The sequence below is a fragment of the Mirounga angustirostris genome, unplaced genomic scaffold (genome assembly GCF_029215605.1).
Source record: "Mirounga angustirostris isolate CCGP_5_RB_7025 unplaced genomic scaffold, mMirAng1.0.hap1 SCAF_5, whole genome shotgun sequence".
In the NCBI taxonomy this organism is placed as follows: Eukaryota; Metazoa; Chordata; class Mammalia; order Carnivora; family Phocidae; genus Mirounga; species Mirounga angustirostris.
Window position 1 is genome coordinate 141,943,388 of NW_026991713.1, and position 67,198 is coordinate 142,010,585.

Below are 67,198 nucleotides of genomic sequence, written 5' to 3' on the forward strand. Positions count from 1 at the left end.
CCTGGGTTCTAGAGAAATAAAGAAGATGGGAGCTGGACCTCCTGACTTGTGGGAAAACGGGTGCAAGGACTCGTTGGAGGGGTGGTTTAGGGGCTGGGACTGCTGGGTCCCAGGAGGGCTGGGAGAAGGTTTCCCGCCAACGCAAAGGAGGGGTGCCCATTTCCTTTGCAAAGAGGTCTGAGGGCTGCATGTGAGGCCTGGTGAGGCCACCATTGTTTTGCCACAGCACTGTGACGACAGCCTGGTGGACTTTGGAGATGCCTCAGTCTCCCCTTGGTGCCACCACCTGACCCCTCCAAATGCCAGGGTCACCCGGAGCCCCACCCACACCCATACTTAGCACACAGTCCCTGAGCCCCCCTTCTGCCAGGCAGGGGGCTGGACGCACCTGGGGATGAAGTGGTCAAGGCCTTCCTCCCAGGACGTTCGAAGCTCCACCCAGCAGCTGGGAGGGGGCATAGACCTATAAACCAGAAACGAACCCATAAAGCAATACAGCACAGGAGCTTGGCTCATGGACACTGGCATCAATGGCTTCAGGCCAAATCCCAGTTTGGCCATACGTTAGCTGGGCGTGCCTGGGTCATTTAGCTCATTAACCTCTGCAGCCCTCACTTTCCCTGTCAGTTGCTAGCTTAGAGGGTTGTGGGGCTTAAGGAAGGGTCAAGTCCTGCTGGTGGCCCTCAGCAGGGCCATAGCAAGGCTGCAGAGATGACTCACCACCCACGTTCCAGTGTATCTCCTCCTCACCGCCACCCTGTGAGGTCATACCATTCTCGGACCCAAAACCAGCTCAGGGACGCCCAGTGATCCGCCTGTGCCTGCAGTGGGAGGCCCCTCAGCCCAGTTTGCCTGGCACCCAGTCCCAGTCACTCTTTGGATGTTTGAATCAGCGCCCTGCCTCATCTGGACCCAGGAATTCTGGCCTCCAGCTGCCCAGCCCCTTCCCTGCCCCTCGGCTCCCCTCCCCCAGCCTCCTCGCTGATTCCAGGAGGAAAATGGATCAGAGGGGCAGAGTGGCCCCAGGGAGGCCCCAGGGAGGCTGGGACATAGCCAGCGAAGGGAGGGGAAGATCAGCCAGCCCTTACACGTGCTCCAGCCAGCCCTCCGACAAGCCCGCTGTCTGGAGCCTCCAGGCCCATGCTCACCCTAGAACTCTCTCCCCCACCTTCCCCAAAGCCTGTTGGGCTCCTGCTATGCCAAGTCTTGGCTCCAAGGTCTGCTCCCTGGGGAAGACTCCACAGACCTCACAGAGCCGTGGGCAGTCGATGCTGGCATCCAGAGGCCAGCAGATGCCCCCTGCCATAGAGGCAACCCCGTGGGAATGGCGCAGGTCCAGACCAAGGGGCCTGCAGGCTTTTACGACATAGACAAAGTCTATGAACAATAAGTAGTATTGTTGGGAGCACTTTAAACCTCTATATAAAATAGTTCACACTGAATGTGTTGTTCTGCAGCTTGCTTTTTCCTTTTAACCTGATGTTTCCAAGTTTCTTCCCATCTAAAAAAACCCACACAAAATAAAAAACTCAGCTTTATGGAAGTAGGTATTTGTTTCTTAAGTCTGCTGTAATCAATTACTACAAACTGGGTGGTTTAAGCAACAACGATTTATTGTCTCATAGTTCCAGAGGCCAAAAGTCCAAAATCAAAGTGGGGGCAGGGTTGGTTCCTTTTAGAGGCTCTGAGGATGAATTCTATTCTGTGCCTCTCTCCTAGCATCCGGTGGCTGCCAGAGACCCTGGATGTTCCTTCGCTAGGAAGAGTACCTCTCCAACCTCTGCCTGCCTCTTCACATGGCCTCCCCCTCTGGGTCTTCTCTGTGACCCTGGGTCTCAGATCTCTCTCTACTTTCTCTTATAAGGACACTATTCATTGATGTAGAGCCCATCCTAAGTCCAGGATGGTCTCATTGTGAGATCTTTAACTTACAACTGCAAAAATTCTATTTCCAAATAACAGCACATTCTCAGGGACTGGAAATTGGGACTCGGACATCTGTTTTTTGGAGACACAATTCAACCCACTACAAGGAATAATAATTTATTTATTTATATATATTTTTTTGGAGAGAGAGAGCGTGCGAGCAGGGGAGGGAGGGGCAGCAGGATAGGGAGAGAGAGAATCCCAAGCAGATTCCCCCCTGAGCACTGAGCACGGAGCCCGACACCGGGCTCAGTCTCACGATCCTGAGATCATGACCTGGGCCGAAATCAAGAGTGGGACACTCGGGCACCTGGGTGGCTTAGTTGTTAAGCATCTGCCTTCAGCTCAGGTCATGATCCCAGGGTCCTGGGATTGAGCCCCGCATCGGGCTCCCTGCTCGGCGGGAAGCCTGCCTCTCGCTCTCCCACTCCCCCTGCTTGTGTTCCTGCTTTCGCTATCTCTGTCTGTGACAAATAAATAAATAAAATCTTAAAAAAAAAAAAAAAGAAGAGTGGGACATTCAACTGACTGAGCCACCCAGGTGCCCCAGGAATAATTTTTATATAATAAAACTCACCAAGTTTAGTGTTTCATTTGATGAGTTTTTAACAAATATATGTGGTGGTGTAACTCCTCCCACAATCATGGTAGAGAGCACTTTCTTCATCCCCAGAGTGCCCCAAGCCCCTTTGCTCTCTCAGGCTCTCTCCCGTATCTTGTCCCCAGCGACCACTGATCCGCTTTCTGTCACTATCATTTAGTCTTTTCCAGAATGCTCTCTAAATGGAATAATGTATGGTGTGTGGTCTTTTGCGCCTGGCTTCTTTGACTTAGCATAATGCTTCTGAGATCCATCCATGTTCTATGTATCAGTGGAATCAATCATTTTGAAAAATTTCAAACCTCAAGAAAAGTTGCAGGAATAATATAATGAATACCCTCCATGTAGGCTCACGATTGTGAACATTTTGCCACATATGCTTTATCTCTCTCTTACACAGCACATACCCGCACACATTTTGCTAAACCATTGACTACCTCAGCTGGCATCTCCTGAGGGCACAGATATTCTACGTAATCATGTACCATTATCACATGTGACAAACTGAACAGTGATAAAAAAGATACAATAACCTTACCCAGTATACAGCCCATGTTCTAATGTTCCCGGTAATGCCCTTTTTAGACGATGTTTTCTTTGATCCAGGATGAAATCAAGGACCACATTTAGCTGTCATTTCTCTCAAGTCTCCTTTAATCTAAAATAGTCCATTGGGGCTCCTGGGTGGCTCAGTTGGTTAAGCGCCCAACTCTTGATTTTGGCTCAGGTCGCGAGCTCAGGATCATGAGATAGAGCCCTCCCTCCCCCTGTTGTGGGCTCTGCACTCAGGGGGAGTCTGCTTCTCTCCCTCTCCCTCTGCCCCTTCCCCTGCTCGTGTTCTTGCTCTCTCTCTCAAATAAATAAATAAACCTTTTAAAAAATAAAATAAGATAGTCCGCTTGTTGGGGCACCTGGCTAGCTCAGTTTATAGAGTATGCAACTCTTGATCTTATAGTCATGGGTTCAAGCCTATGTTGGGTGTAGAGCCTACTTACAAAAAATAGTAAAAATAGTCTGCTTGTCTTTTTATGTGTCTTTCAGGACATTGATTTTTCTTTTTTAAGGACTCTGTGGGGCGCCTAGCTGGCTCAGTCAGTGGAGCGTATGACTCTTGATCTTGGGGTTGTGAGTTTGAGCCCCATGTTGGATATAGAGATTACTTAAAAATGAAAACATCTTTTAAAAAAAGGACTCCAGGCAGCTGTTTTCCAGAATGTTTCTGAGATTTATCCCTAAAGATGCACCTGGATGTAGTTTGTTAATAGCTGTATGGTTTTTCATCCAATGTTTATGCCCCGATTTATTTCTCAACTCTTCTATCAGTGAAGGACTTCATCTTTTGGCACTTTTTCAGTGTTATAAACAACATTCTAATGCACATCGTTGTACACAGACCTCCATGGACACGTGGGTGGGAGTCTAATGCTGTTATCCATCTAGAAGAGTGAATCAGTGGGGGGAGGTGTTCCGTTGTTCTCCTGCTGCTGCATAATGACCATTCCACACTTAGAAGACTTCAAGCAATTATCTGGTTTTCTATTTCACAGTTTTGAGGGTGGGCTGGGTTCTGCTGCAGATTCTTGCTGCTGGGCTCTCGTGCAATTGCACGTAAATAGTGGCTGGGGCTGGGGTCATCAGAAGTCTTCTTGGTTCCCACATCCGAAGCCCAGGCTGGATGGCTGGGTCACTGGATCAACTGGGGCCAGTCGGCATTTCCCTCCCCACATGGCCCTTGCCTGTGGCCTGCGTGGATGTCCTCATGGTATGGCTATCCCAGACATGGCAGCTGCTTGCCCCAGCACAAGGGTTCAAGGGGCCTGGGTAGAAGCTGCAAGGCTTCTCAAGACTCAGCCTTGGAGGTTGAGAACCTCAACCCCGAGGACCATCGTTTCTATGGCATTCTACTGATCAAGCCGCTGGGGCCAGCCCAGGCTCCAGGGGAGAGGATTTGATTCCACCTTTCAATGGGAGGAGTAACAAAGAATTTGCCGCCATCTTTTATCCACCACGGAGATTATGCTCTTTAGCTTTATTAAATATGGCCAAACTGGTTTGCAAAGTGTAGGTATTAATTTACACTCTGTAATAAAGAGTCTGACTCCATTTTTGATGTTTGATAGTTGACAGCCTTAAAGCCACATGCCTCCCTCTTCCCCTTGTGCTCCACATCTGGGCAAGCCAATAAGAAGGCCCTGGTGTTCTCTCTCTGGCACTGGATTGGAAATTTAAATCAGGGAACCCCTGGCCAGTGTGGAGGGGCCCTCAGCCCAGGCCCCCCCCCCCCACCAGCCATAATGAGAGCACTTCCTTGCTCTCTCAAGCCATTTCAGATCTGCTTGGGGGCTGGCCATGCTCCCCATAGAAAGCCTCATTATGTCAGTAATCAATCTTGTCATAGTCTCTTGGTGTGAGTGGCCTCATCAGTCTTCACATATGAACCAAATTTTGTGTGAAGATTTGATCCCATAGTGGGGCAACCACGAAATACACTCCTGACAACAGCACATGAGTTTCACCTGCCTCACATCTGGCTACAACTTGGCATCATCAGACTTTTAGATTTCTGCCAATCTGATGGTAAACATGGTGTGAAATAATAGGGAAAAAAATGTGTGTCTATATCTGTATATCTATATATCTATATATGCCCCCAGTTGCTGGCACAAAGTTCCTAAAACCCTTATAAATCAGGGTGCCAGGGACACAAGGTTTTCATTACAGTTGGTGTCGGGGAACTGGGATTTGCTAGAATGGCCCTGACTCACAGAAACATGGTTTGGGAAGAGAAAGGCAAAAAGGTGGGTGACAAGCAAGGAGCCTCTGATTCCTACACCCATGGTATGGAGCAGCACCTGTCCTGCACTCAGTCACTCCAGGTAAGAGTTACCAACTCCCTGAGAGCTGGTTCACTGGAGGCATACGGAAATTCAAACTAGTAAGGAAAAGGCAAAATATTTAATCCCTTGGTTATCTGTAAAAGTTAAAATGCAATTAAAAGAGAATGCTGGGTCTGACCTTGTTGCTGGACCAAGCTCGGTTTGGGTGCATCTAAGTTTCAGCCACTTGCCTAAAAGCCACTCTCCAAGGGAAAAGTTATCCAGTGACAACAAAAAGTACCTCTAAGACCTCTGCTCACCAAGGGGGTAATCAATGTAGGGGAAGGGCAAAACTAATAAGCCACTGAAACCAGGGGCCAGGGTGAAGGAATTGTTTCATTTCGTAGATTGCTATCATTAGCTTCCTGAGGAGCCCTTACTGACAGGATTGTGAGAGTGATTCACGTGGGGCCTGTCTTTGGTTGTGAATGCTGCAGAGTGGAAGAACATGTTTGGGTGAGTCAGGACCCACGGCTCCCTATTAAACTATCACAGATGGTTGCACATGATCCGGACACACGGGAGGGAACAGCCAGCCTGGCTGTTGGGATAAAAGCCACTGTAAGGACCATTTCCCCCAAGAAGGTGGGCCGTCTGTTTCCCCCTTATAAATGCCAAGTGGATCACCCCAGATGAAGCAGCATATGTGCTCTGTATGTAAGCCATGCATGTAAGCTCTATGTAAGTTTCATGATGGACATTCACCCTCTGAATATGCTTGTTTCTTAGGTCATGGTAAAGGCTGTGGTTAAGGGATGCCCTTTTGCATGGAAACCCCATATAATCTGCTGCAAAACCAAAGGGCAGTTTGGGAAATCTTACTGCATTTGCTGTCTCTGCTTCCTCTTGTGGGTCTTAGTAAAAATGAAAATGTGGGGCACCTGGCTGGCTCAGTCAATAACATATGAGCCTCTAGATCTTGGGGTTGTGAGTTTGAGCCCATGTTAGACATAGAGAATACATGAAATTAAAAAAAAATTTAATATTAGATTAATTAATGAGAAAATGAGGAGTCAGAAGAGAGAGTCAAGAGGCTGGTCTTAGCAGCGTGGAAAATTTAAACAGTTATTAAGGAATAAAGTGAACAAAGTGAATATTGATAGAAATGAAACAAAGAGGAGAAAGAGAGGGAAGAGTGGAGTGGCAGTACACATCCCAGCAGGGTGGAAATCTTTAGAAGGTTTCTTTTAAGTGGGGTGAATAAATGCTGAATTGACGGAATGAGAACAAAAGTTTTACTACAGCACCGTGGGTCTCAAATGAGTCTTCTCTATTGACCCTGGCTTGGAGAAATTGTAGAATCCAGGAGGTAGAGATCACAACCAGAAGCCTGACCAGCAATCATCTGGGGCAGTGGTTGGGCAGATCAGTCAGGTTATGGAGAACAACGGGGCCAGGTTCCCTTGGCTCAACACCTCCCTGGGGACCCAAATCGCTTTTTTTTTTTTTAAACTCTTTTCCAAAAAGTGTTACTGTGATATGAGGGACATACAATAAGCTGCACATATTCAAAGTGTACAGTCTGATACATTTTGATGCATATATACACTCCTAAAACCGTTCTCATTATCCTGGTATTCGGCACCCCCCACATTAACCTCGTGCCCTTTGCTTCCCCCAACCCTGCCCAGGCAAGCACTGATCTGCTTTTTAGCACCATTGACTAGTTCGCACTCACTAAATATGTGTGGGACCATGCAGTGTGATCTGTTTAACCAAATAGCCTGGCTATTTTTGTTTGTTTTCCGCATCAATCTTTTTTGTCACTCTGGTGGAAACACACAGATGTAAGCTTTACCATCTCAGATGTTCAGTGGTACTGACAACATTCACACTGTCGCGCACCATCAACCCCATTGCCCCCAGATCCCTCCTCAGCTTCTTAAACCCAGACTGTGTCCTTATTAAATACTGACTCCCCACACCCCGTCCCTTGGCCCCTGGCACCCACCATCTACTCTGTCCCTGTGGTTTTGATGACACTGAGTACCTCATAGAAGTAGAATCTTAAGACTGTTTGTCTGCCATTAGTTTTTTTTAGGTATAGTTCCGTTGATTTATTTTTTTCCCCTTTGAGTGGGCCATACTCTCCTGTTCCCTTGTATGCCTTTTTTTTTTTTTTTAAGATTTATTTGTTTATTTGAGAGTGGGGAAGGGGCAGAGGGTGAGGGAGAGCAGACTCCCCACTGTGCATGGAGCTCCATGCAGGGCTGGATCTCACAACACCGAGATCTTGACCTGAGCCAAAACCAGGAGTTGGATGCTTAACCCACTGAGCTGCCCAGGCGACCCTGCCTTTTTTTTTTTTTTTAAAGTAATCTCTACACCCATCGCCAGCCTTGAACTCATAACCTCAAGATCAAGAGTCACCTGCTGGGGCTCCTGATCTCAGGGCCTTGAGATCAAACCCTGCATGGAGCTCAGCACTCAGGAAGAGTCTGCTTGAGATTCTTTCTCTCCCTCTGCCCCTCCCACTGCGTGCTCAATAAATAAACAAACAAATAAATAAATAGCATCTTAAAAAAAAAAAGTCACCTGCTCCACCGACTGAGCCAGCCAGCCGGCCTGGTGATTATTTGGTGGCATACTAGACATTTGAGTATAATAATGCCCTAGCTCTGGACACCAGATTCTCCCACCCACTTTGTTCTTGTGCTTATTGATTGTTTTTGTTTTTGCAAAGGTCATGGGCGGTCTCTGTGCCTGGGAGCAGCCTGCAGGGTTCACTTACCGTCTTCCCAGGTCTTATCTGAGCCCTTCCTTGGACGCATGCAGTTGCTTTCTCATTCCTCCCATATGCACAATTGTTTTGTTTCATTGTGGTTTTGGGGGGTGGGGGTGGGGGCTGGTGTTTTCTTTAGCTGAGGTATAATGGACACAGAACACTGTGTAAGCTGAAGGTGTTGGTCTAACACGTTTATACACAGCGACGGGTACTACCGTGGTGCGGGTGAACACGCCAACATCATTATCATTTCTTCCACGTGGTGAGAACACCTAAGATCTCATCACCTGGCAATTTTGAAGTGTGTGATACGGGACTGTTGACTGTAATGCCTGTCCTGGATATTAAATCTCCAGGACTTACTTATCTACTAGTTTGTGCCCTTGAACCACATCTCCCCAGTTCCCCCCCAGCCCAGCCCCTGGTAACCACCATGCTACTCTATTCTCTGTCTCCATTATATGCAGTGGTTTTGAACGTTCTAGTTTTTAATGTCTGGCTCCTGAAAGCGGAAAAGGGAACAATGAATGGGGGATAAAGGCACCAGCCCTTCAAATCCCCTGGAAGTCACCTCAGCAGGAGAGACAGGGGCTTGTCACAGGGGGTGGGGGACAGCAGTGGCTGCCCACCTCTGTGCACCTCTGGGCTGAGATTCCTGATACTTGGAGGACAGGGTCCCTTTCGTCCACCCTAGTTCACCCTGCGAGCTACGTACCACGTGGCTGGCTGCCTGTGTGGGGCTGGGGGCCGGAGGCTGCTACTGTGGGAAGAGCTGAAATCGATGGCAATTTACCTTCTGGAGCCTCTGCTGGAAGTTGTAAGCCTTCTACCGGACTCCAGAGTTCTAATGTGGTTACTTTAGATTCTATTAGTGCAGTAGTTGTCCAGGTGGGGAGACAGTTCCCAGTGCTTCTTCCTCCACCATCTTCCCAGGATCTTCTCTGATCCAAGGCCTTTTGCATGAGTGATCCGGGGTGGATCCCACAAAACCTGTGGGTTTTGTCCTAATGGGTTAAGAGCCCTAGTGCTTTAAGTCCTAAATGGAGGTTAACAGTCAGGAATGTAAGGGTTGATGGAATTAAGGTAAAAGTACGAGAATTGGTATGTTGGAACAGGTGTTACATGAGGTGGTTGAGTCTCTCAAGCCAGACTGTACTTTGGGGATGGGGCTGTGCCTGACTGGGGAATGTTTCCTCTAACTGCTATTGTAAAGCAGAAGGTGGTGATCTGATCCCTGTAAGCTTCCAGAGCCAACGGAGTAGCGCAGGGAGGGGCCCAGTCTCTGTGCTCTGGCCCTTGTGTAGACGGTGTGAGCACCCCCCAGCGACGACCACTGGGACTTTGGACTAGAGAATATTCCGTTTGAGGGGTATGTACTACCTTGCTCCCCAACATAAACTGAAGTTACCCTGGTGAGGGAAGGACTTAAAATGATCCTGGCACCTGTTATACCCGTGTTGTCTTGGGTAATGTCAGAGAAACACTCTCATGGGGACGGCAGTGCCCAGAAGCGTGCCCTGATAAAATGAAAAATGGTTTATACAGGACCGTGCTGCCTGCGGAATGCAAAGAGACACCTCTGAGCACTGAGCCTCTTTCCCGGGGCTGGCTCTGGAACTGCATAAGATGCCGCTGGATTCTGTTGTCCCTTGGACAGTGACCCGTAAACAGCTCCCCCCTGACCAACAAAGAGCTGCTGGCTCTCTGTGGATGGCCGTTCTGAAGGGAACGGGCAACATCCTGTTCGGAAGGCCACCACTCTGATCAAAGAAGGTACAAACAAGTCAGTCCGGTGGGCTGAATTGCGAACTGTTTTTCCAGCTGTGAAGGAAGACTTGAACAGGGGTAAAAACCCTGATGTTTGGTTTCTACTGACTCGCAGGCAGGAGGACAGTGGCGACCCGGCCTACTACAGAGGTGCCCATATGAGGCTCTGTCCCGTGGAAATCACTGTGGGACTTTGCAGGGTGCATTAAAGAAAGTAGGGCATGTTGAAGCTGCTCAGAAGAACCCCCTTCCAGGTTTGGAAGGTGACTGGACGCAACAAGCAGATATCCCCATGTGCTCACCTAACATGTCCACAAAATGAGTGGACGTGGGGGCACCGATGGCCGAATCGACACATTCCTCTTGTGGCCTCAGGCGCGCAATGCCAGTAGGAGCTGTTTTGTCTGCCAGCCAAAGAGACAGGCTGCAGGTGGGTCCCTACAGGAAGAGACGCCGACTCTGGGCTGGGCTTTGCTGACTGAGCCACAGGTGGATGCAAATGCTCAGAGAGCCATAAAATAACGAGAACAGAGAAGAGGCCACAGCCAACCATTTCTTCAGACCAAGGACCACTGTTTACAGCCCGTAATGTCCAACAATGGGCAGAGAGAGATCCTCCTCAGAGACTAGTTTGGTAGAGCATTAGAAGAGGCGATGAAAACATTGGTTGTCTAAAACAGGAGGGGGTGTTTATAAAGTTTGGAAGGGCTGGCTTTCAGCCTTCACAGGTGTGTGCTCACACTCACCGTGAACACGAGTGGGGTAAAGGAGCATCCTCTCTGCTTTCCCGGTGGATCTGGGGAAGAAGGCGTGGGGAAGGTGCCAGGATCCCCACATCACCTCATCTGCTTTTTTCCCTACCTGATGCAGTGGTCATATGGCCAGTGTCTGACCCAGCGAGGGCTCCAGAACAAGAAACTACAATCGCATTTTAAACCTTGTGTCAGAATTCCTACGGGCCTGACGGGGCGGGATGTGCCATCACCCCATCTGACAGAATTGGTGTTAACAGTAAAAGCAGCCATATTGGCTGGTGGTAAACATAGCCCCCTAGTTCTGCAGCTGCACCCCTGTAACCTGACTTACCCTATGCGGACGGCAGTGGGCTGAGGGCAAGCACTTGCTAGATTGGTGCTCCTGCCCGCGATCTAGACCAGCACAGTGGCAGAACCCCACGTCCCGTCCAGAGGGGAGTTTGGGTGCAAATGGAGAAAAGGAAGAGTAGCAGTTACGGGGAAAGTAATGAATAAACGAGTTATGTCATAAGGGAAATCCAGTATTCCATGAATACCTCCAAAGAGGCTCAGAGCAAGAGATGAATGTTGTCATCTTAGCTCGATTGTACCGGACGTCCAAAAGGGTGAAGCCATACATGTACCAAGACCACTCCTGCTTTGCATCCTGACAAGATTGAGGAGAAGCCTGCAAACCCGAGTGGCCTCACCCTGAGAGACATTTTCATGCAATAGGATGATGGACTGGAATGATTACTAAGGACTGCGTGGGATACTAGTAATGTGCAGTACCTGAGGTGTATATCATTTTGCTGCAAGGGGTCCCGTGGCCAGAGACCAGGTGTATGTGTGTCTGTGTGTGTGTGTGAAATAATAGAAGAAAATACATATATTGGGCCTTAGCCCCTGGGTCCTGGCACAGAGCTCCTAAATCTCTTGTAATTTCCTAAGTGGTAAGAGCACTAGGAGCATCTTTTGTTCTAACATCTGCTCTTTGACCCCAGTTCCTGACACTGGGCTCCTAAATCCCTTGGAATTTCCTGGGTGATGGGAGTGTCTTTTGTTCTAATGAGGTGACTCTTGGTGAGCTCCTGGAGAGCTCCTGGAGAGCTCCTGGACAGAGGCTAAAAGACCAACCCGTGATTAGAAGCTTGGAATTTTCAGCCCCATCTTCCATCACCCGGGGAGGGGATAGGAACCAGAGACTGAGTTATTAGTTGATCATGCTCATGTGATGAGCCTCCATAGAACTCCCCAAAGTTTGGGGTTTGGAGAGCTTTGGGGTTGGTAACATCTCCATGCTGGAGGGTGGCACCCCCAACTCCACAGGAATAGGCGCCCCTGTTCTCAAGACCCTCCCGGACCTTACCTGATGTATCTCTTTATCTGGCTGTTTATCTGTATCCTTTGTTATATCTTTCACTGCATAATAAACTGGTAAACTTGTTTCTCCGAGTTCTGTGAGCTGTTCTAGCATATAATGGAATGAGGGGAGAGGGGCTCGCAGGAACCTCCAGTTTGTAGCCAAGCTGGGAAAAGTTGTGGGTAACCAAGGGACCTACTACTAGTGATTGGCACCTGAAGTGGGGGGCTGGGGAGAGGAGGGGCTGAGCCCTTACCCTGTGGGGTCTGTGGTACCTCCAGTGAGTGCCAGAATCTAACTGAGCTGCAGGACACTCACCTGGTGTCCCAAATAATGCTTTGATCTGGGGAAAACCCAACACCTCTCTGGTGTCAGAAGCCTCATGAGTGCGGTTTGAGAATAAAGGAGAAGCTGGGAAGGCGAAGTGCAGGTTTTTATCACACATGGGGTTTATCATGGACTGCACTGTGTTCTCACCCCACACTCCCCAACTGCTGTGTTGAAGTCCTAATCCCCAGGACCTCAGCCTGTGACTGCTTTTACAGGCAGGGCCTTTCCAGAGGCAGCGAAGGCAAAACGAGCCCGTGAGGGTGGCCTGACTGTGCCCTTACGGTTAGAGGAGATGTGGGTGCCCAGAGGCAGCAGGGGTGCCGGGCACAGAGGAAAGACCAGGTGAGGACGAGCCGGGGGCAGCCACCTGCAAACCCAGGGGAGGAATTGAAATGACAGGAAAAACCAAACTTGCCGGTACCTGGATCTTGGACTTCCAGCCTCCAGAAACAAACGTCTGTTGTTTCCGGCGCCCAGTCCGTGGTATTTTGTTAGCGCAGCTGGCTTGGACGCATACAGGATTTCAGTGTTTTAGTTTGTATCTCCAGCTCGCTAATCCTGCTCAGTATTTATTTTATCTAAAACGCAGGAGGCCCCATCGCTGCCCTGCTGCAGAGACAGAGCTGTTGGACTCGCACGCACCTCTCCCCTCGCCGGAAAGCCCCCCCACCTTCCTCCCGGTCCTTCTCCTGCCGCAAGGCCTCCTAGCACTGGGCTTCCCCGGCGGGGGTGAGGCGTGGCTCTACGGGTCCCCAAGTCTCTGCCGGATCCGCTCCGGCTCACCCCCCTCCTCCGTCCTGCGCATCCCGCCCCGGGCCGCTCCAGACTCTGCGCACCTGGCACCGGGTCCTACACGTCTAGCACCTGCGGGAGGGGGCGCGGTCTCGGGGCGGCCGGGACCCCCGCCTGCGGACGCAGAGACGCGCGCGGCCCACGGGGCTCGGGGAACGAAGGCGGGGAGCCCGGGCAGCGGCACCGCGCACACGGGGGCGCCAGCAGAGCCGGGCGGGGAGGCGGCCCCGGACCCCGCGGCGAAGGGAAGCGTCCCAGCCGCCGGCTGCCGGCCGCGGGGTCTCCCGGAAGGGCGGGGGGAGGGGCGCCCCGGAGCCTCCCCTCACCCGCCGGGCTGCGCGCAGTGGAGAAAGCAGAAACGAGCCGGGCCGCGGAGAGTCCCAGCGGAGCCGGGTTCTGGGAAGAGAAACTTGCGGGCGCGGCCGGGGCATCGGAGGCGGGGACACTCGGCAGGGGTTCCTCGCCGCCGCCCCCCCCCCCCCCCGGCGCCGCCCGCGCTCTCCGAAGCCGGCTCCCCCCTGCTCGCTGGGCGTCCGAAGGCTGGGCCATTGACCTCGCCCGGCCGCCACCGCTCAACGGCTGCGGCAGTCCTGCCCCGCCCGGAGGGAGGGACCGCCGCGCCCCCGGATCCTGCACCTCCGCCCCCTCCCGGGCCTTCTCAACCCTCCCGGGACCCGCAGCGACCCCGGCCCACCTGGGCCCTCCGCTGGACGTCTCCGGGTCCCCCGCGTGGTGCCTCCCAGGGTCCCGGACCCGCAGCGCGACGCCCGGTCCCCCCTCCCACCCCTCCTAGCTCGCGCAGGGTTCTCCGAGCCTCTCCGGGTCCCGGACCCCTGCCCCAGGTCCCCAGAGCGGCCCTGGGCAGGTCCCCTCGAGCCCCGCGGGCATGCTCAGGCTCCTGGCGCTGCTGTTCCCGCTGCTGCCGCCGCCCGCGCGCGCCCGGGAGCTCTCCGCGCAGGACGTGAGCCTGGGAGTGGTGAGTGCCGGGGTCTGGGGGCTCCTGGGATCTGCGGGGTGGGGTGGGGTTCGGACCAGGCTGGGAGCTGATTCAACTGTCCAAAGAGTGACTGGGGATGGGGTCTGGGGACCCAGATTCTTGGACCCATCAGGTTTGGGGCTTTGATTTGAAGATCTGTTGAGGGGTAGGGGTGGGGAGGTGGAGGACAGGACTCTTGGGTCCGGACACAACCCAGGGCTGGAGAGCCCGCACTTTGAGATGGACAGTAGGCAGTCACCGGGGCTGGGCCCCCTGGGCTCCGGATGCCTGGACGCCTGGCGAGAGGTGGGGCTTCCAGGATGGTGGTGGGAAGGGGGCGTCTCTCCCACTCATCCGCTTCCCCTGTTCCCTCCTATGGTCTAGGACTGGCTGACCCGCTATGGCTATCTGCCACCACCCCACCCTGCCCAAGCCCAGCTGCAGAGCCCTGAAAAGCTGAGGGATGCTATCAAGGTCATGCAGAGGTTTGCCGGACTGCCTGAGACAGGCCTCCTGGGTAGGTAGACCCCCCCCACACACCCCTCCCCAGCCTTGCCTCTGCACCCAGCCTGACCATTAGCCAGCAGTATCTAAACCTCAGCATGCACCTGAATCACAGGAGCTATGAAATGCTGGTCTTGGGGCCAAACCCATGAGATTCTCAGGCATTCCTTTTCCAATAAATATTTACTAAGAATCTCTTACGTGTAAGGCCATTTCAGGCTCTGCTGGTGCAGTGAGGAACAAAGCAGAAAAGGTCCCTGCTCTCATGGGACACGCACACAGATCGAGAACAAAAATGTGCAAGATAATTTCAGATAGTGATCTGTGTTTTGAAGAAAATAAAATGCTGGTCAGGGCAGATCCCTCTGAAAGGTGTCAGGGGGTGAGAGGAGCTCGAATGACACAAAGAACTCATAGGACACAAATAGAAGGAGCCAACCATGGGAAGATGTGGGAGAAGAGTGTCCCAGGGAAATGCAAAGGCCCTGTGGTAGGCACAAACTGGTGTGTCTGTAATGAGAGAAGGATTGAAAAGTTAAGCAAGAACCTAATTGCGAGTGGGTGGGGGGCGATGCTTGAAAGGTGGGTTTGATTACAAGCATGATAAACCACTGGAGTGTTTGAAGGAGGGAGACAATTGGATTGGATTTACAGTTCTAAGCTTCCTCTGCTTGCTGATGGAGAATGGAGGGTGGAAATGGAGACCAGGAAAGAGGCAGTTGAATCCAGGATGCATATTTTGGAGGTAGAGCTGAGAGGCTCATCTGTCGGGTAAAATGGGGAAGAAGAGAGAACTGGGGGGATGCTGGCTAGCTACAAGGAAGGTAGGACCTTTCTCTGTCCTGCCTACTGCCAAGTAGCGTCTAGCATCTGTATGTGCCCCATTACTCTTTGTCACCTCAACCAATGAGGTGAGGTTTGACCTTCATTTGAAGATGAGGGGACAGCTGGGAAGGGAGCTGAACTAGGAAAGGGGATTCCAGGCAGATCTAACCTGGGAGACCAGAGGCCCAGCCAGCCTGGGGGCTTTGGACTTTAGGACGTGGTGAGGACTAGGGACCTAGGGCATGAGGTATGGGCAAGCAACCTCCCAGGGGGCTCCGGCCTCAGAGAGAATTCTGCACTGCACCCCATGGCTCCTTTCTCCAGAGTCCCAGTGCCAGGGCTCAGGGAAGCAGGACCCCCAGATCCCAGAGCTGAGCATCACATGGAGGCAGGCAGTCCATCCAGGGCCCAGTGAAAAGGGTAACACTGCCCTGAAGAGCAGGGTCCTAATTTGATCTGAGCTGGCTACCTGACCTGGCTAGCCCGTGTTCAAATCCAAGCTGCGAGGCCTTCTTGGGCAAGTTGTTTAACGTCTCTGAGCCTCAGTGTGTCCGTGTAGAAGGTTAGCGGGTACCATGATTACAGCAGGGTGTCCTACTGCTGATCCCTTTCCCCCACACCCTCTCCCCCAGACCCAGTGACGATGGCCACTATGCAGAGGCCCCGCTGCTCCCTGCCCGACATGCTGGGGGTGGCGGAGCTGGTCAGGCGCCGCCGCCGGTACGCTCTGAGTGGCAGCACGTGGAGGAAGCGAACCCTGACGTGGAGGTAGGTCCTGGTGCGCACCCCACCCTGGCCTGCCTGCTGGGCCCCGTGTGGACCGGCTGCCTTCTGTCTCCCCAGGGTACGCTCCTTCCCGCAGAGCTCAGCACTGACCCAGGAGACGGTGCGGACCCTCATGCACCATGCCCTGGCCACCTGGGGCATTGAGTCAGGCCTCAAATTCCAGGAGCTGGTTTCTCAGGACCCAACAGAGCCTGACATCCTCATCGACTTTGCCCGGGCATACCACCAGGACAGTTACCCCTTCGACGGGCAGGGAGGTACCCTAGCCCATGCCTTCTTCCCCGGGGAACACCCCATCTCTGGGGACACTCACTTTGATGACGAGGAGACATGGACTTATGGGTCAAAAGGTACAATCTCCCTATTCTGAGAGGTCCTCTCCCCAGGTCTGTCTGTCCTTAAGAATTTGGTTTGAATCACATGTATCGATGGGGGCTGTATCAGTTGGGCTTCTCCAGAGAAACAGAACCAGTGGGTGCGTGTGTGCATGTGTGTGTGTGTGTGCAAAGTGATTTATTTAAGGAATTGGCTCACAGGATTGTGGAGGCTGGCAAACCCAAAATCTATAGGACGGGCCCACAGACTGGAAATTCAAGTGAGAGTTGATGCTGCAGTCCTGAGTCTGATATCTGCAGAGCAAGTGAGGTGGCTGGAAACCAGGCATGATTTCTATGTTGCAATCTTGAGGCAGAATTCCTTTCTCTCTGGGAAACCTCAGGTTTTGTTCTCCGGGCCTTCAACTGATTAGACAAGACCCACCCACCATGGGGCATGATCTGCTTTACTTACAGTCAACTGATTGTAGGTGTTAATTACGTCTACACAATAACCTACACAACAACATCTAGACTGGTGTTTGACTAAACAACTGGGCACCATAGTCTGACTAAGTTGACACAGAACATTACCCATCACTGAGGCCTCTCAGGCGTCCCGCTCCGAGCTGCGGACTAAAAGAGGTGAAAACAGCCCCTTGCAGCAGCTGAGTCAGAAGACTAACTGGCAGTTGCTACACATGGTGACACAACTTGGTGGAATCCTAGCAGAGGAAGTCCTCCAGCCTGTGGTGCTCAGAGGCTACCCAAAGCCTTTGACTGATGGGGCTTCCTAGAAGTGGTGACTTTATTCATCCCACATGTGTATGCTGAGGGCCAACTAGCACACCAGGTCCTGTTGCCCCGGGGCATGTAGGGCTGCGGGGAGGACGCAGAGAAAAGCACAAGCCTGTGAGCTAGCTGAGTCCAGGGTTGTCAGGGGTAGGAGCACAGGGGGCCATGGGGGGCTGGAAGGCCGAAATACGGTGCCGGGACAGAGAGTGTGTGTCTCATAACAAGAGGGCCTTGGAAGCACGGGGACAGAATGGGGAGGATGGGGGAAGGGAACGGGAACCGTGGAAGGTCTTGCATTCTGGAGGGTCCAGGAAAGGGATGGTGCTGGGCGATGTGGGTCAGAGGACAGTTGAGTCAGGGTGGGCAAGACTGGGATCTAACCGGATCCTGGGGGCAGAGGGGATGGGGAGGAAGGGTGATGGCTAGGTTTCTGACTCAGGGGCCCCTGGAGGAGGAAGAGCAGGCTCTCAGAGGGCAGAGGGGAGTTTAGGTTGGCTGCGTGTTTGCAGCGCTCATGGGCCGTTCAGTGTGGGCGGTGCATTCGTGGTCGAGTGTCTCACTCTAGAACTGGGGCTTCTCTCACTTAGGTCAGCTTCCCCGTAAGTAGAGATCAAGATGAAAGTTCTTGTGCAAGCAGTTTCTCAGGATATGTTGGTAGGGGAAAGGGAAACCAGAGCGAGCTGGGGAAAGAAGCTTAGTCAGGATGCGGTCTCAGCTGAGAGGAGCCTGACCCACACGGCTGGTCCTGCCTGGAGGCAAGGGGTCCAGCTCTTCTACTCCCTCAGCAATCTGCCGTTGACTGTGAGCCGCGGCAGGGAGGCTGGCCAGGAGGGAGCGCGGTTTTCTGGGGAAGGGGGCAGCCAGGGAATGAGCACACGGGCTCTGACTTGGGCGAGGTGCCCACAGCATCCACAGAAGTGAGCATTTGAGCACGCCAGCTTGCAGCGAAACTCCGGTCAGGGTTCCTCCACTTGCTACGCCATGCTCAGTTTCATCATCTGAGAAATGGGGATTATAATAGTACCTGCCAGCAGGTGGGCTTGTAATTCACCTACAGCGGTCGGCACAGGGCCCGCACGCAGGAGCACTCTGCTCACTGCAGAGTGGCCTGGTGGCACTCGGGGGGTGGTAAGATTCCAGGAGGAGAGTGTAGAACATGAAGGTCAAGCACAGAGCTGTGGAGAGCCCCACAGTTGAGGGGAGGGTAGAAGGAGAGGAGGAACCAAAGGAAATGGAGGAAGAACAGGCCCACAGGTGACCAGGAACAGGGTGACGAGGGGAACAGGGAGCAGTGGGCAGGGCAGCAAGCCAGGCCAGTAAGTTACAGGGGCCTGGATGTGATCATCTGAGGACAAAGTGACCTTAGTGCCTACAGACTTGGCGGGTGGGGAAGGAGTCCCGACCACAGTGAGGTTAGGCATGAGAGGGACCGAGGAAGAGAAGACTGAGTTTAGACCACTGACCACAGAACTTGCTAGGGAAGGAGAGGGGTGTGGATGGGGGCAGATAGGTACTGGGGTGGCTTAGGATGAGGGAATCTTGAGCACTTGGTGATGCTGGATGAGCCAACAGAAAGAAAGAGATGGGGGATGGATGAATGGATTCATACATGGATAGATGGACGGATGGATGGATGGATGGAAGGATGGGTGGATGGATAGACACATGGGTGCAGGGATGCAGGGATGGATGGAGGGGTGGGTGGGGCATTGTCCTTGTCCTTGAGGAGGTAAGGGAAGCAGGGTCCTTGCACAGGGCAGGGCAGGAGGCAGGAGGCGAGAATGGAGGAGACGGAGGTATCTGCCCAGGCACACAGGAAGTTACAGATTGCATCGGATGGTCTGTCTTGATGAAATAGGAAACACATTTGTCAGCATTTGTCACCTAAGAGTTGGGGGCCAGAGCTGGGGAGCAGCTTGAGGGGCTATGGGCCTGGAATTGAGGCTAGTGGAGAGCGCAAAGGAGCTGTCTGATGAGGTCCAGAGCAGAGCTGAGAGGAGGTGTTTAGGACCCCCGAAGACTGGCCACCAGGAATCTCATGGGCTGGGACTGGGGCTGCAGTTGTGTGTCTTCCCCCAGCTGCAGAGCGTGAGAAGGGTGCAAGGAAGGGTGTGGCCAAAGGAGAGGCAAAGCAGGGGGAGGAGGGGTGAGGGATGAAGGAGATCTACTTGATGTAGACACCCAGCTTCCTCCAGTTTCTCAGAAAAAGGCCTCAGGGCAATAAGAAAACGCACAGTCAACGACCAAATCCATCAACACGTACACAGTTTGACCAAGACCATCTGAAGTCGCTGCTGAAAGGCAGGACAATACGGCCAGAGTACTTGGCTATACTGTCATTTGACTTGACCTCCCTGTGCCTCAGTTTCCCACCTGTCAAATGAGGACAGAAGAAAGAGGTTTTGTGAGAGGAGAATGAGAGCAAGTACTTGCTACTCTTCTTAAGACTGACCCACGCATTTCTTTCTTCACTTTCATCCAGCAGACCTTAGGGGCTGAGAGAAATTTGCTTTTTGGATCACCAGGCTCCTTCCAGTAAACCCACTTTCAACAGTGCTGGCCCGAGTTAGAGATTTCCAGGCAGTAGATCAACATCTGTGGAAACTGTGCTTCCTTGGGCAGCTGCTCACCTCTCTGGCTGTCTTGCAGTCTTGCTCTCTTGGCCTCTCAGCGGCTGAAGTAGGAGCTAGCAGGTGGATCGATGAGGAGCTGGGACTTGGCCAGCAACTGGGAGTGTGAAGAGGCTCACTCCTGGCACCTGGGCTGGTCCCCAAGGAAGAGGCTGTGGTCAGAGAGGCTGGGAACGAGGCTGGCCTCCAGGGCCAGCAGACTGGTCTGAGTGTCTGCCCGAGGAGATGGATGAAGCTGCAGAGGCAGGGAGGCAGCCCAGGACCGGAGGGAGGCAGGGGAGGGGTGGAGGCTGTGGGAAGGGGGAGATGGGGGAGGGTGACAGAGGACTGAGGGGATGGGGGCACTGGCGGGGTGCACATGGGAGGAGGGGGAGCACCATGGGAGTGGGGTGAAGGTCTTGGGAACCGAGGCCAAGGAGACGGTGGGTGGGGAGTTCTGACCACAGACTGGAGCGGGACTGGGGCTTCCTTGAGAGAAATGCATGCACCCCCAGGTTCCTGCTTCCCCCCCCAGAGTGTTTCTGCATGCACAGCCTTCCTTGCTTGGGGGCCGGCGCTACATCCGAAAGGTCACCCCTTCGTCTGTCCAGACTGTCTCCTCCTACCCCTTCCCTTACCTCTTCTGTGGGTCTCTTCAGCCCGGTACCCAAGTTCCCAGAACTGCCAAACAAGGCTACTCAAAAAAATCTACCAAATAAGTGAATGCACACAAGAAGGACAGAATGGCTCACAGAAGGGTCTGGGTATAGCCACCTCTGGAGGGTCTCCTGGTTATTCCTGTCTGCCGGCGGGCCCCACTCCAGGGGCTTCCCGGCCACCTTCGTTCCTGGTGTGGGGGCAGGGCACAGCTCTAGCCCAATTTCCCTCCTTCCCCAGATGGTGAGGGGACTGACCTGTTTGCTGTGGCTGTCCATGAGTTTGGCCACGCCCTGGGCCTGGGCCACTCCTCAGCACCCAACTCAATTATGAGGCCCTTTTACCAGGGCCCCGTGGGCGACCCCCACAAGTACCGCTTGTCCCAGGATGACCGTGAAGGCCTGCAGCAGCTCTACGGTACAGGGCTGGGGAAGGGCGGTTTGCCCTGTGGGCTCTGCTGCAGCGGGGTCTGGGAACTCACGCCTCTCTGACTCTCTCTCCACAGGGAAGGTGCCCCAAACCCCACATGACAAGCCCACAAGGAAACCCCTGGCTCCTCCTCCCCCGCCCCCTGCCGTGCCCCCGGACAGGTGAGTCCCTCTCCAGCTGTATGACCTGGGGGCAAGTCCCTAACCTCAGTGTGGTCCTTGGTGAGATGGGCGCGGCGAGAGTCCCTTCCTCATAGGACTGTCCTAACAGTTACGCAAAGAGACCAGGAGCCTCAGCCCCTCTCTGCTCACCTCCCCTTTCCCTTGTAGCCCCTCTCTTCCCGTCCCTGACCGATGTGGTGGCAATTTTGACGCTGTCGCTAACATCCGGGGTGAAATCTTCTTCTTCAAAGGTGAGTCCCTCCAGCTCTCCCCTGACCCCATAGAGTTGGCTTCCTGCCCCCTTAGGATGACCCACCGCGCCTGTGGGGGTTCCCAGGATGCAGGACTTGGAGTGCTAAAAACACAAGGCAAAGCCTAGGAGAGCTGCTCACCCCAGAGCCACTGCACCCTTAAAACCCAGGCGGACTTGCTCCGCCAGCCGCGGGAGACAGAGCCAGCACTGTCTCCCAGCCACGCGCCCTGAGGGCGAAGGCCTCCTGCCATCTCCTGCCCCTCGGTCCGCCACAGGCCCCTGGTTCTGGCGCCTGCAGCCCTCGGGACAGCTGGTGTCCCCCCGGCCCGCCCGGCTCCACCGCTTCTGGGAGGGGCTGCCCGCCCAGGTCAAGGTCATCCAGGCCGCCTACGCCCGGCATCCGGACGGCCGCATCCTCCTCTTCAGCGGTGAGTGGGCGCCGGGGCGCGGCGGGGCCCGCGCGGGGGGCGCACCCGCTCACAGGCCGGCTCCCCCGCAGGCCCCCAGTTCTGGGTGTTCCAGGACCGGCAGCTGGAGGGCGCCCCGCGGCCGCTCACGGAGCTGGGGCTGCCGGCGGGAGAGGAGGCGGACGCCGTGTTCTCGTGGCCGCTGAACGGGAAGACCTACGTGATCCGGGGCCAGCGCTACTGGCGCTACGACGAGGCGGCGGCGCGCCCGGACCCCGGCTACCCCCGCGACCTGAGTCTCTGGGAAGGGGCGCCTCACGCCCCGGACGATGTCACCGTCAGCAACACAGGTGCGAGAGGCCGCGGGGACGGGCAGAGGGGCCATCCTGGGGGTGTCGGGGAGCCCGCGGGAGGGGCGGCCTGGGCCGGCCCCCGAAGTGTCTCCTCCCACCCCCGCAGGTGACACCTACTTCTTCAAGGGCGCCCACTACTGGCGCTTCCCCAAGGGCAGCGTCAAGGCCGAGCCCGAGGCCCCTCAACCCATGGGCCCCAAGTGGCTGGACTGCCCGGCCCCCAGCGCTGGCCCACGCGCCCCCAGGCCCCCCAAGGCGACCCTGGAACCTGGGACCTGCGATTGTTCGTGCGAGATCAATCACGCCTCAGGGCGGCCGTCGCTGTCCTTCCTGCTGTCCCTTCTGGCCGTGCTGGTGGGGGGCGTCGCCTCCCGTTAAGGGGGACGGGTCTCCCACGGCGGGTCTGGGTGTGTGTGTGTGTGTGTGTGAATGGGGGGGGGTGTCGTCCTGAGTCGCCGCGGAGGCACATCCTCTGTTCCCAGGGGCGGGACTCTGCGGGGACGCAGCTGGGAGCATGTGGGTGGAGCTAAGCCCTGGGGACCGGGGACAAATGGCTGGCGCGTAGACTGGACCAGTCCTGTGCTCAGCGTCGCCTCCCCCGCCTGCACCCGCGCCGTTGCGGTGGCGCGCTTCTACCGCAGGACGCTCCTTCTCTCGGAAGAGCTGGTGCTTCTTGAGCACACCAGCCGACTGCAGCGCTGCGCCCGCCTGGCAACAGCGGCTCCCAGTCGCGGCTCTGGGCTGGGCTGGCTTCAGAGGAATGGCATGACTGGGCAACTGAACCCCAGCCTCTATCTCCACCCGCTGCTCCGAGTTTCCCAGGACTGTCCCACCCTGTCCCGCTTCCAAGACGTCCTCACTGCCACAGGGATTGGGGGCCCCAGCCCCAGCCCCGAAACTACCCCTGAGCACCCGTGGGTGTGTCCCACGTCTTGGGTGACATCAGTGGCCACCCAGACGACCCTCCACAACCTAAGCCCCGTGGACCTACTTTCTGGTGCCACTCTGGCCCCAGTGCTGTGTCCGTTCAACAGAACACCTTCCTATCCCTACAAGTCCCCTCAGTGCTTCCACACTGGAGGGCCTGCCGCTTCCCTCAAGGAGAGCTCCTGGACTCTCCTCAGCTCCATGCGGTGGGAAGACCGTGGACTCAGCCATGGCTTCCTCAGCACCGCTGGGTGATGAGTGGGTGGGCCACCTCATTCACCCACCCCACCGCCCACTCCTCTCAGAATGCAGGATCTAAATCAGTGCCTTTGGAACTATACTTCTGGAATATTCCACATTAGAATCACCTAGGGAACTTAAAAATGCAGACCTCACGCCCTCACCCTGAATGCAAGAGTCTGCATCTGAGTAAGCTTGAGGGGTGGGCACGGGAGCTGGGACAGCAGCTGTCCCCCCCGCCTTCTGGTTTTCCTGTGTCTCTGCCATGTTCTTCCTCCTAGGGGCCAACCTCTTCATGTTCTTGGTAGAGTCAAGTTGATGTCCCTGGTCTATGGGTGGAGCCACTTAGCGACCATTTCTTGGGTTGCCATCCAGCCCACAGGGCTGGCTTGGGCGGGGGCCGCGGGCGAAGTCCCAGCACGCCGGGAGGTTGCCTGCCATCAGTGGGTCACAACAAGCTGACCAGTAGGAGGGCAACAACAAGAGGTCTTCAACCAGTCCATGACTGGGAATCCTAAGCCGCCAGAAAACCAGAAATCTGGGCCTCTGTCAGGATCCTTTCAGAATATGTGGAGGAGGAAACTTGTATTTTAAAAGCTTATGAGCCCCATACAGGAGGACAAGGAAAATAATTGGAGAGAAAGCCCTTCATTGCTTCTGTGCACAGATGGACCTGGGGTGAGTTTGGCTGCAGGAACTTGATAGACCTGAATCGCTCTGTTTTGTAGAAGAATTTGGGGTTCAGAGTTGATGGGCAGTGGGGTGGCAGATGGAGAGAGAATGAGTGTGAGAAGGAAGGAGAGAGAGGAACCCAAAAGTCAGCTAGGGGAGCTCAAAGGAAGTGTCCAAGGTGAAATCTGTGGCTACTACCATGCTCTGTGGAAACTTCTCCAGCCTTTAAAAATATATTAAGTATACTATGGAAAAAGGCCATGTCAAATTGATTAATTTTATTTTTAAAATGATATGCTCCCATAATCAAAATGTAAAACATTTGTGCTTCAAAGGACACCCTAAAAAATGAAAAGACCACCCACAAAATGGGAGAGTACATTTGCAAAGGACATATCTGATAAGAGACTTGTATCCAGAATATACAAAATGCTCTTATAATTTCATAACAAGAAGATAAATAAACCAGTTTTTTTTATTCTTATGTTAATCCTCATACATTACATCATTAGTTTTAGATGAAGTGTTCCATGATTCATTGTTTGTGCACAACACCCAGTGCTCCATGCAGAACGTGCCCTCCTCAATACCCACCACCAGGCTAACCCATCCTCCCACCCCCCTCCCCTCTAGAACCCTGTTTGTTTTTCAGAGTCCATCGTCTCTCATGGTTCGTCTACCCCTCCGATTTCCCCCGCTTCATTCTTCCCCTCCCGCTACCTTCTTCTTCTTCTTCTTTTTTTCTTAACATATATTGCATTATTTGTTTCAGAGGTACAGATCTGAGATTCAACAGTCTTGCACAATTCACAGCGCTTACCAGAGCACATACCCTCCCCAGTGTCTATCACCTGGTCACCCCATCCCTCCCACCCCACCCCCCACTCCAATAACACTCAGTTTGTTTCCTGTGATTAAGAATTCCTCATATCAGTGAGATCATATGATACATGTCTTTCTCTGTTAGACTTATTTCACTCAACATAATACCCTCCAGTTCCATCCACGTCGTTGCAAATGGCAAGATCTCATTCCTTTTGATGGCTGTAAACCAGTTTTTTTTTTTAAGGTTTTATTTATTTATTTGACAGAGAGAGACACAGCAAGAGAGGGAACACAAGCAGGGGGAGTGGGAGAGGGAGAAGCAGGCTTCCCGCAGAGCAGGGAGCCCGATGTGGTGCTCAATCCCAGGACCCTGGGATCATGACCTTAGCTGAAGGCAGACGCTTAACGACTGAGCCACCCGGGTGCCCTGATAAATAAACCAGTTTAAAAATGGGCAAAGGATCAGACTAGACACTCCTCCAAGGAAGATAGACAAGTGGTCAACAAACACAGGAAAAGATGCTCCACATCACTAGTCCTAAGGGGAATGCAAATCAAAACCACACCGGGATGGGCTACTATTTCACACCCACTAGGGTGGCTAGACTCAAAAGAACATCATCGTAAGTATTGGTCAACCCAAGAGAAGGAAAAACCTCTGTACAGAAACTTGCACACACATGTTCACAGCAACAGGATTCATAAAAGCCAAAAGGTAGAAGCAACCCAAATACACCATCAATAGGTGAATGGATACATAAGGTGGCATACTGATGCAGTGGAATATTATTCAGCCATAAAAAGGAATGAAGTTCTTTTTCTTCTTTAAATATTTATTTATTTGAGAGAGAAATAGAGAGAGCACGTGCGGCAGAGGGAGAGGGAGAGGGAGAAGCAGGCTTCCCGCTGAGCAGGGAGCCCGATGTGGGGCTTGATCCCAGGAGCCCGGGCTTATGACCTGAGCCGAAGGCTGAGGTTTAACCGGCTGAGCCAACCCAGGCGCCCCAGGAATGAAGTTCTGATTCATGTTGCCGGATGGAAACACTGTGGATGGAAAACACTGTGCTGAGTGCACGGAACCGGACACAAAAGGTCACATAGTGTGACCATTTCCATGTGATTCCATTTATATGAAATGTCTAGAACAGGAAAATCCGGGAACAGATCGTAGATGAGGGGTTTCCTAGGACTGGTGCAGGTGGGGTTTTGGGATTGGGGGGTTCTGGCTAAGGGGTATGGGATTTCTCTTTGAGGTGATGAAAATCATACACTTTGATGGGTGAATTGTATGTGAATTATTTCTCACTAAAACTATAAAGAAAATGGTACAGTCCGCAAAGAATTACAAAATGCCTGCAGATGGTGGTCTTTGTGAGCCAGTCATGGAGGGGCCAAGTGTCCCATGGGGTCAGGGAGCGAGGCGTCCCCAGATGAAGCCCAGAAGTATTACTTGCAGGTGAAGCAGGAGCAGCTGTCTTCTCTCTTTCCACCTGGAATTTAAAGGTGGCTCAGGGAAGGATCTGGACTCCCAGGTGTGCAAAAGGAGTTTCAGACCAATGATGGGCTCCTAGGGGCAGGGAGACACCAGCCGGGGTCTAGTTAATGCAAGTGAGACCTTCACCAAGGAAATGTGCTTTATAGTTCCGTCCTTCTGGTGGAACCCCAGGAGCCCAGGTCCTCTTTGAGGGTGTTAGGGGCTGGGTTGTATCCCCCCAAACTCATATGTTGAAGTCCTAACCCCCAGCACGTCAGAATGTGACCTGATTTGGAGATAGGGTCTTTACAGAGACAATCAAGGTAATGAGGTCATTGGATGGGCCCTAATCCAATAGGACTGCTGTCCCTATAAAAATGGGAGATTTGAGAACAGACACACATACAAGGAGATTGACTCGGACATGAAGATGGCTGGCTGCGGGCCTGGGAGAGAGGCCCTTCCCCCAAGGCCCTTAGAAGGAACCACTGCTGACACCTTGATTTCTGCTTCTGGCCTCCAGAAGTCAGAGAGAATACATTTCTGTGGTTTAGGCACCCCAGCGGTTGTACTTTGCTGTGCCCGCTCCCAGACACCAGTACAGAGGGCAGACAGAGGCTGTGCTGAACTGGGAGGGGTTTTGGCCCCAGAGCGGGGTAAGGGGAGAGCAGGGGCTGGGCCTGGCTGTGTGAGAGGCACGCTAGGACCCGGGACTGCCCCCCAACCACCACACACAGGTGCCTGAGTGTTGCAGGACTATGGCATCCCTCGGCCCCAGGAGGGCTCAGGATAGCCTGGTTGGCTGGGCCTAGGCCGACAGCAAGCCATCCCCAACCTCTCCTGAGGGCTTTACCCTGTCCCCTGGCAGATAGGCATGGCCTCCAGCCGCCCCTGCAGGGGCACATGGGACAGTATGTTCAGGCGCCCCGCCTGGTGGGCCCACCTGAGGGGTCTTGCAGGTCCTGCTACACTGTAGGCCAGGAGGTTCTGGGAACCTTCTCTGGACTTGGCAGCTGGGCTACACTCTGCTCCAAGTGACCTGGCCAGCATTCCTCGTGACTTCCCCCAGCTGGATGACCTCATTTTCCAGAGCTCAGGGATCATCTCAGTCTGCTTTCCCAAGACTGCACTTTCCCGCTGCTCCTCCCCCATCTCAGGCTGATGAGGTTGGGGAAGAGGCCTGTTTCCAGGCTCTGAGATTCCTGCTCACTCCAGAGTGGAGCGGCCACAGCTAGAGCCATGGCCACCCCCTCCCAGACCCTTTAGTCTCCCTGTCTGTCCTCTGCTTCTGTCTCTGTGTCACACACACACACACACAGAGCCCCACATCCGGCCTTTAGGGCGGGCTCCCCCCTCCTCCCTCTTAAAAGAGCAGCTTTCTCTCAGGAGCAGAAACCTCAGCTGGGAGAATCTGTGAGAAGGTGATGGCTCCGTGGAGGCCCGGGGAGGGAGCTGCAGCCAAAGGGACTTTCTGTGGGGGTGGCGGGAAGCCTGCTTCTCTGAAGACTCTTCCTTACACCTGTTCTTGCCCACCAGGTCACAGCCCCTGGAGGCCTGAACAACCATGTGCTTCACCCAGGTGTCGAGAGTGAGTAGGGAGGGAGGGGAGGGGGCGGTGGGCCCCGGATACCATTTCCGAACTGTGGGTCCCCCTTCTCCCACCTATGCTGGCCCCCGGACCTGCTGATCCCTCCACATGCACCTGGCTCTGTCCCATTCTCCTAGACCAGTGGAGGAGCCCCCTGAGGAAGCAGGGGTCTGAGGCACTCAACAGGGCCCCAGTCTCATAATGAGCCTGAGCTTGCTTGGTCGAATGCTCTGCCATCACTGTCCTGAAATTCTGAATAATTGTTGACAAACAGCCTCACATTCTGAGTCATTCACTTTATTTATTTTTTTAAGATTTTATTTGTCAGAGGGAGGGGGAGAGAAAGAGAGAGAGAGAGCATGCACCGCATAAGCAGGGGAAGTGACAGGCAGAGCAGGCAGAGCGAGAAGCAGACTCCCCGCCAAGAGCGGGGAGCCCGGCATGGAGCTCAAGCCCAGGACCCCGGGATCATGACCTGAGCCGAAGGCAGATGCTTAACCCAGTGAGCCACCCAGGAGTCCCTGAGTCATTCACTTTATAGAGCAGGTCCTTGTGGGGCCAGATTTCCTGTCTGGGGGTAAATTATGGGGGGCAGCTCTGTGTGTGTGTCGGGGTCCTGAGGAACAGGGTGTGCTGTGGGACAAGGGGGTTGCTCTAGGACCCGACATGTTTGTGGGGCAGCTGGAGAGGGCCAGAGGAAGCACCAATTGCAGTAGACCCTGTATGCCCTGGAAACCAGATGTGGCCCTAAGGTAGAGATGTGGGAGGGAGGCTCTGGTGTACCTCGCATTTCTGTGGGTCAAGCCAAGAGTCTGGGCAGGGGAGATGGGTCTGCAGAATCTGCAGTCAGGAAGCGTTTCTGGCCACGGGTGTCCCTGCATCTCTGTCACCACCTCAGAGAAGACTGGCCACTGCCAATCCTTCCCTTGGCCAACTGTCAGCCTGGACGGAGAGCTCAGGTATTCGGTAACACGGTAGACCCTACACTCTCCAGAGCAATGTTCCTAGGTGTGTGTGTGTGTGTGCGCGCGCGTGCGCGCGTGCGCACGAATACAGCAAGTGTGGGGGGTGGCAAGGTCACACGAGCCTGAAAAAAATTACTGTTACCTCCACAGGAAAGCAGAAGTCTGACTGAGATTTTAAAATTCAGAATGGTAAGAAGCTCTTCCCAATGCATGGTTGGGGGAGTGAGGGGCGTCTGGGTCCTGCTGTGTGGAGCTAGGAATGTCCAGCCCACCTGGGCCCTGGGGGCGGGGGTGGGGAGGATCAGGCCTTTCTTTCCCACCGCTGCCTCTCCTCCCCTCACAGCACCAGATGGTGGACAGTTTCTTTAACAATCATCAACATCAACCAGAAGGACAAGAGCAGGTGGGTCACTGTGCCCCCCACTCGCCTGCTCTCTACAGTTTGGCTTGGGTGGGTGGTTTCACGATGATGGTGGTGATGGAGAAGATGAAGATGCTGCCCCAGGTTTGCCCATTCCTTCCACTGGACAGATCCTTGCAATAGGCTAATCTCTCAGTTCACACCTGTGTGGCAGGTGTGTGCACAGGTGAGGAATGCAGAGGCCCAGGGAGGCTTAGGAATGTGTCCAAGTCACTGGGCATATCGATGACAGGGCAGGGATGCCAGACACCTGGTCCCCAGACCCCTGGGCTGGACCCAGCTATGGGGGCCTGGCGAGCCGAGAACAGCCCGGGGCTTGGGGATAAGACTGAGTGTGGGAGACGCTGGGAGGATTAAACGAGTGATTTTTCCCCAACAGGAGCAGGTCGCGCTACTGCAGCTGGAGGTGAGTTGGGCATGGCTCCTCCTCCACAGCTTAGTCCCCAGGGTGATGCTCAGCCGCGTTACTGGGTCTGGGCTCCTGGCTCCCTGTTGACTCACCTGGCCCCATGGAGGTGACAGGGGACTGCAGACTGCAGCAGGCAGGAGCAGGCCGGTAGCCTCCGCACCCTCTTCTCCCCAGGACGACTTCAATGAGGCCTTGCTCGACGCCACCATGGATCTGCATGATCAGAACTGCAATCAGGTGCGTGGGAGGCGCCCTCCTCGGCCCTCCTTGCTTCCCTTCCCCACCTGTTCTGTCTGGATTTTGGTGTGGCCATGTATGGACACAGGGGGAAGGGATGCCCCTCGAGACCGGGGAGGTGGCAACCTCCCGGCACCGGCCTCCCCCGCCCAGCACATCCGGGCAAGAGCCCCCTCTCCGCCCTCAGTGCCGCATCCGCTGGGCCCCGAGGGCTGGGGGCCGGGCTCCGATCGAGGCTGCTCAGGGTCCGCACCACGTCGGTGGTTTATGCCGGGAGAGGGGGAGGAAGTCGGCGGGAGAAGTCCGCGCGTGTGGGGACCTGCTGGCGGGAAAGCGGGCAGCTTCGTCTGTGGGCTTCTGTCTCCCAGATTCTCAGGAAGGTTGGGAGGCCTCAGCCCGGGGCCAAGACTTGAACGGCCCCCCAACCGCGTCCCTGCAGGACTCCTCTCCGTTACTTCCCGAGGTGCGGCAGGAACTGCGCTCCAGGGTCCGGAGGTCCTCTGTCCTTTCCCTGGAAGACCAGAGTCCTGAGGGCTGCTCTCCCAAGGAGTCCTTTTGTAAGCGAGCCCTGAGGTACTTTCAGAGGCTGCTGCACTGCCTCTGGCAGAAGTGGCAGGCCGCGCTGGCTTGGTTGAAGACGACCCTGGCTGCTGGAGTGCAGGCCCTTTGCAGGGCGGTGGAGGCCATCTGGAGTGTGTTTAACGATTTCTGCTCCTTCATGGCTCAGGTCATCAGGAGCACCATGCAGGCCTAGCTAACCCCCCCTTACCGGTATCCTTCCCCGGGGCTGGCCCGTCGCTCTGGCTATGGTGTCTTAATAAAAGTTGGTCAAACCCAGCGGAGTGCCTGTGGTGTCGGGAGCAGGGGGCCCCAGTGGTTGGGGGGGACATGTGTCATGTGGACCCGCACTGGGGTCCACCTGACCGCTCTAAATCTGTACGTGGGACACCGGTGTCACAATTGGTCACGGACTCGTGGTGAGGACTGGAAGGCCGATGCCTTGCCTGATGCATAGTAGAGACTCAGTAAATGGTGCTCCCAGAGCAGCAGGGCGCTCGGGCCTGAGGAGCTTTCAGCCCTCTTTTCTTCTCCTGACCCGAGTCTTCATCCTTCGCTGGGCCACAGAAGCTCCTCGGTCTTCCTTCCAAGATCAGAGGCCTTGAGGTTGGGGCATGGGGCGGGGGGAAGGATGGAGGACGGATGGGGAGGGAGGGGTACCCCTGCCTGTGCCAGGCAGAGAGGCAGCTTGGCGGGGGAGGGCAGGAGTCACATCTTAGGCCTGCGGCCTGTGGCCTGGTGTGGGTCTGCAAATGCAGGAACTGGGGGGAGGAGGAGAAGGCCAGGGCTGGAAGGGCTCAGGTCAGCTCATCATTTTTCTTTTCTTTTTTTTTCAAAGATTTTATTTATTTACTTGACAGAAAGACACAGCAAGAGAGGGAACACAAGCAGGGGGAGTGGGAGAGGGAGAAGCAGGCTTCCTGCTGAGCAGGGAGCCCGATGTGGGGCTCGATTCCAGGACCCCGGGATCATGACCTGAGCTGAAGGCAGATGCTTAACAACTGAGCCACCCAGGCACCCCTCTTTTTTTGTTGTTGTTTTAAGATGATTTATTTGAGAGAGAGAGTGTGGAGGCAGAGAGCGACTCTTTCTCAAGCAGACTACTGGCTGAGCGGGGAACCCAATGCAGTGCAGGCCCAACCCATGAGCTCAAGCAAGACCAGATCTGAAACTGAGGCTCAGCTAACTAAGCCACCAGGCACCCCTCCTCCTTTCCCCCAAGCTCCCCTGCCCCCCACTGACTTCCTGCTTCTGGTAGCTGCACACAGATTTTGCACTGGGAGTGTCCGGCCACAAATAGCGGCTGCTGAGGTGGCGCTGAGGGGGGTGGTTCCAGGGCCCCGACCTGAGAACAGAGCAGGAAGGAAGGAGGAAATGGGCCTGGGGCAGGGGACCACAGGCACTCCGCTGTGTCTGAGAAGGATGCTGAGGTGAGAGGGGCATGGGGGAGGGGCTTGGGAGCCAGGAGGCCTCAAGGACTGGGGGCGCTTCTGTGAGTCAGCATTCCCCTCTCCTGTCGGCCAGCTTCTTCAGACCCTTTCCCTTTTGTAGGAAAGAAACTCTTGATTCTTAGAAAAATCGCCTGCCCGGGGGCCACCTGTGAGTCCAGCAGGAGGCGACAATGGCTGAAGCATACCCTGCTAGTAACTTCTTGGTGGCCCTGATCATCCTCAGGGACCCTGTTTGCTCGCAGCCTCTGCCCTACAGGGGAGAGTGTTGGGGGGATCTTCCCCTTGGCCGTGTCCTCTCTCCCCACTTCCTGTCAGCATTTGGGTTGTTTTAGATCCTTGCCCTGCATTTTCAAGTGACCCTGTGTCACACTGCCACTTCTCCTTGTGGCTTCTGCACGGATTTCCCTTGAGGAAACCCTCCTCCTGTGCTGACATCGGGGGCTTTTATGAACCCATGGCCCCATCAAAGTCACCGTCAACCAGAGCCTAGACAACTTCCAGGCTCTTCTCGTTGGTCTCCCTTGTCTTGCCTCTTTCAAGCCAAATCTATCTAGCACCAAGGTCAAAACAATTTCATTGCAAAATGAAGTAACTCCCTGCTTAAAACCCTCCCCTCTTCCCATCATAAATATACTCTGACTGGGGCGCCTGGGTGGCTCGGTCAGTTAAGCATCTGCCTTCAGCTCAGGTCATGATCCTGGGGTCCTGGGATCGAGCCCCGCATCAGGCTCCCTGCTTAACGGGAAGCCTGCTTCTCCCTCTCCCCCTCCCCCTGCTTGTGTTCCCTCTCTCACTGTCTCTCTCTGTCAGATAAAGAAAATCTTTAAAATAAATAAATAATAAATACATAAATAAATAAACTCTAACCTTGGCCTCTAAGGTGGTCTGTATCATCAGGTTCCTACAGAACTCCCTCAGGGACAGTATTCTTCAGCTGCCTGCTCAGCAGCTCAGGGCCTTTGCACATGCTGTTTCCTCTGCCAGGGATGCCCTTCCCCTAGTTCTTCTGTGGTTGCCTCTCCCTTCTATTTCAGGCCTTGTTCTCCTCAATAGCCCAGCACATTCCCTAGTACACAGTAGGTGCTCAAGAAATAATAAAGCCTCCAAATGCTGTGGGTTCTCCCAACTCCTTACTTTCTTAGTTGACTAAGAAAATTATCTTCTTGAAATTTTCTGCTCTGGGGTCTTCCACGAGTCTAATTTGTTCTGTGACATCCAGGGACTCTCTGTACCCTACCTGATCTTCCTCCCAAACCCCAAAAGCATAGACCTTCCCCAGGCTCAGAGCTTCCCACTCAATTGTGCCCAAGAACCATCTCTACTTTCCCACATTTGGGAGCAGATTTTCCCCAAGTCCCGTGAGCACTTGTTGACGAGTTCACCTCATGTTCACAAACATCTGCTAAACAGCAATTACGTGTCAGGTTGGAGGGACAAAAACAACTTAGAAAAAAAAGTGTGGGTACAAAAAGCCACAGACAGAAGCAGGAAGAGCATGTGTGTCCTCTGCAGCTGAGGGGGGCTGTTTTCTTTCCTGTGGTCTTAACAGAAGTCACATGATTTTAAACCTGTCTATTAGTTGTGAAAAAAACAACCTGTCTTCCAGAGTAGAGAAGAGGCCAAAATTGCCTGGTAGGTAGAAGGTGTGGAAATCAGCCAAACCAGCTTTGGGTTTACAGGATCATGGGTCGTCAGGGGTCTCGAGCCCACAATCCAACTTGGCCATCAAGCAGGTTTCATTTCATCTGCTAGCATCTTCAAGTTGAACTAGTTACCTACATTCCAAAAACAAGGTTTCCCGTAAGAACCCAGAATCTGGGAAGTTAAATTTTATTCCATTTTAATTAATTCAAGCAGCCACATGTGGCTAGAGGATACAGTATCGGACAACAGAGATTAGGGGCAGACTCCAGAGAAGGGAAAATTCCAGGGCGGCATTCGGTGGCCTTCCTCACAGCTGGCTCTGAGAGTTGGCACCCCTCTGCCAGCCCCCCAACTCTGGGCCTTTCCGGGGGGTGTGTGTGGGGGCGGGGCTCTCTCTGGGCCTGCTCCTATCTAGAGTACTGTAGAAGGAGCTGGGGTAGGGAAAGGAAAAGGCATCCCCGTCACAGTGCTGAGGGTAACAGACAGCGTTTTGGTGGATCTCAAAAAAATTAGAAGAGTGGTTTTCAAGAAGGCCGTTTTACTTTAGGTACTTTGAAATACAGCCCTGCGGCCAGGGAGAGATGCCTGGGGCGGCGGGGGGCGGGTGTACTAACACGCAGGCTTGGCGGAGCCAGAGGGAGGCCGGGGGAGTGGGGCCCCGGGACGTCCTCTGCAGGCCACCGGGGAGAGGCGCGCAGGGCAGGCCCGGCGGAACCCGGGTGGGGTTAGTACAGGGTCTCGCGGGCGTGCGTTCTCAGGTGCCGCAGCAGGTGCGAGTTGCGGCTGAAGCTGCGGCCACACTGTGCGCACGAGTAGGGCCTGGCGCCCGTGTGCACCAGCATGTGGCGCAGCAGGTTGCAGCTGCGGCTGAAGCTCTTGCCGCACTCGCGGCACTCCTGGGGGGGCTCGGCCTGCCGGGCCGCCGCCTCGGTCCCGGCCCCCGCGTGGGTGGCCAGGTGCCGCTGGAGGTGCGCGTTGCGCCGGAAGCTGCGGCCGCACGTCGGGCAGCCGTAGGGCCGCTCGCCGGTGTGGCTGCGGCGGTGGCGGGCCAGGTTGGAGCTGTTGCGGAAGCGGTAGCCGCACGTGTCGCAGGCGTGGGGCTTCTCGCCCGTGTGGATGCGCTGGTGGCGCGCCAGGTGGGCGCTCTGGCTGAAGCCTTCGCCGCACTCGCTGCAGCGGCAGGGCTTCTCGCCCGTGTGGCTGCGCCGGTGGCGGGCCAGGTCCTGGGTCTGGCTGAAGGTCTTGCCGCACTGGGCGCAATGGTGGGGCCTCGGGCCGCCGTGGGTCAGGAGGTGGCGGGCCAGACCGGCCCGGCGCACGAAGCGCTTGCCGCAGTGCGGGCAGCTGTAGGGCTTCTCGCCCGTGTGCACCCGCTGGTGGCAGACCAGCTGGGAGCTCTGGCTGAAGCTGCGGCCGCAGATCTGGCAGGAGAAGGGCCGCTCGCCCGTGTGCACGCGCCGGTGGGCCCCCAGGTGCTCGCTGCGCCGGAACGCCTTGCCACAGTCCCCGCACACGTAAGGCCTGCGCTCGGGGCCCGGGCGCAGGCTGCCCGAGCACTCAGAGCACTGGTGGCCCTTGTCCTTGGCGTGGATCCGCAGGTGGCGCTTGAGGCTGGAGCGGCGCTGGAAGGTTTGGCCACAGTGGGAGCACAGGACCACGGCCAGCTCGCGCGCTTCGCTCTTGGTCTCGGGGACGCACGGGGACTTCTGGTCCTGGGCATGCGCCAGCAGGTGCTGCATGAGGTTGGCCCGGCGCTGGAAGCCCTGACCGCACTCGGCACACAGAAAGGCGGGCTCAGAGGAGTGAGTCTGAAGGTGTTTGTTCAGATGTGAGCTCTGGCGGAAGCGGTGGCCGCAGAGGTGGCAGGCGTGTGGCCGCTCATCTGTGTGCGTGCGCATGTGCAGCTTGAGGATGGAACTCCGGCCGAAGCTCTTCCCGCAGCACTGGCAGGGAAAGGCCCGAGCGCCGGGGTGAGACCGCAGCTGGTGGGCCTCCAGGCGGGCCAGCTCCCGGAAGCTCAGCCCACAGTCTGTGCAGATGAATTCCATCCCTGGCTCCGACCTGGGTGTCTCCCCAGCCACTTTGACCTCCAGAATGTCACTCCTGCCGTGAGCGGACCCTCCTTCACCGGAGCCACTCACTTCTGGGCCCGGCCCCAGCACCTGAAGGTGGGGCTCTTCTGCCACCCCAGGACCATCTGCCCCAGACTCTGTGGAGACGGCAGCAGGCCAGGCCACCCCTTTGGGCTCCTCTTTAAACTCCTCATCTGCGGTTTTGTTTTCAAATCCTGGGAAAGAAGCAGAAAACGGGGACAGGCAGGCGTATTCTTAGAGGCTCCCAGGAATCGCCTAGAACCTCAACGCCTCAAAGCAGAAAGAAACCCGGGGTTCCTGCAAAGCTGGTGGGTGGGCAGAAGGGGAGGGTAAAAACCAGACAACATAGAATTTACCATAGTAACAGCTTTACTTTTTTTTTTTTAATTTTTAAGTAGGTTCCATGCCCAGTGTGGAGCCCAAACTGGGCCTTGAACTCACGAGCCTGAGATCAAGACCTGAGCTGAAATCAAGAGTTGAAAGCTTAACCAGCTGAGCCAGCCAGGCACCCCAATGACTACCCATTTTAAAAGCTCAAAGTTAACGGGGTTGATGATTAGATCAGACACAATGAGCCTTTAAAATAAATGAATGATTGACTGAACGAAGGAAGGAATGAATGAATCCTTATCAAGATAGCCCATTTTTATATATTTTTAAGATTTTATTTATTTGAGAGAGAGAGAGATCGCACAAGTGCATGTGCACGCACGGGTAGGAGGAGGGGCAGAGGGAGAAGCAGACTCCCCTATGAGCAGGGAGCCTGAGGCGGGGCCTGATCCGGGGACCCTGAGATCATGACCTGAGCGGAAGGCAGACGCTTAAACGACTGAACCACCCAACCCCACAGAGCCCATTTTTAGCCAAAGAGGCCAAAAGTCAGGTAGGATCTGAACCTCAGGGACCATTCTTGAAACACAAAGAGCCTTCAGCGGTAATAAGCGGGAAGGGCCTCTTACCCAGAGGGTGCGCCGGCCAAGCCTTCTTTGCTGGGACATCTTCAAAGGTCAGGGACTCCTGTAACAAAAGGATGGGCAGAGACCCTCGGTGAGAGAGGGTCCCCCTATGACCTGAGGGGGATGATGAGCTTTTAAGGTTTAAATGAAGGAAGACATGGATTCGCTACAACTGCAGAGGCCGAGGACATCCAGGGCAGAACATTCTGGAATGAGGGTACTAGTCCAGCTCACCAGCACAGCTGCCAGCTCCTGATCTCGGGAGTTTTCCTCCAGCCATAGGACAGGGCCCTGGGGGACTGACAGCATGGGGGTGGGGTGGGGAGAGCTGTTAGAAGCCAGACTTACCCTCCACTTGGCTATAGGGAGTGCACCTGTTGCCAGGGCCCCAAGAGAGACATTGGCTCTCTCCCATCCCCGTCAAAGAGGGGGGCTGCCTATTTCTCACCCCACCCTCCACCCTCACATACCGTGCCTCCCAGCTCCCACCTTCCCGGGGTACCAACTCCTCACCAGTCTCTTGCAGGGCCTGGAATGTCCTCTTGGGACCTGGGCTCAGTGGCTGCTTTGCACTTGGGGGATGTCTCCAGGTCTCCAGCTCAGCGGGCTTGGAAGGCCCTGGCTGGGATGGCAGGGGTTCCCTCGGTGCCTCCAGGGCTGGAGGTCCTTCTGAGGGCACTTCCTTTTTGGGGCTGTGACTGGAGACCTGGGAAGAGCCCCCCTGTTCCTCCAAAGTGATGTCTGCCCGGGGACAGTTCTTACCAGTGTTAAAACTAAAATCCTGTTCAAAATACATCTGTTAGGCAACGGACAGGACAGGGCAATAGTCCCTGTCCTACTGACTCCCAAGGGAAACGCGACCAAGGAAAGGTGAGAGGCGGCAGAGGTGGGAGGTTAAAAAGAAATTATTGGAGGGAGGGAAACGGAGCGATTTCTTCATGGGGCACTGAAGTCCCCGTCTCCCTACCTGCTGTCCAGCCACCACCCTCTTACCAGGGGCCCCACGGCGCTGGACTCCCTCTGGACGCCCTCCAGCAGCAGCACCACCTCCTCCCCGTCCCTGAGCTGCTGGCCCTGCAGCCGAGCCAGGAGGTGGGGGGGCAGCACGCTCAGGAACTGCTCCAGCACCAGCAGCTCCAGGATCTGCTTCTTGGTGTGCAGAGCCGGCCTCAGCCAGTGGTTGCAGAGCTCCCGGAGCCGGCTCAGGGACGCCCTCGGCCCCATGTCCTCCTGATATTGGAAGCATCTGAAGAGCTGGTGAGCCACCTCGGGCCGGGGCCTGGCCTGTGCATGCCTGACGTCCTCCTGCCCAGCAGCCTCCTCTTCCTCCAGTTTGACTGCTCCAAGCTGCTCTGGCTCTCGGGCAGCCGGGACGGGCTCTTCAAGCATCCTTCAGCTTGGGGGGTAGCTCGCTGCAGCAGGTGCCACTCTCGGGTCTCTCCCTCTCTGCTCCCACACCTGTGGTGTTAAGAAATGCCGAAGATGTGGCCTCCAGAGGAAGCGCTTCTCTCATTGGTCATGGGTAAGGACTCAGAGAGCAGGACAGCCCAAGGCCCCAGCCTGACCAAAACACTAAAAGGCAGAGAAAACCGATAGTTCTGTCTTTTCGTCCCTTCCTGCAGCATTCAGAACTTCACCCCAGTGATCAAAATTGGCATTCCTGAGACGGGACGGTTGAGTTTCCCTGCCTCTCGATGCTGTGCCGTGGGGAGCATGCAGCAGCACCAAAGATGCGCCGTTGCCAAAAGTGTTTCGTGGCGATACAATCCAGCTCTACTTTAGCCCCAGCTTTGCATTGCAAGGAATAAGAACGGGTGGGGGTGGGGGTGGGGGTGGGGGTGGTGGTGGTGGATAAGAGTGATGGTGTTGGGGCGCCTGGGTGGCTCAGTCGTTAAGCGTCTGCCTTCGGCTCGGGTCATGATCCCAGGTCCTGGGATCGAGCCCCGCATCGGGCTCCCTGCTCGGCGGGAAGCCTGCTTCTCCCTCTCCCACTCCCCCTGCTTGTGTTCCCTCTTTTGCTGTGTCTCTGTCAAATAAATAAATAAAATCTTTAAAAAAAAAAAGAGTGATGGTGTCTAAGGTACAAACTTGTAACTAGGAGCAAATAATCCACAGAAATCTAATGCACAATATAATGAATACAGACAATAATAGTGTACTAGAAGTATGTAATGGAATAAATATCACTCCCCTGACAATCATATTACAATATATGAATGTACCAAAGTAACATGCCGTACACCTTTAAGGTATACAACGTTACATGTAAAATTTATTCAATTAAAAAAAAAAAAAAGAACAGGGAGCCTCCGTGGTGCGGTCGGTTGGGCGCCTGACTCTCAGTTTCAGCTCAGGTCATCGTCTTGAGGTGGTGGAATGGAGCCCTGGGTGGGGCTCAGCACTTGTCCCAGAGTCAGCTTGGGATTCTCTCTCCCTCTCCCACCTGTGCTCTTTCTCTCTTTAGAATAAATAAATAAAGAAAGAAATCTTAAGAACAAACAAACAGGGCGCCTGGGTGGCTCAGTCGTTAAGCGTCTACCTTCTGCTCAGGTCATGATCTCAGGGGTCCTGGGATCCAGCCCCACATCGGGCTCCCTGCTCAGCAGGAAGCCTGCTTCTCCCTCTCCCACTCCCCCTGCTTGTGTTCCTGCTCTCGCTATCTCTCTCTCTGTCAAATACATAAATAAAATCTTAAAAAAAAAAAAAAAAAGAACAAACAAACAAGTGAGATGATCCCTCAAAGAAACAATGGAACAAATTGCGAATTCGGAATATCCCGGCAAACAACTGGCCCAGTTTCTTCGGTGTTATTTTAACAAGCGCCTGTAGGGGGAGCGTTGCTCTAGAGGAAACTAACAGCCACACACGCAAATGAATGAACTTTGACTGGAGACGGATGTTTTATATTATTTTAAAAAATATTTTATTTAGGGGTGCCTGGGTGGTTTAGCTGGTTAAGCGCCTGCCTTCGGCTCAGTTCATGATCCCAGGGTGCTGAGGATCCCTGTTCAGTGGGGAGCCTGCTTCTTTCTCTCTCCCTCTCAAATAAATAAATAAATAAAATCTTTTTAAAAAATTTAAAAATGTATGTATTTGAGAGAGAGAGAGAGCATGAGCGGAGGGAGGGGCAGAGAGAGCTCTAACTGTGCAAGGGGGAGGGGCAGAGGGAACTCTAACTGAGCCACCAGGCACCCCCCTTGTGCTGTTCTTTCAGTGTCTCTGAAAAATTGACAGTTTTGAAGATAATAGGTGTGCATGTGTCGGCAAGGGTGGGGGGAGCTCATGCATGCGATTCCTCCTTGACCAGACATCCTGACTCTCACTTTACTGCTGTGGAGGTGGTTCTCAGCAGTTAAGGCCAAGGCCCAGGTGGTCAGTGCAGGGCTGAGCACCCACCTGGTGTTCCAATCTCATTTCCCAGGGTTCTGCCAGAGACAGAGGCCAGGATGAGCCAGAGAGCGGGGAGGGGTGGGTGGGTCTCCAGATGAGAGACCAAGACTAAGGCTTACGACTGGCAGAAATTTGTGACAGATATGTTCCCAAGGCCGACAAAAGTGGCTCTGCCCACTTCAGAGGCCTCTAGTAGGTACACTCTTGGGAGCTGGGTGATGGGCAGGAGAGGCCATTGTTTCTCTTTCTTTCCTAAAAATTTTTTTTTTTTTTAAAATTCTGGATTCTTCCTGGGTCTACCTCTCTGGAAAGTATCCACCCCCAAGTAGCAATAAAAGTGTTAACTGGCCACCAGGGGGCAATGGTTCCACACACGGACCACCTCCCAAGCTCTCTTCCCAAGCCGGCACCAGGCCCTCCCCTGCCAGAGGGCTAAGGGGCTACTCACTCTTTCCTTGTGGGGCCGCCCAGATCTACCAACAGGGAGATGCCTCAAGTTCAGCCTCACCCAGAGGACTCAGTTCAGTCCTTCAGCAGAACCCAGAGGGCTTTCATCGTCCTGAATAGGCCAGCACTTTTGCTCCAGAGTTTTGAGGCACTTTTATATTTTAATTTGGGCCAATATTACTTTATGGAAACAAAAACCCAAGCTCCAACATTTGTCTGCCCTCCCTGCTCTCTGGCCTCAAGGCTACAAATGAGCTTCTCCCCAGTCTGTCCCCTGACCCAAACCCCATGGACATCCCAAGCACGGGCAAGGGAAAAGAGGCTCTTGCGTCACTCTGCACCACATAAAGGGAGTAGAGCAGTGCTGGGCACCTGGACGACAGCACGTGGTGGGCGTGCAGGAGTGCTAGCAATCGCAGTTCTCATTATTACTTAGCAACAACACAAATGACCACAGCTAACAGTCGGTCCCATCACTGGCCCATTTTACAGCTGAAGACAACAAGGCTCAGAGGTACAGACATTTGCCAAGGAGGTAACCCAGCCTTGGCAATGCCGCCAGGGAGAAGTCGGCCTGGCCAAGAGCTTTGGACAGTTTATTGAGCCCCCTTGTTGCGGGACTAGGGGGCTCCCTGAGGCTCCTGTTCAGCTGGGGGGAATGAGGTGTGGCAGAAGAGAGGAAAGTGGGTTTTAAACCTGGCTGGTCACTTCCCACCCGAGGAGGAGGATGATGGGGATGCTGAAGACCCAGGCTTCCATCCTGGACACCTGACCAGGCTGGCGCTCATCTCTCCAGCCAGCCTCCCCCTTCCTGCTTCTCCCCAGGCTCCTGCCCAGCCGCGCCCAGCCGCGGAGCCAACATTCTTTCCCGCATTTGGCATCTGACCCCGCATGGGGCACCTTCCACCCCTTGGCGGCTCTCTGCAGGGACTCCACAACACACCAGCAACCTGTCTCTCCCTGTCCACTGTCGTGCTGTGACACAACCATGGTTGAGTGTCTCTCTCCCCTTGGCAAGTAGGAACCGCGTCTTGTTCAAAACGGTTCCCTTAGCTCTTGAAGGGGCTTCAGCGTTTGTTAGTAGAAATAACAAAATGGGAATGATAATGCCTACCTGGAAGATGTGCTACTGAGGAATGCATGCAAAAATGTCTGATGCAGAAAAGCTCTCTGGTAAGTGTTCAGGAAAATGGGCTTTTGTTTCATTGTTTTGGCAGCATGAGCAAAATAATAGAACCAATCACGGGTAATCAGTCACCTTGTAATAACAGCTGGCAGGTACTGAGTGCTAATATATATGGGCTCTCAGCTCAGGGTTGCTTAATCTCACCCCAGCCTATGTGGTAAATTATAATTTCTCCATTTGACACAGGGTAAAGACCATGCTCCAGGAGGATGGGTGATTTGCTCAAGGTCACACCAGGTGGAGCCAAGATTTTCTTTAAGGTAAGAACACTGATCTTGACCACTATGCAAAACCTCAGAAACAGAAAATGACCCAATTTCTCTCTCTCCCTGTTCAATTTGCCTAGTTTTAGCCAGAATATCACAGCGCAAATCGGAGGGAAAAAAAATGAGATTCCAAGGTCTAGCCCTTGGGCCTAGACACACGCAGGGGTGCCCGGAACCTCCAGGTGAGATCTTGCCAAAAGGTTTGAAAGAGATGGAATTTAAGGGAAGTTGGCCTGAAAGTCTCTCCCTCCCCCCTCAGTCTTCAGGACAAAAGCTCTGTTCATATGCACATCTGTGGGGGGTAGGAGGCTCTTCAGCCACCCTCCAATATTCGACCAGCTTAATCTGGAGCCCAGAGGTGGGGAGGCAATGGCTGGACCTGCCCAGGCTGGAGGTGCTGCCACAAGACCCACGCAGACAGCAGGAGAGCCCAGAGCCAGGATCCTTGGCCAGGAACCCTCCCTTTCTCCCTGGACACGGCTGGCAAGAGATTGGTTGGCTTGTTTCTGTTGGCCAGGCTCCCTTCCCGGTGCTGGGGTGAGTTGGTGAGGCTGGCCGGTCCACCTGGGGACACATGGAGCCTGCCTTACCCTCCCCAGTGGGTACAGCAAACCCATGCTACAGGAAGCCCCACCAGCCTCCTTGATGACCCCATAGCTGCAGGTCTGCAGAGCTGGCTGGCACTGGGCTCCCAGCATAGACGACCCACATCCTCCCAAGATTTCTTTCCAGCTTCCTAATCCCCCATCCCATCGCTGAGGCCCAGGTCCCCCTTTTCCCTCTGAGCTGCTAGGAACTCCTTAGGTCTGTCCTGGCAGCCTTCACCCCAGGCTTCCCTGCAACTCACCACTCGGGTCCCCACTCCAGAGGTGGAAGTGCTAGGGGTTCTTTGAGGGCCCCAGGGCCAGAGTCAGCCTCGGCCAGACTGGGAAAGGACTCCGGGAAAACTGAACAGGAAGTTCCCTGCTCTAGTCCCATCCAGGTAATGAGGGGGCTTCCTCGAGTTAACCCTTAACCTCCCAGTTTGGGAGTGGGGTGGGGGAGAGGGCGGGGCCAGAGAAATGAGGACAGAGTGGCTAAGCCAGACTCCAGCCGGGGACCGAGAATGAGAGTCTAACTACCCCTCCAGGTAAGAACTGCTCCCCTCCTAATCAGGACTGTTCCTGTTCTCCTTGTGGGGAGGGGGTCTGTCAGCCTGTACTTTCTGGGGCGGCGGGGCGGGGGGCGGTGGCCAGAGCTGCCATTTTAAAAGCCCTGTTGTGCGCTGGGCTCTTTGCTAGCATTTCATTCATGCGACAGATCTCTGCCAAGGGCCTGCTATGTGCCAGGCACAGTTGCAGGTGCTGAGGTCAACAGGAGCCGGCCCCGACCTCAGACGGCTTATGCGGAGGTGTGCTGGAGCTGTCCCGGGGTAAGAAAACATGACCACGTGACGGGGGAAGAAAGCGCGCCACCAACACCACCTAAGATCTTCCCAAGAATCTTGCCAGGTGGCTTTTGTCCCAGCTTTCCCAAAGAGGAAGCAGGGACTTCCGGGAGGATATGACCTCCCCACTGGCCTTGAGCCCAACTCGACCTCTAAAGTCAAGCCTTTCCCTTTGCTCTTGGCTGGCCGCAGCCCGTAGGGCGCTTTCCTCAGGGGAACCCGCGGTTCAGAGCCCGCGGGCACTCTCGTGGCACCACCTGTCCCGGGCACCCGGGACACCTGCTCGGTGGCGGGAGGCTCGGCGTTGGCCGCCCCTCGGCCTAGGCCCGTTGATCGGTCGGGGCCAGACCCTGCGCTCGCTCTGGCTCTTCTGCCGGGTCCTTGTCTCCCTGCACGTGGCACCTGGGCTTATCTTGTTCTTTATTTTCATTGTCTAGTGTGGGCCTCCCTGGACCGCAAGCTCCCTGTGGACAGTGGTGTTTCCCTTGTCTGCGCCGCATCCTCCACACCTAGCCCAGAGCTGGCATGTGTCAAGACGGACGGAACGGCTTAGGAGCCGGCCCGCGAGGCCCACCGTCCTCAGAAGTGTGCAGCGCGCCGGACGCCCAGAGCTCAGCCGCAGCGGCTGCGAAACCCCACCTACCGGACCCGGCTTGGTCACCGGACCCCGGGGCGGGGCCTGGAAACCCCCTCCCCTGGGCGGGGCCCGGCAACCTCCTCTCCTGGGCGGAGCCTGGAACCCCCACCCCTCGGGCGGAGGCGCCTCCCGCACGCGCAGGTCTGGATTCCCGCCGGCAGCCCCCGCCCCCAAGCCTGACCGGCTCCCCGGGGGCTGTGACCTTGGAGGACGTAGCCACGTCTGAGCCCTGGGAGTGGGGACGGCTGCGCTGCGGGCCACGGGGCCTGTGGAGGGGACCTGCTGGAACGTGCGCTCTCCGGGTAAGGATCGGAGTCCGCAGTCAGGGCCTGGGGGAGCTGGCTGAGAGCGCGGCGGGAAGGCTCGGGGTTCCGCTGTTAGCACTGATTTCCAGGCCTTCGACTCAGAAGTGATACCTTTCCTGGAAAAGTGTCAGAAAAGCAGAAACCCGCTTGACCAAACCACCAAAATAGCATCCAGGCAGAAGGGCTTGGCGCCCGCATTGAAACGAGAATAACACTAGCTTTTGGTCTCCTTCATTCCTAAACCTCTGCCCGGGCTTTGCTTGGCCAAAAACCCCGCTCCTGGCCCACCGCCTGCGTGCACCCCTCATTCATTCGGGAAAGGTTTGCTTCCCTCCTGTGCGTCTGGCGCTGTCCCTGCCCCTGGGAACCCAGTGCTGAGCTGGACAAGTGCTGCCCCCGTGAGGCTTACAATCTGGGCAGCCAGGTTACCGAACCTGGGATTCCTTTTTTTTTTTTTTTTAAGATTTTATTTATTTATTTGAGAGAGAAAGAGCACAAGCAGGGAGCCCAACTTGGGGCTCAATCCCAGAACCCTGGGATCCTGACCTGAAGGCAGGGGCTTAACCAACTGAGCCACCCAGGTGCCCCTGGGGATTCCTTTTGACTTCTATTAACTAAAGGGACTTTGCAGAGAAAAGGGCTTAATGAACATTTAAGTCCCTTCCAATTCTTCCTGATCTTTGTAAATACACTCCCCTCTCCCCGCGGTACCCGCTAACAGATGAAAATTCTTGTGAAGTTGCTGGATTGTTATTTATTTCCACAAGTGATCTACACACCTCCAAAGGAGAGACTTTTAATAAAAATCTACCTATTTGGGGTATATTTCAATATCTCCTAAAATTATTTTGAAAATGCATACAAACTGTTCTAGGTGTTACCTTACAATTTTCTTTTTTGAAGTATCTGGTGTCTAAAAAAAAAAAAACCAAAGCAAGAAATCTTTTTGTTTTTGTTTCCTGATTTAATAATTCTTTTTTTAATTTTTGTAAAGATTTTATTTATTTATTTGACAGAGAAAGTGAGAGAGTGTATGTGCACAAGCAGGGGGACTGGCAGGCAGAGCCCCTAAAATAAAAAAACTTAATTTAAAAAAAAGAATTATTAGGGATGCCTGGGTGGCTCAGTAGGTTAAACGTCTGCCTTCGGCTCAGGTCATGATCCCAGGGTCCTGGGATCAAGTCCCAAATCGAGCCCCACATCAGGCTCCTTGCTTAGCAGGGAGCCTGCTTCTCCCTCTCTCTCTGCCTGCCGCTCCCCCTGCTTGTGCTCTCTCTCTCTCTGTCAAATAAATAAAATCTTCAAAAAAATTTTAAAAATAGTTTAAAAAAGTTTTTGTTTTAATTCCAGCACAGTTAACACAGTGTTATATTAGTTTGACGTGTACAACAACTTTACTTATCAAACATGAAGACATTTTTTAACTCTAGTGTCAGCCAGTTAGAGCACCTGACTGATGGGAGTCTTCCTCTCTCCTCTTTCATCTTTTCAGAGATTACAAAAGAAAGACAAGTTTTCCTGTATTTTCTGTTTCCATAGGATTTGCCCATTCAGAATAATTCAGGCCAAAGGGAGAAATCCCTCTCCAGCTCTGGGAGCGATTACTATAAAGATCTCTGTTATCTATTATTAAATAGCCTCTGGTTATTCCAGCGGCTCAAATGCCTGTCTCTAAATCGTGTCAAATAACACCTTTACCTGCAGCTGAGACCCCAGCGTTTTCCTGTGGTGCTTGCAGTGAAGGATTGCAGGGAGTGGAGGGCGCAGCCCTCACTGAGGACCAGCCCTGGGACAGAGACACGGGGGGATATTGAGAACACGAGGTGAGCCTTGGGCCCGACCCCGTATTTCTCTGGTATCCATAAATTCGCGCCCCCACCCCCAAGCCTCTGGTCTGTCTCACTGGCTCCAGGGGCCTGAGCTGCAGCCTCAGCTTTGCCATTTGCCACTATCCGTGTGCCTTCAGCATCATTTGATGGGATCTAGTCTCTCTGCTGCTCCAAGCTCCTCTGTGGTTTCCCACCGCGCCTTTGAACTACATGCAGACAGCTCACCCCCGGCGCCCACCCGCAGTCACATCTTCTGCCCTCTGCCTTTGCCCTTCAGTCTCTGAGCACACCAGCTCCATCCTCCTCACGGCCCTGGCCTGGAAGGGATGCTCTCGCCCCGACCCCTGCTTCATTCGGAAATGTCCACCAGTGATGTCAGTCTCCTTGTGGAGGCTGCTTCCGCCCATTCTTGTGACAGTGTCCCCTCTGTCCTCTCTCCGTCCATGCTTGTTCCCTCCTCGCATGTGCCACAGTCTAATTCACTTGTCGCTTTTTTGTTTGCTTGGCTTTCGTCTGTCCCTGCACTGGATGGTCAGCCACAGGGCGTGTTTCCGTGGGTCGCTGGTTCCCAGTGGACCTCTCGGTCGGTTTGATCTTCTCCTTCCTTCCTTCCTTATTGCCTATCTTCTCTTTCTCCATTTCTCCCAAAGTCTCTGCTCAGCCTCCTGCACCAGCCTCACCTTTGAGCATTTACTGAGCAGTACCTGTTGGCACCTGCGAGGCTCTGGCTTGGGGGCCTCCAGTGATCCTTGCCTCTCGTTGGTCTCACCCTTGTGTAACCCACTCCCTTTGGGTGGGGGCTGGATTTAGTGATTCACTTCTAATAAACAGAATTGAGTAGGAGCAGATTAGGTTGTAAACAGACTGTGATTTCTTGGCAGCCCTGACGTGCTCTCTCTCCATGTCTTGCTGGCTCACCCTGGGGGAGCCACGTCTGAGGAGAGAGAGGCCCTTGTGGTGAGGGACCAAGGCCAGTCAACTTGGACCCTCTCCCACAGTCAAATGGATGACTTGACCACGGCTATTGACCTTGAGCTTGAGGAGCTAGAGGCACCCAGCTAAGCCCTGTAGGGTTCAAAAACCATGAGATAATAAGTATTTATTTTAAGCTACAATGTTTTGGGATCATTGATTACACAGCAATAAGTAACTAATGTACCTCCCTTGCTGGTTTCATAGCTGCCTCCATAACCATTCTCGGTGCCAATATCCCTGTATTTATATTTTCTTTCTTGACTCTTTGCACTTGGTGTTGCCACCTGGATGTCTCATCAATGCCCCAGAGTCTTCGTGTTCAAGACCAAGCTCACGCAGCTCCTTGCAAGCTCCACGGCAGGGGCTCAGTTGTCCTTGCCCGCTGTGTCCCCAGGGCCCGGCAGGTAGCAAATCCTCACTACACGTGGCTCAATGAGTCCTCCACATCAAACCTCTGTGCCTCTGGTATTTTCTGGTTTGGTAAACATGTCACTCAAACCAGAAATTGGGATTTATCCCTGATCCCCTCGCTTTACCTCATTCTCACATCTCGTCAGTCTCCAAGTTCCGTAGGGTTAATATCCTAAATGTTTTTCAAATCTGCCTATTTCTGTACTTCCACTGCTTGTCATCCAAGTCCAGGCCCCCATCGTCACCTGCCAAGGCCATAGCAATGACCTAACTGGTTTCTCTCTCTTTTTTAAAAGACTTTATTTATTTATTTGACAGAGAGCACAAGCAGGGGGAGCGGCAGGCAGAGGGAGAGGAGAAGCAGACTCCCCACTGAGCAGGGAGCCCAATGTGGGGCTCCATCCCAGGACCCTGGGATCATGACCTGAGCAGAAGGGCCAACTTGTAGTAACCAACTGAGCTACCCAGGCGCCCCACTGGTTTCTCTTCATTCACATTTTTTTTTTTAAACAAAAGTTTTAGGTGTAACATACAGAAATGTACATAAACCAAGAATGAAGAGTATGATGAATTTCCACCGAGTGAGGACAGCCATTGCATTCCTGGCCTACTCTGGTGCCCCCTTCTGGCCATTTCCCTCCCCCATAATCACCATCTTAACTTCCAACTACAGCAGATACATTTGGTCTGGTTTTGAACGTCATGTAAATGAAGTCACAGAATAGGATTTTTTAAAAAAGATTTTCTTTCTTTCTTTTTTTTTTTCAAGATATTTAACTTAGTTATTTGAGAGAGAGCAAGCGAGAGCACGAGCAGGGGGGAGAGGGAGAGGCAGACTTCCCACTGAGCAGGGAGCCCATCGTGGGAGTCCATCCCAGGACCCCAAGATCATGACCTGAGCTGAAGACAGACACTTAACCAACTGAGCTACCCCAGGTGCCCCTAAGATTTATTTTTAAGTAATCTCTAAACCCAAGGTAGGGCTCAAACACACAACCCCAAGATCAAGAGTTGCATGCCGTACCAGCTGAGCCAGTCAGGCACCCCCAAGGGATTCTTCACCTTGCTTACCCCATAGTGGGAGACCCAATCCATGTGTTGCTTATTTCCTGAATGGTGTTCCCTGTTGCATTATTTGTTCATCCCACCTACCTAGACAGTAGGTGGTTTTTCTGTTTGGGACTACATGTAGTAGTTATTGTAAGTCTCTGGTGACCATGGGATGTGAGTTACTGCTGGGTTTCTACCCAGGAGTGAATCACTTAGGTCACAGAATATGTAGATGTTCAGCTTTAGAATATTCTGCCACCCACTTGTCTAGAGAGCTTGCAGTCTTTCCCCTCCCACCATCTACAGATTCATCTTGTGTATATTTTGCCCTGGTCCTAGGATCACCCATTTCTCCAAGGGCCCTGATTCTTATCATTAGCTGATCCCCCCCCCATTATAAAACATTCACAAAGGGGTGCCTGGGTGGCTCAGTCCGTTAAGAATCTGACTCGATCTCAGCTCAGGTCTTGATCTCAGGGTTGTAAGTTCAAGCCCTGCATTGGGCTCCATGCTGGGCATAGAGCCTACTTTAAAACAAAATCACAAAAATTGAATTTTTGAAAGGATGAGATAAAGTAAAAATAAATGGAAGCTCTACATTTTTTTTTTTTCCACACCCACTGAAGTAAAAAGAATATAAAAGATTCTGTGTGAGACCACAAGATCTGTACAGGGAGTCTGACGGCTGGGGAGTGGGGGAGGGAGAATGTAGCAGGATGAAGGGTTGTAAATATAAGCCGAAACTGCCATCAAGGGTGGGTGCTTGGGTGCCATTGCCATTTGCTACTGTGAGGGGCCTTCAGTAAGGGTCCTCTGGTGCTGAGCCTGGCAGAATGCCTTCTGAGTCCCCCTATCCTCCCTGCCTCAGTGTCTTAGGCTTGCATGAATGAATGTAACCTGAAACTCTACCCGAGACTGGGGGACACTTTAGGTATGAGATAGTAGGAGGTGGCAGCTGCAACGAAGGGTATTTTGGGATGATGACACTCTCCTGGTTTCCTAAAAATGCACCAATCTCTAAAGAAAAAGTAACTTAACTTACTCTAATTTCCACACCAAAGGGCCAGCCGGAGTGAGTCTTGAGCTATCCAGCCTAGTTTCACTAGAGTGTATCCTCCCTGCCTGTACTGTAAGCTGTCTTTAGCTCCCAGGTAAAGTCATTGTTCCGGAAGGTGGGATATGGGTGCTCTGGGAACATATCCAGTCTATCCTATTAAATTTGGGGGGTTTCTGGCCTTGGAGTCCACAGCTTGTCTGGCTGAGGCTGAAGCTGCTAGCCTTGACAATCATGGAAGGAAGCACTTGGTGTTGCTGCCTAGGACGGGGCCTCTTGGCCATTTCTGCTGACTGTGATGGGCAGGCTGCTGGGTCAGCCATACAAGGGAATGTGCCATAGCTAAAACCAGCAAGGCACCGCTTGAGATTTATAGAATTCTCAGCACATAACCATTCCTCAACCAGCACGGAGAGACTTGACCAGACTCTAGGATGGCTTCCGGCAGCGCACGGCTAGGATGACCCCAGCCCTGCCTGAGAAAGCTCAATGCTGCAGGGAGAATTTAGTGTTTGTTCCAGCCAACAGCTGACCTCCCTTAGAGCATTTACTAAAAAGGGTTTATTATTGTATGTGTCTCTTAAAACCGAGAAGCATCTGTCACGGGAGAGCCATTCCTTTGGAGGGACCTGGCTTCGGGCTCCCTTCTCCGTGGGAGGATAGACTGCTGACTTCCATACCTGCCAGGGACACACCTCCTGGCCTGGTCACACCCCCACTGACCTGCTGTCTGTGATCGTTCACGACCCTGACTCTAGTGGGCCCTGCTCTCCTCCTCCCTCCTCCCTTTAAAACCCCAGTCACCTCTGCACAAACCAGACAGAGCTCAGCTCTTTCCCCTGCTGTCAGCAGTTACTGAATAAAGTCTGCTTTCGCTGCCTTGACGGATGTCTGGCTGTTTGGTTTTGACACAGCATGGTTTTTGTCCTCTCTGTTTTTATATTGAACAAGGTATGCGTCACAGAGGGGGCAGGTCGGCAGCATATGCTATACTCCTGTTTTTGAAACAAAATTCTGAACAGGTGAGTGTCGGGGGCCGGGGGCCGGGCCCTCGCGCAGACAGCTTCAGGTTCCCCACGCGAGACGCCGACTCGAGGGCTCGTGGCCGTCCTCCTCGCGGTCCTCACCGCCCCGGCTGTCCCCGCGCACGATGCCCACCGGCGGGCGCCGCGAGAGGGCCGGGAAACCGGAAGTTGAGATGAGGCAGCCGGACGGGAAACGCGGGCACACCGGCCAGAGGCAGGCCGCCCAGCGTGACCCTCCCCCCTCGGCGGGGCTGTCCCTCAGGGGGGCGCGGACGGGAGCGCGCAGCTAGGGGCGGGGCCCTGGGCAGGGAGATGGGCCAGGCCGTCGGGCGCCAGCCAATCACCGGTGGCTGCCGTAGGCGCGTGGGTGGGGCGGCGGCGCTGCGTGGGCGGGGCGGCGTTGCTGCCTGGGCGACGCGGTCCCGCGTCGGTGGTCGGCCGGCTGGGGGTGGAAGGCGCTGACTCGTGGGCGCGGGGCTCGTGGGCCCCCCGCGGCCGGGAACGGTGGCTTGTGCGGCCGCCTGGCGTCAGGGCACGGGGCCTCGGGCTTGTCGCTGGCCGAGGGGGCGTCCACGCCCTGGTCTCAGTGGCCCTGAGGGTTCTTAATTATTTGCTTTAAAAAAATTTGTATTCCTGGGGCCGCACCTGATTTGCCCACCTATCCGCTTTCCTTTTTTTTCTTTTTCCGTGGTTAGCATTTGCTCTGCTGTTTACTCGATTATTCCTGTTTTTCCTGGCCTCTCTCACATTCCTTTATTTCTCCTTATCTTCTCTCCTTCCTAAGGCTAGATAAGAGTTCTGCATTACCCTGTCTCCAGCTTGGCTGAACAGCCGTAATTAGTACAAGCTTTCTTCCCTTTCCTTTTTAAACATTTTTTTCCCTTCTTACTTCAGGTGATGCCTTTTTCTAGTTCTTATTATTCTGACCGCTTTTGTGGGACCGGAGTCAATTCTCAGGCCAATGTCTGAAGGTAGATCATGATTTATTTACTGAAGGTGACCTCTTCTTAAGCTCAGTGAAGCCGCCAGATGCGGGAATGTTTGCCCCGTCTGAAGCCCAGATAAACGCCTCCATCCGTGATAGTTATCCTTGTGACAGGCTCCTGAGGTGAGTACATCCCGGAACTGGTGCCCCATGAGCTAGACAGCAGGTGTTTTCTGCTGAAGTTGTATGGAGTTCTTAAATTTTTATTTGAATCATCGACATTTAAAAGTCGGGATATTTCACATATAAATCTTTTTTTTTTTTTTTGGTGTCTCTTGAAAAATCCTCAAGCTTTGGCAATATTGAGCCCCAACTGCCCCCTTTGAACAAAATATGATTTCTTGAAGCCCCTGCAGCCCTCCCCCACTACCATCTTTCATCCAAGCCACTGGTCATTTGTGGTGCTGCCTGTTTGCTGGAGTCATTTAGGTTTTTGATCTTTGCTTTCCCTGGTGCCTTTCTGCGGTCTTTTAGGGACTGCAGTTCCCACACAGCAAACGTGAACACCCTTCCTCCTAGACCTGCTCAGTCCTAGAGCCAGCCCTGGAGGTGTTTCCTCTCATCTCCAGGAAGGGGCTAATGTCTGTCATATAGTAGATGCTCAATAAATATTTTCTGAACAGTTAAATAAATGTTGAGACTTCATTTGGTTTAGTTTAGGTGATCTCGTGGTGGGATCCAAACTGCTGGGATTCCCCAGCATCCCTGAAGTGGCCCCTTTTGTCTGGTAGAGAAACATTTGCCCAAGAATCAGGACACTCCCACTGTTTTGGGACTTGGTGCATGCCTAGAGCTGACGTGGGCTGAAATGGGTCACCACAGGAGTGAGTCTCCTTACTCTGGACATTGGTCATGTTCCTTGTTGATGGAGAAACATTCACAGACTGAGTAGTTAATCTTTTTCACAGCCCCCTGTGACTTCTCAGTTTATAGTTTTCTGGCTTGACAATCGTATTGACTTTTGCTACAACTTTGGACATCCCTCTTTACCTTGAGGATTAAAACTCCTGGAAATACTGACCAGAGGCAAACCCCAAGGCTAATATTTTTTGTTCATCAAAGTGACAGTAGGATAGATCAGAATCCTAAAACATGTTTAACTCCAAAAGCAGAGTTGCAAATTCAGAATGCTGCAGGGGCAAGTGGGGACCAAATGCAGCTACATGAGAGCAGCCCCCGAATGTGGGGAATATGAGTCCAGGGTTGCCTGATGTTCTGATTTTTCAAGAAACTTGATTTTATGAGAACTTTACTAATTGTTAAATGTTGGAAAACTAAGTTTTAAAGTAGTTAAGCCCCTGTGAGCCCACACAGCACAGCTGTAGGCCGGCACGGGGCCACGTGTGCCTGTCTTACTGGGTGAAGGGTCAGAGGATTCTGATGGCTGGACGCCACACGCATGGGGAGGTTTCCTGGAATCTGACTCCAGAGCTGGCCCCACTCGTCTCCTGAGACCCATCTTCTATGCCCTGCTCAGGGGGGAGATGGGTTCTTCAACCTAGAAGTGAAGCAGTCTCGGCCTCCATTTTGGGAGCCTTGGTTCTCAGGGCCCAAAGGGAAAGCCAAGACTGGGAGATGGAGTCTGGGACCCTATTGATGGCTGGGTCAGACCCCGTTACCCCTGTTACACTCCCCAGCCTTGAGACGGAGCTGGGGAGAGGAGGTCTAGAGGAATCAGATTGGTCCGACATCTTTTCATGGGGTGGGGCACAGGGGTGGGGGTAGGGGGGAGTTCCCAGGCCTGTTTGCTAAGTTTGCTCTCGGGGAGACAGAACTCCACGCCAGTCTTGGGGAGAGCCCAGAGGACCTGCTTACCGGCCTGGGGGCCTTAGGTGAAATCCAGGAACGTCTCTATGGAGACACCATAAGACCTTCAGAAGCCCTGTGTGTCAAAAAGGACCATCGTACCCCTCTACCCAGGAAAGTACCCTTCCTTCTGTGAGAACAGTTGCAGTGCCCTCTTTGAAATGTCAAATGTCAGAATCCTTCCACAGAATTTATTTCCCCATTTTGGCATCCCTGCTTTCCTGGCATCACAAGTGCATGCCAGGTAAAGCGATCGTGAGCAGGCAGCGCAGACCTAGGACTCACCTCCTGGCCGAGAGCAGGTGCAGCCCAGCTCAGGACCCCAGACCCGGAACCCTCGAAGCCGGGAACCCTGTAGGGCTGCAGCTGCGTGGGGAACGGGATCTGGGAGGGACTTCCTGTTGTCCCTAATCCCAGTCTCCACCCGGCTCCCCGGCCCGGTGTAGGCTGTGGAGTCTCCCTTCCTGGGGGAGGGGGCCCCCACCACCCGAGGTGCCCCCTCTGCCTCCACCTCGGTGAGAGGGGCACTGGGGAGGGAGCCTGGATCCCGAGATCCATGTGGGTGGCCGGCTGGCAGGAGGGGACGGGGTCAAAAGTGGAAGGCTTCAGGCTGGTGGGGAGAAAAGGGGGCCTGGACCCAGGTTAGGGAAGGGGAAGGACATGGTCTGTCCAGGCCCCTGAGCAGGATGGACCTGGAGAGTGGTTGCAGCTGCAGGCTGCTCAGTTTCTGGATCCCAGGCGGGGCTGAGTCAGGTCAAGCGCAGGGTGTATGTGTCCTGGGTGGGGGAGACAGTGGGGCCTCGCTTCTCCCGCTGAGCTGGCTGTGACGGGTGTGGCCACACCCAGCACCTGTTTTGTAGGATCTCTGCAGACCTTTTGGCTCCTGATGGCAGGAGAGACAGATTCCAAGTCAGCCCTGGCTTTCCCTAACTGGGCTGCTCTGAGATGCAGAGTCCTGGCTTAAGTGACAAAGGGGACGATACAAAACAGCATTCTGTCAAGCGAGGGACCAAAAACCATCACAGAGAGTGAGGTCACTGGAAGGCATCTGGGAGGCTTTATTTCTGATTGGGACCGAGGATGGGTCTGCCCCTGCGTGGGGATTTTCACAGTGCTTTAGAGGTGCCCAGCAGACGCTGGCTGATTTCTTCCTGCTCTTTCAGGCTCCTGGCCAGAAGCTGGAGGGGGTTGGCCAACAAGAGGGAGAAACGACTCAGCTGTGCTTCCTACCTCTGATCTCAGAAATGTCTGCAGACGGTGGAGGCACCCGCGCTGCCCAGGACAAGGAGAGAGCCCGAGAGGTATGGACGGGGCACTGGGTGAAGGATGCATGTCTTGGAAGGACTCAGAGCAGGAGGGGATTTTCAAGGCAAGGAAGAATTAGGCTCGCCGGGGTGCAGGGCTGGGGATGGGGGTGATGGGAGGTGTTGAAGGGATGGTGGTACGACAGGAAATGCCTTCCACCTGGGAATCGACAGCTACCAAGCTGCTCCGTTTTGCCTGGCAATTTCAGTCATCAGTTGGCCAAAGGCCACACAAAATAGCAAGGAGGCTGCATGGGGGTTCTCCTGGTGGGGTTGCTCTCTGAACAGTGCCCAGAGCATGCAGGGAAGCCTCAGTTTACCCTCCCTCTGCCTAGGACCCCATCTCCACTCTCTCTGGGTCTAAGCACCTACTCCTTCATGTACCTGTTGCCCATGTGTGTAATTACAACCTGTGGGGGGCGGGGACCAGGGCCACTGGGCTTGGAATTAAAGGAATATGAGTCAGCTACAGCCAGGTGTGTGACCTTGGGCAGGTCCCCTGCCTCTGGGAATGAGGAGTGTCACCTATAACATGTCTATCACGGGCCTGCTGTTCCTACCTGTCTCATCTAGGTGGCTGGGAGGCTCAGAGCAGGTAACTATTGTAACATAAAATAACACCCACAGCAACTAGAACCTAGGTCAGAGAAACCTACAGCACCTCAACTAGTAGTTCCAGGGGTTGCTAAGTTCAAATACAAATCAAGTGCAGATCTTCCTCGACTTGCTTTGGGGTTACATCCTGATAAACCCATTGTAAGTATAAGAAGTCGAAAATGCATTTAACACACTAACCTACTGAACATCATAGCTTAATCTGCCTCCCTCAGACATGCTCGGAACACTGACATCAGCCTACAGTTGGGCAAAATCGCCTTCCACAGAGCCCATTTCATAATGAAGTGCTGAGCAGTATCTCATGTAATACAGTGAATACCGTACTGAAAGAGAAAAACGGGATGGCGGTCAGTTTGTCGGTCGTTTACCCTCGTGAGCGCGTGGCTGACAGGAGCTTCGGCTCCTGCCCCCACATCCCCAGGGAGGACCGTGCTACAGATCGCTAGCCCAGCGGAAGATGCAAATTCAAAATTCGAAGTGGTTTCTACTGAATGTGTTATTACTTGAGTGCCATCGTAAAGTTGAAAACTGGTTAAGTTGAGCCGTTGTAAGTCAGGGACTGTCTGTATTAATTGTCCCATTTTCATGCCATAGACGCACAAAGCAGTGTCAGCTCTGTTTGCTTTCCCTTCCACAATGCCTTGGTAACACCCGATGGGTCTCACACGTCCCTGACATTCTGTGCTACTGCTGGATTCTGTCAGCTCACACAGTAGAGTAATAATAATAATTTTTGGCACCACTCTGTGTTTATCCTGAATGTTCCAGAGTGCACAGCTCTTTCTCACAGGTTATCTGTTCATGAGGCAGAGCAGTTGAGTCTCGGAGGCTGCCTGGCCCAGGTGGCTCCCTGACCTGAGGGTCTTTCCCTCTGAGACCCTAATACCATAGGCAGTAGGTGGGGGGTGGTGGAGGGAGAAGCCTGGCCAATCCCTGTGTTGTGGATGACAGGGAGGCCTCACCAGGGGCCTCCCAAGGCAAAGGAAGTGACTTTCCCCAAACTCTTGAGGTTTGTGGGAAGGCGGTGCCTGCTCCAGGTTGAGCAGCTAGTGAGGGGCCGGCCTGGATGGCCTGGATCTGAGCCCTGGTTGCCTGACTCCAAAGCCCCTTTCTCACCGTCCCAGGGGCTGGAGCTGAGGCTGGTGTGAAGAAGTGGGGACTGGGTAGGAGGACCCTGGAAGCGCCGTTGTGGTGGGTGGTGCTGCAGGGGTGAACCGGGAGGTTTTCCTTCTGTCGGACCCAGGTGGGCGCGGGCCTTGGCACAGTTAGTGGTACCCTTGGGCTTTTCTCTCCAAACCCCAAAACTCCAACTTCTGTGACCAAATTGAGTCAGGCTGGAAATGGCCCAAGGCCACATGATACTTCCCTGTCATCTCCAAGAAATGGTGGCCCTGGGGTTGACTTGTGAGTCAGATACCCTCGAGTTCCACTCTTGGTCGAGCACTCATGGGCTCTGTGATCTTGGGCCGTTGTCTGATCTCTGAGCCCGGATACGTCAGTGTCCTGCATCTGTGTAACAACCAGAATTTATTCCCTCAGTTCTAGAGGCCAGAAACCCCAAATCACAGCATTGGGGGGGCTCCCTCCCCAGCCTCTAGGAAGAGGATCCTTCTGCCTCTCAGCGTCTGGGGGCTCCAGGTGTCCCTTGGCTTCACCCCAGCTCTGACTCCATCTTCACGTGGCTTTCTCTGTGTTTCCATGTCTTTTCCTCTTATAAGGACACCAGTCATTGGATTTAGGGCCCAGTCTAAATGCAGGATGATTTCATCTCAGCATCCTTAACTAATTACATCTTCCAAATAAGGTCATGTTCTGAGGTTCCGAGCAGATGTGAAATTTGGGGGGACACTATTCAATCCACTACACTTAGTTTCCTCAGTGTTAAACAGTAGCAGTCCACACTGCTGTGGGAGGTACGAGGCTGGAATTGAGAAGAGGCTTCTGCTCTGTGGGCACCTGGCCAGCCTGCCCCTGGCCCGACCTTGCGCCTTCCTTCCTTCCCTTGCTGCCCCGGCCTTGTGGAGGTAAAGCAGAGGTGTGCGGGTCCCCAGGGCCAGGAGAAGAAAGCAAGGCCAGTCCTTCAATCTGTGCCTTGCATTTGGGTGTGTGTGGCCCCTGCCAGGACCCTCAGGTGTGGAGCTCGGCTGTGAGTCTCCCATACTCTGCCCAGGTGCTGATGGGGGCTGTCATTCCTAGGTTCCAGGTCATGGGGATCCTTGTCAAGAAATGCTTTCTGAGTCGGAGGAGATGGTGCCTTTGGGAGCCGCTCAGGAGTCACCCCACATCAAGACGGAGCCGGAAGAGCCACAACCTGAGGGGGCACTGCAGGGGGATGGGGCTCCAGGAACGCCGGGCTGGGTGTCCCTAAGCCAGGGCTCTAAAGAGAAAGCTCTTTTCCTGCCTGGTGGAGGTGAGGAGAGGGATGGAGAGGGACGTAGAGAGACGCACTTTGTTGGGTAGCAGCTGTGGGGAGAGGTGGAGGCTCACAGCATGGGGGGGGCACAAGCTCTCCTGCCATGGAGATGCCCGGATGTCTGCCCACCTGCCCCTCAGAGGCCGCTCCTGCACAACCTCAGAACCTACTGACCCTCTTCTTGGGTCAGGTTGGGGGTGGGGTTTGAGGCAGCTGTGGTGTCCCTGGTAAGCCAGGCATGGTCCGCTCAGGGGGAGTGGCCGGGCCCAGCAGGGTGAGGTGGCCGCCCTGAGGACCTCTCTCCTCTCTCAGCCCTCCCCTCCCCCCAGATCCCCGGGCTTGCTCGCGAGGGCAGGACCAGAGACCGGCAGATGGCTGCGGCACTGCTCACCGCCTGGTCCCAGGTGAGTGTCCCTGTTCAAGTGCAAGGCTGGAGGAAGAGCACAGGGATGTTGAGGAACGGCATGTCTGCCTCAGCGTCTGGATCTGAGCGCCAGACCCGAGGATGGGGGCCGGAGGGGGGCGCGTGGAGAGCCTGAGCTTTGGTTGTGGTGCTGGAAAGGGCCCTTGTCTTTGTCTTTTGTTTTCTGTTGTACACAGCTGCTTTGTTATTGCCCCCCCAACCCCCAAAGTCACCCTTGGGCGGCTGTCCTCCTTCACCATCAGACAGATTGGAGGACAGGCCTTACTCGGGGCAGCAGGTTGGAGGCCGGGGAGGGGTCGCCCTCATTTGGAGCCATTGTGCCCCTCCACGGTGTCCCGGCGTGCCCTGGAGAGTGGGCCTTCTGTGTTGTTTCAGATGCCGGTGACCTTTGAGGACGTGGCTCTGTACCTCTCCCGGGAGGAGTGGGGGCGGCTGGACCACGCGCAGCAGAGCTTCTATAGGGACGTCCTGCAGAAGAGGAATGGGCTGTCCTTGGGTAAGGGCCCGAGGTTGTGCTGGGGTGGCCACTCTCTGAGGCCCGGTGCCAGAAGTGGGGCCATCCCGCCATCCCCTCCTTCCAGGGCTAAGCTCCTTCTCATCGTTCATGTGGGCCGCTCTGGTCTGTAACACCTTCCTGGTGAAGGACGTGTGCTCTGTGCTGACCTGGGGCCCATGAGCCAGATGTGGCTGCTCGGCACTGGAAATGTGGCTGGAGCGCCTGAGTTCATATTTTATTTCATTTTACCCGGCTCAAGATTGAATTGCAATAGCCCCACATGGCGAGTGGCTGCTATGTTGGGCAGTGCTGGCCTCGAGGTTCTGCTCCTCGGTCCTTCTGAAGTGTTTAGTCCGCTCCTCCCACTGTCCCGCTCCTCAAAGCCCCACCTGAGAGGTGTGTGTGCAGAGAGCTTGGCTGCAGATCGGGGATGCCTGCCGCGAGTGGGGGGCACGGGTGCCAGCTAATCTCTCTAGACCCCAGACCCTGAGCTGTCACATCTACCCTGAGGGGCCTGTCGTTTTTTCAGAGGGGCCTTGTCTCCCTCATTGTTTCTCATGGTAAGTAAAGTCCCAGCACTCCGACTCCTCCGTTTCAGACCCTGCTTTTGTTGGCAGAATTTAGGAGGTCTTACAGACAGCTCCTGGTGCTCATTCCTTCATTGCCGTTCATTCATATGTCTGGTCTGTCTGTCTGTCCATCCATACACACCAGGGGCACACTTGCTAGTCCGGGGAGCTGGGGGCTTGGTCATTCCACCCTTGACTTCGGTGGTGGGCCTCGGAGTCAGGAGAGCTCACTCCTTTAATTATCTCGGGTTTGCTTACCACCTATCCTTAGCACTCCCCAGGGCCCAGAGCGGCAGGTCCAGGCAAGTCCTGAGAGATCAGAGGGAACTCAGCACCCATTTGCAGCCCCACGGCAAGCCTCACAAATGCCCTAAACCTGCTGGTGGGTCCAATACATTCCTTCCCTCCAGCAGGGTATGGATCAGGACATGGAGGCTGGGGCCTCTGCTCTCTTACTGACTTGACCAGAATCCCCAGGCCCTTGCCCCAGGGGACTTGGCCAGTGGGCCTTTGGTCCCTGACTAGGTGGTCAGCACCCCTGGCCTCTTCTCCCAGGCCCTCCCACTGGGCTTCGTTGCACCCACTGTCCCTCCCCCAGGAGCCCTTTTTGCCCCTGGTCTGGGAAGGTGCAGGACTGGAGATTGCTGGGCTCACTGCTGGGGGCCTGTGTGACCAGGGGGTTGTCGGCAGCTGACCTCACCCGGCCCCTCTCCCTTTGCTCTTGGGGCTCGTTCAGGGAAATGAGATGGAGCCCAACTCAGCCCCGAGGAGAGTAGGTCTGGCAGTTACCCTACAGGGTGCTTCCCACAGAGGGCTGGACACCTGACCCCAAGCGATTTTTCAGCTTATGTCGTTTTATCCTATGTTTGCAGGGCTGCCTCCCCACTTCTGCCTCTTCACTTGGCAGATGGGGGTGGGGGTTGTCTCCTGCAGTGCAGCCTGAAAGTTCACGACTGAGCGCAGCATCTCTTGTCTCTTTTTGGCCAGGATTTCCCTTCAGCAGACCTTTCTGGGCCTCCCAAGGACAGGGCAAGGGTGAGGCCTCGAGCTCGTGCCGGCAGATGGGAGATGAGGAGGAGAAGCCAGGTGCGTGCAGAGGTGGCAGGTGGGTGGGTCACTGTCACTCCGGGGTGCCCCTTGTCAGTGCGGGCCCTCTGTTTCCTGGGGTGCAGATGCATGCCAGGGGCAAGGCTGCCGGCTTCTGTCCTCTGCCGGGGGGGTGGCTTTTCCTTCCAGGATCCTTGTTCTTACCTCCATTTCCAGAATTTCCCTGGGTCCCTCACGGAAGTCTCTCTCTTGCTGGAAACTCTCCTTCTCCAGGAGCCACTGAGATGGGAAAGGAGGAGCCAGCCCCATCCCTGGCATCCCTGGCAGCCCTTGGGGATGTGAAGTCTTTCAGAAGCAGGGTGGGGAGAGCCCAGGGGGACATCCTGCAGTGCGGGCAGCAAGCAGGCAGCGGCCAGAGCTCGGGGCCAGCCAAAGACGATGGGCAGCCGGGTCCCCTGGAGGAGAGGCAGGCGAAACCGACCCCGCCCGACACCAGCCTCGCGAAGGCCCAGGAGGGCCACCTCCCAGAGAAACCCAGAGAGGGGCGAACGGGCACCCCCGAGAGCAGCGAGGAGGGCCTGGCCCCCGACGGTGACGCCAGTAAGAAGACCTACAAGTGCGAGCAGTGCGGCAAGGGCTTCAGCTGGCACTCCCACCTGGTGACCCACCGGCGCACCCACACAGGCGAGAAGCCCTACACCTGCACGGACTGCGGCAAGCGCTTTGGCCGCAGTTCGCACCTCATCCAGCACCAGATCATCCACACGGGCGAGAAGCCCTACACCTGCCCCTCCTGCTGGAAGAGCTTCAGCCACCACTCGACGCTGATCCAGCACCAGCGCATCCACACGGGCGAGAAGCCCTATGTGTGTGAGCGCTGTGCCAAGCGCTTCACCCGCCGCTCGGACCTGGTCACCCACCAGGGCACCCACACGGGCGCCAAGCCCCACAAGTGCCCCATCTGCGGCAAGTGCTTCACGCAGAGCTCGGCCCTGGTCACCCACCAGCGCACCCACACTGGGGTCAAGCCCTACCCGTGCCCCGAGTGCGGCAAGTGCTTCAGCCAGCGCTCCAACCTCATCGCGCACAACCGCACGCACACGGGCGAGAAGCCCTACCACTGCCTCGACTGCGGCAAGAGCTTCAGTCACAGCTCACACCTCACCGCCCACCAGCGCACCCATCGTGGCGTCCGGCCCTACTCCTGCCCCCTCTGTGGCAAGAGCTTCAGCCGCCGCTCCAACCTGCACCGGCACGAGAAGATCCACACGACGGGGCCCAAGGCCCTGGCCATGCTGATGCTGGGGGCGGCGGGGGCTCTGGCGGCCCCCCCACCTGCTCACACTTAGGAGGCCGGGCACGGGGGAGACGTGAGGGCAGCGTGAGAAGGGGTGTGGGAAGGGAGTGGGAGGTGCTGGCATGGGGTGGGGCATGGCAACACAGGAGCTAGGGCGAGGCGCGGGCACGCTAGCTGCAAATTAAAGGCCTTGGAATTCTAGCCACCGCTTATGCTCTGTCTCGTGGGGCCCTGGCAGTGAGTCCGACCGGGGGGCCTCCATGGCTGAGGCATCCCTGAGTCATTGCTGTTGGGGCTTGGGTACTCTCTTTCCCAGCCTTGACCTGACTTGGGGCCAGTCCAGAGCATCCGGACCCTAAGTTTACAAGCAAAGGCTTCTGGGCACAGAGGTTTCCAAACCTGAAGCCAGCCAGCCACTTTGGAGACTCTGGATCCCCCTGGAGGGGCGGTCTGCTGCCACCACCGCTCCTGTCCCCAGGGACATTGCCCCTGAGCCCAGGACCCTCCCTTGGCTCTTCTGTTTGGGAGCTGGAGCAGGGTTGAGCCAGCTGGGAACTCATGTTCCTTGTCTGCGGCCCTCCCTGTCTCCTGTCTCAGGCACTGGAGGCCTGTTTTGTGACTGGACATTTTCCATGTGTTTCCACTGGGGCCTGGCCGTAATCCAGTGAGGATTCCTCCCTTACCAGGGACCACTGTCCCTCCTGGTGCCTTCTGAGGCTGCAGTCAGCTCCTTCTGGTACTTTTCACATCCTTGGCCTCTTTGTACATGTCCTTTATAATTTGCCCTACCTGCCCCTGTCTGGCTCTTTTACTCTTGGCCTTCTGCTTTTCTGACCTCTGTATTTCTATTTCCCATTCTCTTTTTCTCCTGGGGAGGAATGGGCTCAGCCTGCTTATTATCCAAACTTTGCAGCTTGGCTTCCAAGATGACACTGTGTTCTGACGCCGACTGACCTTGAGGACACCTGCATATGGGCGGCCATTGAGACTCCACCTGCCTCCCTGAATCGGGGCCAGCAGGGTGGCTGCCGCCCTGGCTGGCTCCAGGCTCTCAAGGGAGTTGGAGCAGGAGCGGGGACTGACTGATAATAGCTGCCAGTCAAGGGGCCAAGTGCCATGTATATGTCGCTTCTAGTCTCCACAACTCTGAGCAGTGGACCCCGTCCCAGTCTTATAGATGAGGAAACAGCCGAGAGAGCGGTCCAATAACTTAGCCAACAACCAGGGAGCTGGAAGCTGGGGTTCAGGTCCAGGGATTTCATTGTGTAAAGAATACCTCTGCTTCCATGCATCCCAACGACTACTGGCTGGCTAGTGCATGTTATGAGGTGGAGCTGTCCAAAAAGAGTAAGACAGACTGTAGACTCGAACTTCAGGCTGCTGGACTCAGCCGGAGATGGCGAGTCGGGGAGCAGGTCATCAGCCAGATGCCAGGAAGCTGCGGACTAGTGGGAGCCCAGGCAGAACTTGGTTGTGTCTGGCAGGTCTCAGTGGGATCTAGGGTTGGGTTGCTGGCCGGACTGGTTGAATTAGATGGCTCTTGAAGACGTGAGAAAGAAAGCTGTTTCTTCCCTTCAGCTTGTCTTCATGGCTCCGGTCACTCAGTCAAAAATGGGATTTCTCAGCTTGGCTCAATGTAAGGGGCTGAGGGGGGCTTATTCACATAAAGCAGGCTTGCAGCTTCCAGGAGCTTGTTTTCTGATGAAAGAGGCAGGAAGGACACTCGTTAAACTTGGTACAAGCTTAGCACAGAGGACGTATTTGCACAGTGCCTATTCATTTGCTTCTTTGGGCTTTATGGCCAGTGTGCCAGGACTTGAACAGCTCAGAGATCTGTCGAGTGAGCCAGGGGATCGTTTAAAGACTCCACTCTGGCTTCTGAGGAACTCAGAGACCTGGAGAAACTGTTTCCCCTTTTCATAGCACCGTGGAGAGGAACGTGATTCCAAGGGCCCCATGGGTCTCAGTCCACTTCTGCCTAGAGACCCATCCAGAGGCTACCATTCTGGGATAGAGCTGGCGAGAACATTTTTTGACTGGAACTTGGCAATTTAGGAAACATTTGACAAGAACAACTAAGACTGCAGAAGTAGTGGAGATGTCGTGGAAGGGCCTAGAATGTGAGGCTGAAGGGTGTTCGTGACATGGTGGGTGATGGAGAAGTAGCTGACTGGGAAGGGGGTCGCCAGGGAAGGGTCTTGGTGTCTCTGGCGGGCTTCCTCCTGGCTTCTGCTCACACCTGGCCTCCTAGCCTTCCGGCCTTGGAGGGCCCCCACCTGGTTGCTCACGCTTCATCTGCGCCTGCGCCGTCAGAGGGAGGGCGAGGGTGAGGGCGGAGGCGGGGAATCGTCCCTGCGGGCTGCCCACCCGCTGCCTGTGCGGCCCAAGGCACGGCCCAGGTACTTGCTGCAGGGGCTGAGGGCCCAGCTGGCCCTGCTGCGCTCCCCAGGCCGGGGGCGTCTCCCGCACTTGGGTGACTCCGCAGGGTAGCGAGGCCGGGCGCGAGCGATGGGGTAGGAGGCCCATCCTCACTAAGGGGCCTCCCGGCGAGGAGGATGGGTTTCCGGAGGGCTCCGCCCACCAGCTCAGACCTTAGCCAGTCAGGGGGCGGGGCGGGGCGAGGGGCGGGCTGCAGCGGAACCGGCCAATCACGACCCTTTTTCTCCCCCACCGCTCCCCAAGCGGCACGGTTGCCCGGCAACATCCGAAAATCTCCGCTTTGAAGTTTTCCCTTTTCCCCTCTGTCCGGTGGCCGTTGCCGAAGGGACTAAGGATGGGGGCCTGGACTGCTGACCTCGCCACCCCCCTAGCCTTCACAGCCGGCCCTGGGCCTACTACCGAAGTGCCAAGCCTCCTGCGGTCCTAGAGGGGCCGCGGGCGAGGGCCGGACGGCCCGGGCCAGAGCCGCTTCCGGTTTCGAGCTCCCAGCCCCGGCATCTCGTTGCTGGCTGGGAACTCTGGGAGCCCGATCCCGGCAGCCACCTATGGCCCCTGCACTGGAGCTGGGCGGGCGCGCGGAAACCTCCCGCCGGCGCTCTAGCACCTTCCGAGCCCCGGAGCAGGGCCTGACAGTGGTGCTGGGGAGACCTGGGCGCGGGCGCGGGAACCGTCTGGAGGGAGACCCCTCTTGGGGGCGGGGGGAGCCGGGGAAACTGAGGTGGCCAGTGCGGGGGGAGTGGGGGTGGCTCTGGGTGGCGGGCGGAGGGAGGTAAAGGGCAGGGAAACGTTAAGTATGGGCTTTGCTGCATTCACTCATTCGTTTTTCAAATACGAAATGAATGCCTGCATTCCAGGTTCTTTGCTAAACGATGAGGAATACGCGATAACAAAGCCAGACAAGATCCTTGCCCTCACGGGGTTCCGGTCTAGTGAGGGAGACTGATAAGCAGATAAGTGACACAAACATTGCTTTCAGGTAGTGACAAATACCAGAAAGAAAGGAACGTGTGAAGCAATGGAGGGTGTTAGGAACCGACGGTCAGAGAGGGCCCCTTCAAGGCGGGAACATTTAAGCTGAGACTTGGAGAATGATGAGAAGCTGTTTTACAAGGATTTGGGGGCAGAACCTTCCAAGCAAGGGGAGCAGAATGAATAAAGGCTCCGCCATGAGGAAGAGATTGATGTACCAGGAGCTGAAATGACACCTCTGGTGGGAGGTGCCTGCAGAAGGGGAGGCTAGAAGGTGAGACTTGCCAGAGACTGTGGGCTGAGGTTTCTCCTTGGTATATGGCGGAGAGTGGAGAAAGGGAGGTTATGAAGATGATCCAACCTTCCTCATCCTCACGCTCCTCTGCCAGCCTGTGGTGTGTGGTCAGTCAGGCTGCCTTGCCTCGGTTGCAAAGACAGCACTCCGTGGCCTGCAACTCTGTCACCTCCTAGAGCACCCCAGTTTTTCTGTTTTCAACTAACAAAGTTCGAGGCTAGTCTTGAAGATTAATACTACAACCCAACAGGCCACTGACCAGAACAAGCTGGACTCAAATGTTCAGGGGAAAGTGGAAAAAATACCTGGAGGGCCTAAATCCAGCAGCTTCTCATGTACCTTATGCTCCTGTGGGCATGCCCCTGTGACAGGTTCCTGGCAATACCTAACTCCCTGGGACTAGTCACTCTTTATTGAGCACTTCCTGTGTGTTAAGAGTTAGTGCTGGGCTCAGTGGTCTACTTGTATTCTCTCATTTATTTAATTCTGATAACAGCCCTGTGAGGCAGTGGATCAGTTAGGATTACAAATAACAGAGATCCAAAATAGCAGGATCTTTTTTTTTTTTTAAAGATTTTATTTATTTATTTGACAGAGAGAGACACAGCGAGAGAGGGAACACACGCAGGGAGAGAGGGAGAAGCAGCCTCCCCGCTGAGCAGGGAGCCCAATCAATGCGGGGCTCGATCCCTGGACCCTGGGATCACGACCTGAGCCGAAGGCAGATGCCCAATGACTGAGTCACCCAGGCGCCCCCAAAATAGCAGGATCTTAACCAAGATGTAAGTGTATATCTCAAGATAATATGTGCAGGTGGGCTGGAGGTAGGCAGCCTATGTCAGGACTGGTGTGGCAGCCCTAACCCACAAAGTCAACAGGGACCCAGGCTCTTCCTAGCCTGCTGCTCCACCACCATTCAAGTGCTATCTCAGGATCCCAAAACAAGGAGTAGGATTTAACCATACATGCTGATTTTTAAAATTTTAATCAAATGGGAATACTACATACAACTTTATCTTCATAAATTTGAAGTTGTAGATGAAAGGGATGATTTCCTAGAAAAAACTATCAAAATTTAGTCAGGATGACATGGAAATTCTGAATATCTAATATCCCACCAGAGAAATTATAAAAATAAATATTTTTATGTTCTATTTTTTAAAGCTTTATTTATTTATTTGAGAGAGAGAGAGCACAAGTGGGAGGGACAGAGGGAGAGAGAGAATCCCAAGCAGACTCCATGCCAAGCACAGAACCCGATGCTGGGCTGATTTCATGACCCTGAAATCAGGACCAGAGCCAAAACCCAAGAATCAGTTGCTCAACTGACTGAGCCACCCAGGTACCCCTTATGTTCTTCTTTTTTTTTAGATTCCATTTATTCATTTGAGAGAGCGAGAGAGAGAGCACAAGGGGGGGCAGGGGGAGAGGGAGAAGCAGACTCCCCGCTGAGCAGGGAGCCTATCGCAGGTGGATCCCAGGCCCCTGGGATCATGACCTGAGTGGAAGACAGATGCTTAACTGACCGAGCCACCCAGGTGCCCCCCTTATATTCTATTTTTTTTAAGTTTTTATTTATTTATTTAACAGAGAGATATACAGCAAAAGAGAGAACACAAGCAAGGGGGAGCTGGAGCTGGAGAAGCAGGCTCCCTGCTGAGCAGGGAACCAGATGTGGGGCTTGATCCCAGGACCCTGGGATCATGACCTGAGCCCAAGGCAGATGCTTAACGACTGAGCCACCCAGGCGCCCCTTTATATTCTATTTTTAATGAAAAAAAACTCTTACTAGGTAGTAATTTAGTTAGGGTATACACTCTGTTTACAATAGAGGTTCAAAATAGCAGTGGCTTAAACTTGGTACCCATTTCTTTCTCACATCACTGTGTGGG

General features: G+C 54.6%; 5 protein-coding genes across 17 annotated transcripts in view; 4 read left to right on the plus strand and 1 right to left on the minus strand.

The window, feature by feature from the left end:
• The first annotated feature begins 13,907 nt into the window (after positions 1–13,907).
• On the plus strand, positions 13,908–22,698 carry MMP25 (matrix metallopeptidase 25). The gene is made up of 10 exons (XM_045874834.3): positions 13,908–14,090; positions 14,475–14,607; positions 16,052–16,187; positions 16,263–16,555; positions 20,821–20,997; positions 21,086–21,170; positions 21,339–21,421; positions 21,699–21,851; positions 21,923–22,180; positions 22,290–22,698. The coding sequence occupies exons 1-10, from the start codon at positions 14,001–14,003 to the stop codon at positions 22,559–22,561; spliced, it is 1,680 nt and encodes a 559-aa protein (XP_045730790.1). The 5' UTR covers positions 13,908–14,000; the 3' UTR covers positions 22,562–22,698.
• Positions 22,699–23,786: 1,088 nt separating this feature from the next.
• IL32 (interleukin 32) lies at positions 23,787–30,778 on the plus strand. 6 transcript variants are annotated; one of them, XM_045874884.3, is made up of 7 exons: positions 23,787–24,028; positions 27,858–27,909; positions 29,025–29,063; positions 29,218–29,277; positions 29,675–29,701; positions 29,879–29,941; positions 30,381–30,778. In XM_045874884.3, exons 2-7 carry the CDS (start codon positions 27,886–27,888, stop codon positions 30,693–30,695), a joined length of 528 nt encoding a protein of 175 aa, XP_045730840.1. In that variant the 5' UTR covers positions 23,787–24,028; positions 27,858–27,885; the 3' UTR covers positions 30,696–30,778. The 6 variants fall into 6 exon arrangements, with proteins under 6 accessions (XP_045730840.1, XP_064448492.1, XP_045730841.1 ...); XM_045874885.3 differs by lacking the exon at positions 23,787–24,028 and adding an exon at positions 26,134–27,742; XM_064592422.1 differs by lacking the exons at positions 23,787–24,028; positions 29,218–29,277 and adding an exon at positions 26,106–27,742.
• Positions 30,779–33,771: 2,993 nt separating this feature from the next.
• ZSCAN10 (zinc finger and SCAN domain containing 10) lies at positions 33,772–38,032 on the minus strand. Of its 2 annotated transcripts, XM_045874889.3 has the most exons (5): positions 37,637–38,032; positions 37,157–37,424; positions 36,878–36,942; positions 36,647–36,704; positions 33,772–35,881 (listed from the first exon to the last, which is right to left on the minus strand). In XM_045874889.3, the coding sequence occupies exons 1-5, from the start codon at positions 38,030–38,032 to the stop codon at positions 34,320–34,322; spliced, it is 2,349 nt and encodes a 782-aa protein (XP_045730845.3). In that variant the 3' UTR covers positions 33,772–34,319. The 2 variants fall into 2 exon arrangements, with proteins under 2 accessions (XP_045730845.3, XP_054363435.1); XM_054507460.2 differs by lacking the exon at positions 37,157–37,424 and having other exon boundaries at positions 37,637–37,919.
• A 12,995-nt stretch (positions 38,033–51,027) lies between these two features.
• Positions 51,028–64,748, plus strand: ZNF205 (zinc finger protein 205). Of its 6 annotated transcripts, none has more exons than XM_045874830.3 (7): positions 51,032–51,752; positions 54,599–54,736; positions 57,554–57,767; positions 58,083–58,174; positions 58,570–58,690; positions 60,247–60,345; positions 60,523–64,745. In XM_045874830.3, exons 2-7 carry the CDS (start codon positions 54,680–54,682, stop codon positions 61,653–61,655), a joined length of 1,716 nt encoding a protein of 571 aa, XP_045730786.1. In that variant the 5' UTR covers positions 51,032–51,752; positions 54,599–54,679; the 3' UTR covers positions 61,656–64,745. The 6 variants fall into 6 exon arrangements, with proteins under 6 accessions (XP_064448478.1, XP_064448479.1, XP_045730786.1 ...); XM_064592407.1 differs by having other exon boundaries at positions 51,035–51,752; positions 60,580–64,744; XM_045874831.3 differs by lacking the exon at positions 51,032–51,752 and adding an exon at positions 53,809–53,950.
• A 56-nt stretch (positions 64,749–64,804) lies between these two features.
• ZNF213 (zinc finger protein 213) overlaps positions 64,805–67,198 on the plus strand; it is a 12,271-nt gene continuing 9,877 nt past the window's right edge. Inside the window, exons 1-2 of one of the 2 annotated variants that reach the window (XM_064592425.1) lie at positions 64,805–65,285; positions 65,902–66,088. The gene's annotated coding sequence lies outside the window, so the exon portion shown is untranslated. Of the gene's footprint in view, positions 66,089–67,198 lie in introns of both variants that reach the window. The other variant, XM_064592424.1, reaches the window with a different exon arrangement.

Excerpts from the sequence above, each read along its gene's own strand:
- MMP25 (XM_045874834.3), top strand. The coding sequence starts at position 14,001 with ATGCTCAGGCTCCTGGCGCTGCTGTTCCCGCTGCTGCCGCCGCCCGCG. Across the intron at positions 14,091-14,474 it reads AGGACGTGAGCCTGGGAGTG|GACTGGCTGACCCGCTATGG; the intron begins GTGAGTGCCGGG and ends CCTATGGTCTAG. Across the intron at positions 21,852-21,922 it reads CCGCATCCTCCTCTTCAGCG|GCCCCCAGTTCTGGGTGTTC; the intron begins GTGAGTGGGCGC and ends GCTCCCCCGCAG.
- IL32 (XM_045874884.3), top strand. The coding sequence starts at position 27,886 with ATGTGCTTCACCCAGGTGTCGAGA. Across the intron at positions 27,910-29,024 it reads GCTTCACCCAGGTGTCGAGA|GAAAGCAGAAGTCTGACTGA; the intron begins GTGAGTAGGGAG and ends TTACCTCCACAG. Across the intron at positions 29,064-29,217 it reads AGATTTTAAAATTCAGAATG|CACCAGATGGTGGACAGTTT; the intron begins GTAAGAAGCTCT and ends CTCCCCTCACAG.
- ZSCAN10 (XM_045874889.3), bottom strand. The coding sequence starts at position 38,032 with ATGCTTGAAGAGCCCGTCCCGGCTGCCCGAGAGCCAGAGCAGCTTGGA. Across the intron at positions 37,425-37,636 it reads CCAGCGCCGTGGGGCCCCTG|GATTTTAGTTTTAACACTGG; the intron begins GTAAGAGGGTGG and ends TATTTTGAACAG. Across the intron at positions 35,882-36,646 it reads TTGGCCGGCGCACCCTCTGG|GATTTGAAAACAAAACCGCA; the intron begins GTAAGAGGCCCT and ends CTTCTTTCCCAG.
- ZNF205 (XM_045874830.3), top strand. The coding sequence starts at position 54,680 with ATGTCTGCAGACGGTGGAGGCACCCGCGCTGCCCAGGACAAGGAGAGA. Across the intron at positions 54,737-57,553 it reads ACAAGGAGAGAGCCCGAGAG|GTTCCAGGTCATGGGGATCC; the intron begins GTATGGACGGGG and ends TGTCATTCCTAG. Across the intron at positions 57,768-58,082 it reads TCTTTTCCTGCCTGGTGGAG|CCCTCCCCTCCCCCCAGATC; the intron begins GTGAGGAGAGGG and ends CTCCTCTCTCAG.